General features: G+C 32.6%; 3 protein-coding genes across 8 annotated transcripts in view; 2 read left to right on the top strand and 1 right to left on the bottom strand.

Moving 5' to 3' along the window:
* Positions 1-3,997: 3,997 nt before the first annotated feature.
* On the bottom strand, positions 3,998-32,614 carry LOC148616663 (F-actin-monooxygenase MICAL3-like). 2 transcript variants are annotated; one of them, XM_088583863.1, is made up of 23 exons: positions 32,477-32,614; positions 31,227-31,374; positions 28,644-28,851; positions 28,038-28,145; positions 26,898-26,999; positions 25,988-26,550; positions 25,246-25,451; positions 22,303-22,427; positions 20,462-20,612; positions 18,839-19,370; positions 18,237-18,411; positions 17,061-17,149; positions 15,671-15,740; positions 14,954-15,170; positions 13,700-13,890; positions 11,745-11,827; positions 10,783-11,005; positions 10,051-10,094; positions 9,645-9,852; positions 9,076-9,175; positions 7,844-8,418; positions 6,880-6,972; positions 3,998-5,988 (listed from the first exon to the last, which is right to left on the bottom strand). In XM_088583863.1, exons 2-23 carry the CDS (start codon positions 31,299-31,301, stop codon positions 5,864-5,866), a joined length of 4,263 nt encoding a protein of 1,420 aa, XP_088439989.1. In that variant the 5' UTR covers positions 31,302-31,374; positions 32,477-32,614; the 3' UTR covers positions 3,998-5,863. The 2 variants fall into 2 exon arrangements, with proteins under 2 accessions (XP_088439989.1, XP_088439988.1); XM_088583862.1 differs by having other exon boundaries at positions 31,126-31,374.
* Positions 31,992-60,373, top strand: LOC148616664 (dipeptidyl peptidase 9-like). Of its 3 annotated transcripts, none has more exons than XM_088583865.1 (21): positions 31,992-32,043; positions 37,318-37,734; positions 38,220-38,378; positions 42,420-42,591; positions 43,662-43,886; positions 44,555-44,616; positions 45,037-45,081; positions 47,027-47,130; positions 47,935-48,112; positions 49,517-49,661; positions 50,842-50,912; positions 52,376-52,446; positions 53,871-53,952; positions 54,892-55,021; positions 55,704-55,881; positions 56,460-56,571; positions 56,910-57,012; positions 57,882-57,931; positions 58,785-58,927; positions 59,721-59,832; positions 60,197-60,373. In XM_088583865.1, exons 2-21 carry the CDS (start codon positions 37,408-37,410, stop codon positions 60,287-60,289), a joined length of 2,562 nt encoding a protein of 853 aa, XP_088439991.1. In that variant the 5' UTR covers positions 31,992-32,043; positions 37,318-37,407; the 3' UTR covers positions 60,290-60,373. The 3 variants fall into 3 exon arrangements, with proteins under 3 accessions (XP_088439991.1, XP_088439990.1, XP_088439992.1); XM_088583864.1 differs by lacking the exon at positions 31,992-32,043 and adding an exon at positions 36,211-36,299; XM_088583866.1 differs by lacking the exons at positions 31,992-32,043; positions 45,037-45,081 and adding an exon at positions 36,211-36,299.
* A 9,483-nt stretch (positions 60,374-69,856) lies between these two features.
* The window catches only part of LOC148616665 (uncharacterized), a 9,313-nt gene continuing 7,080 nt past the window's right edge, over positions 69,857-72,089 (top strand). The window contains exons 1-2 of one of the 3 annotated variants that reach the window (XM_088583868.1): positions 69,857-70,650; positions 71,533-71,731. In XM_088583868.1, the coding sequence (XP_088439994.1) occupies positions 70,643-70,650; positions 71,533-71,731 (207 nt within the window). In that variant the 5' untranslated portion in view covers positions 69,857-70,642. Of the gene's footprint in view, positions 70,651-70,682; positions 71,732-72,089 lie in introns of those variants that run through there. The other 2 variants (XM_088583869.1, XM_088583867.1) reach the window with 2 other exon arrangements.

The following is a 72,089-nucleotide window of genomic DNA, read 5'->3' on the forward strand; positions in this document are numbered from 1 at the left end:
AGTTCAAGTTAATTATTCAATAAAGTGTCCTTAATTTATACCTAAATATTTTTAGAATTACCTCAGCTTTCACCTATCTGTTATTATCAATATTACCAGAGTAGTCAAATGCACCTGCTAAATGTTCACTACAACACAAACTTGAGACTAAAAGAGCTTGATTTGCATACCTGGTAAAAACGTCCGTTTAAGTGCAATGACTTTACATAGGAATCGTCATACAAATGTACAACTTAAGGCGGTATACCTAGGGTATGGGACACAACTGTTGAAATCGGTTATACGTTTGTAACATAGTAATTTCACCACAGCCTATCAAGCCTTCAATTGAAACAGAATGAAATCAGTCCAAGTTACTTTGATGCTTACATGAGATAAATGAAAAATGCTGAACACAAACGTTTCAATGATTTCTAAGAGTTGTGTCCCTTACCCTAGGTCAACCTCCTAATAAGGCCTTCAGTAGACCTTCCAATGAGGACATATCACACAAAACTCTATCGTAGGCCCTGTCGTAATGATCATGTCAACAATTGAAAATTTCTTTCTTTCTCTTATGGTCTTCAAGTTATAACCTTAAAACCACAATCGTTACTTTTATTTTTTGAATTACACTAATAAAGAATTCACGTACGACTTTGATCCTGAAAGACAATTGATAGTTTCTTATTTTCTATAACGGCGTTCAAGTTATAAGCTAAACACCATTAATGACGAAAATTGGTGACTTGGTCCCTGTGTTCTTAAAATAGCAACGGTCAGGCTTTTTCCTTAAACCACATAATTGATATAATTTGTAAAGTTATTCTCTCTAAGATACCAATGAAAAAATTGGGAAAAAATCCACTAAACAGTTGCACCGGAAAATATGTTTGAAAAACATATTTTTGTCGACAGAAGACGACGACAGATGACAAAAAGTCGCAGACTGATGATAATAGCTCATATTGACTTTTAATGACCTAAAAACTAAAAAGTATAAACACCCTTTTTACTGCTAGAGAAATAAACCGAACGTAATGGAAAAACAGAAATTGCTTGATATCATCTTTTATAATTCAATATCATAACCGAAAACATTCACTGGGGTTCGATTAACATTTAGCCGAAATTAGATAACAGTGATAAACAATTATTTTCTCATTAAAAAAAAACAACATATATTTGTCTGGTCTGGTCACGTTATTTCACAAGCATCCGTAGAAAATTCGTTATGTGATGTTTTTATTATCAAATATTATTCAATAATTCATTTAAACCTCCTGCATTGTTCTGTTAATAAAGTAATTTCTGGTATGAAACCCAAATTTCCTGTTGTCATCGAGTTCGCTTTACTGCTCAGAAAGGATTAAAATACGCTTCAAATGGTACGTTTGTTTGTGTAAATCCTCTTGTTAAAATATAAACTTGATACCTAACAAGTACGGTACATTTGTAAAAGGAGTTTGATCAAAGCGCAATAACTCAATTTAAATTAGGAATTATTTAATCATTTAATAATATTGATTATTGCACTATTTTACCTATAGTTTTTTTATGTCGATGAGTTCATGCAAGAGTACCATTTTATTATTATTTTTTTTTTAATCTAGAACCATTTTTTGTTCAAACATCTTTAGATATTTTATCTTGCAAGATATTTTCTGAAATATGTTTTCTTCCGGGCTACTACAGCGGATGCCTGCCTAAGCTCTGCCGGGGACAAGACCGGGAAAATTTTCCGAGTTGTGCCAAGTTACTGCAGTGAAGACTGTACGAGTCATGTCGACCTACATGGGAGAAAACTGCATTTTTTTTTTAGATTGTCAAAACCGATCCTGCCGCAAGACTTTTTTTAAAATAGCATTTGGGAGATACATGTATTTGGGATATTCATACATGATAAAAAAAACTTGATAATCTTGTCCTTTAAGATATCATAATTTTACCACTTTTGTGCCAAATTCGCTTGTTTACCTAGTTGCAAATATATCTTAGGTAACTGTTGACTTGTTCCTTCTGTTGTGGTTGATACATGATCAAGTAACTGTTACTTTTCTTACAATTATAAACACTAGAATAAGAAGGGGGAAAACGTTCAAAAATAGAGATCAAGGAGCGGATCCAGAAATTTGTTAAAAGGGAGGGGTTCAAGGGAAGCATTTTCTTATTCAAGCAAAAATGATGCTAAAAAATAATAAATAAATTTGCCTAAACAAGGGCGAGGGTTTCAAACTCCAGAACCTTAACCTGGATACACCATACGTGAACATGTTATAACACATTTGAAAACTGTTTTACAGCTGTAGCATTGAAAAGGCAATTAAACATAATTTTCTCTCCATTTAAGAAAATGTTATGAATAAAAGGACACTAATTCTCCTATTCACAGTCAAGTAGTTCTCAATTCTATATCTGATCCTACTATTGATTAAAATGTTTTTTGTTTGGTTGCAGAAAGCAATGGTATGAATACTCTTTATATCTAGCAATAATGTGATATACGTAAACTGATCTACTAAAGAAGCGTTCGTTTGAATGTCTATATAAGTCTAAAGAATTGCACAACCATACCGATAAAGATGTTAATACAATATAATAAAACGTATAATGAGCAAAATTTTCGGTCAACTAATGACCGTCTTCAGTGCCTTAAATAAACTGAGTGTGTACGAAAGTAAATTGTCTGTAAACACAACTCATTTCCTAATCAGGTGAATACCTGTAACGTATTAAAAGTTTATTGACAGTTAACAAAGATCTTGAACATTGTGTTAATTTAAGGCACTGAAGTTGATCATTAGTTGACCGAAAATTTGGCTCAATATATATTTTATTGTAGTATATTAACATCTTTATCTGTGTCGTAGTGCAATCCTTTAGACTTCTATATATTTTTTATTTGTGCTGCATCGTCATGATCCGATACCCATTAAATTTGCAAGTTGGCAGATTCCTTTAGAATAAACGTCTCAGAATGTGCCAAATCTATTCGCTACACTGCTCTATCGGATCAAATTGATACAGGGAAGATAATGTAAACTTACAGAGGGGTCTGAAAAATTCCAAACGATGTTAGAACTGCGATGCAAATTTTGGCCGTTCCCTCCGCTGGACTCGAACTCGTACCGCTGCGATATCTATGGCAAATCCTACGATGAGGAATGACCCGGCCAGCGAAAGCTATATTTTAATATAGCCTAGCTGGCCGAGTGGTCTAGTGCGCTGGACTTCGTGCAGGCGGTGTTGCCCCTAGATGTCACAGCGGTACGAGTTCGAGTCCCGCAGAGGAAACGACCAAAAATTTGCATCGCAGATTTGATAGTTCTAACATCGTTGGGAGTTTTCCAGACCCATATATATATATATACAAAGCTTGACATGGATATTGAATAATCCTAGATAGAAAGATAAATGCAGAAACGTTGGTCATTTCAGAATCCATATCAAGATTTTTTTTTTGTATATATAAAGTTTCAGCATCTTTCTTTCTATGATAAATGTCATTCCTTCTGTCTTTGAAGATTAACGTTACTCAATAACATGTTATGTATCAAGATATGTGATAAATAATGCATTTTCTCTTAAGATTGTATTTTAAAAATCCAACAGCTGCAACCTAAGGCACGTAAATAGTTATAGTTGTTTGTTTATTTCATCCAGGAGAACAGATCGAGCGATTCCTTGATCTTAGTGAGAACCGATTAACCACGAAAGCTGTATTTTCCTTGAGAAATAATGTACGATACAGTTACTACCGGTGCATATGAACTACAGTTTCTGTTTGTGTTTTAATTAAAGACGCCTGCTATTTTCGTTTATTGTACTTTTACATGTATTTTGTTTTGGCTTTCACTGAATACTTAATATCATATATATGAAATAAGCTTCAACACGCACTGCAATGTACTTCTTAGTTTTACACTTCTCCTTGTTTATAATACATATTTGAATTTCATACTTTTTTGGTGTCCTTTGGTATTTTTTTTATCGTAAACGGAGAAGGAATAATAAACTATTTCAGCTCATTGTTTTAATAATAAAAAAAATTGTTACTTAAACATCATAACTTCAGTACCGAACAATATTTAAAAAAGAAATAAATAATTCAACTATATGAGGGAAATGTTTATGAGCTATTATTCGATAACTGCTCATGGCATGAATGAATTAAAGAAATAAATATAGTAGTGCTTCATGAATTGGAGAAATACTGGGATTTGCAATAATGACAAATTGATTCACAGAAGCAGAAAATAATTTTAAAAAAAGTCTAAGCTGATATGTGAGCAGTTACATGATTGCAAGACGCAAATATTGTAAGAGATAATATCATTTCAATTGTCATTAATACTTTAAATAAAAAGTTTATGCAGCCTAAAATATAAATGTAAAGCACGTAATTATATGTAGATTAAAAATTTTAACTTTTTTCCTAATATACGTTTTGTATACAATTATATAGTTCTTGGTAGAGAATCCTCATACATTGTAAAAAATAAAATTCCAAATCATCTTCCCAATATACAGAAGAAGATGTTTACAAATGCTGGAATTTTTTATTGACAACATATTTGTTCAGTGTGGTAGATGCGTTTTTCAACAAATGGTTGGCATTCCAATGGGAACAATTGTGCTCCTCTACTTGCTGACCTATTCCGTCACTTTTATGAGGCTGACTTTATAGCTGATCTGATCCGACAGAAAGAATATCGTTTAGCTAGATCCTTTAATCTCATTTTCCGCTATATAGATGACGTACTATCTTTAAACAATCCTAATTTTGGGGATTTGATACATCGCATCTACCCCAAAGTACGTAATACTACAGACACTGTGCAGTCAGCCTCATATCTTGACCTACACTTAGAAATCGATGATAAGGGAAAACTATTGACCAAACTTCACGACAAACGTGATGACTTTACATTAAGAATTGTCAACTTTCTTTTCATCTGTGACAACATCCCTTCGGCACCTGCGTATGAAGTGTTCATATCACAACTTATACGTTATGCCAGAGCTTGCCGAAACTACGCAGACCTATTGTGTCCCTGCTAGAATTCTAACAAATAGGCTTCTGGAACAGGGTTATGTTGCTACAAGATCGAAGTCATCACTACAGAAGTTTTATGGTCGTCACCATGAACTCGTGGATTGTCACGGTGCATCCATCTGCGCCATGAAAACTAATTTGTTCAACGTGTCATAATTTTTCCTTTCCTCATTTGTCTACTCTGGACTTGACTTTTTTTAGCAACTCGGTGGGTGTTTCTAGAAAAGCAGAGGACGCTTACACTACCGGTGCACCTGGTCCATGCTCCAAGTTTTTAGTGGTCTGACTTGCTCATTTGCTTTTGTTGCTTGATCTGTATGATTTTAGTTACTTTGTGTTCTTTGTTGTGCAAGTCTGTTTTCCATGTGTGATCTTTGTCCTTGGATTGCATTCTTTTAATTACCGCTATAACCTTGGTTCCCTTGATTACTCTTTGTACAAAATGTTATTTTACTATTTTAATGGGGACCAATCGTTGAATATCAACAATAAAAATAATGAGAAATTTGGCATTTCAGGAGCACTATTGAATACATTTCATTAGTAGATTGTCTATAAAAGTAAAATACATCTTCCATCAACGATATGTAAACCGGTATTAAAAATTAAAGTTCCATTATGTCTGTATTGACTGAGTGTATGACATGGCCAGTATATTATAAACCCTATCATATAAATACAATAAATGCATTTTGGTCATGAGTCACTCTGTTCTTATAATAAAATTAAAAACCTTATGTGTATGTATGTACTTGGCAGTAATTCAATATCAGCTTCGTTAAGGACGTCACATAGATGTGTGTACTCTATTGTTTATGATAAAAAAAATCATGCTCTTGATTCCCGAGATTGTCCACTTTGTACATTGTCCTGTTGTGGTCTGTCAGTGAAGCACATTTCACACTTTTTCTTTCTAAACAGATTAACATACGTACATAGGCCACATTTCCAAGCTACAAAACATATACAAAAATATACACCTAAAGGTGAAGCAGAGCAGGCGTCGGTTTCACAAAAATATATACCTAAAGGTGAAGCAGAACAGGCGTCGGTTTCACAAAAATATATACCTAAAGGTGAAGCAGAGCAGGCGTCGGTTTCACAAAAATATATTCCTAAAGGTGAAGCAGAGCAGGCGTCGGTTTCACAAAAATATATACCTAAAGGTGAAGCAGAGCAGGCGTCGGTTTCACAAAAATATATTCCTAAAGGTGAAGCAGAACAGGCGTCGGTTTCACAAAAAGTCGTACGTATGAAATTGATCGTAAATCATGACGTCAGAATGATATTTTAGTTTATGAAGTCATTACTTACGATCAACTTTACACTTACGACTTTTCGTGAAATTGAGACCAGGAGACCACCTTCTGATATCAATCATTCTTACTTCTTTACAATGTTTCTATCCTTTATTATGTAAATTTTCCTGACAATTTTGGGTTGGGCATAGCAATTAAAAAGTATCATTACCAATAATTGTTTTTTAAGATGTCCAAAAACCGAAATTCAATGCATTTCGAACGAGAATAATAATATATTAAATCAACCAAGTGAACATCGCATTTTATCACTTTTCAGCCTGCTCCTTAACATCAGGACAAAACACACAAAAACATTTATCACAGTTTCTGTTCTTGTTTTCATCCTGTTCCAGATTTGACTGTTGCTTTATTGGCCCTAGAACATGTAGTTGCAATTTTGCAAGGAAAAGCTTTTTATATTGACATATTTCTTTCAAAATAGTCCTGTCTACATCACTGTCCACTAACACCATCTTGCCTATAAGCTACAAAGTGTAATTGATAAAAGCCATTCTTATTTTAATTATTGAATTAAAGACTCACCAATACATGCATCACAGAAGCTGCTAGTATCATTATTATGTAATGTACAGAAAGGACATTCCCAAAAACTTTTTGTTTCATGAAATTTCAACACTGAAAAAGAAACAAAATTAAATAAACAGAATATTTGTAAATTGTGATTTATACCTTGTGTTTTACTCGATAAAAAACAATCCAATTTCGAGCTCAATAGTAGTTTTTTTCTAGTTCAATAGTAAATGAATGTTACATGCTCGGCATAGAGAGGTCGCTAACAATTTAAATTGAATTCCCTTATTAAACGACAAAATTTCATCAAATATGACAGCTTATCACTGTTTTTATTTGACCCATATACTAGTAATCTGATATTGATTAATTGATAGTAATTTTTCTTTATATGCCAGATATCCCATATTCTTACAGGAAGAATACGTTTGATCCATCGAAAAAACTCTGCTTTAAAGTAGACCGATACGTTAAATTGAATTTTAAATGTGCTTGCTCACCAAGGCAACGTTACATTTCATCCCACTTGGAAAAATTATTCTCACTCCAAACAGACCAACACTGACTGACTATATGCTGCATGCTTGGCGATTCATTGCCTCCACATTTATCACATTTATTTTGGTTGGGGGTGGGGGTTGGGTTGCGGGAGTTGGTGACTTGGTTGTGAAATAATTAAACCATCAACTGCATGAAATACCGGGAGGATATCGCCAGACGAACGAGATATCTGCATATTTTTCAAAGGTTTCTACTATGCGGAGTTTAATAAAGATATATCTATTTTTTTCAAGGCACATAACACAAATATAGGTACTATGTAAATTACTTTGATAGATTGTCAAATAGAGTAAAACTATACAGTAACTTGATAAAAAATGTAAAATAACATTCCAGTGTAAAATGATACTATTTGTATTATTGAACCAAAAAATATGTCAGCAAAATTAATATACAAACACATTATACACAGTACCTTCTTGAAAGTTTTCAGCTAGAACGTCTCCAGTAGGTACAATTTCTTCCGGTTTTGAAGGCTGTTCCGTACTATCAGGAGTAATCCCTTCACAGTCGTTTGTATCATTTAATTTTGATTCTGGAATCATTTTTATATCCGGAATCCGAATAGACTTGTCTACATCAGACTCAAAGTTTCTGTAGGACGCATCAAAAGCTATAACGGAATTTGAAGACATAGTCTCGTCAGAAGTAGGGGTAACAAGTAGATCAGTAGTCACTGGCGTTAGATTTAAAGATTCAGAAGGTATTCCTAGCGTACCATCTGGATTATCAAATGGTTGCATAGCAGTCGATTTACAATCGGCAGCAGACTCATAATTATCCTTGTGGCGAGGTAAGACTCTACGCTTGTCAGTACTATCAATATCTTCTTCAGATACCCCTGGACTATTTGTAGGCGCAATGAATTTCTGTACGTCGTTCATGGAGCGTCTCTCGAATGGTTCTTCTTCTTCACTAGATGATTCATTTGTTGGGTTACTTATACATTTAATTTTATCATTTTCTTTATCCACAAGTAACAACTGCTCGCTACAAAAATATGAATGGATATTATAAGCATTTACGTCTAAATGTTCTTTAACAACGTCAGGTAAGAAATACAAAACGTATGAAGTTGAATTAAATTTCCTTGACGGTTGATTTGAATAGACGAAATTAATATAATGAATGAATTAATGTTTATTAAATGTCAGTTCCTATAAAAATCAGGCAGTGAGTGGAACACGGTTCGAAAAAAAAACACCATTTGGTAAGGTTAATGTGACTATTCACACCATCAAAATAAAGGAAAAAAGACAAGATTTCCCTTATCACTTTGGTAAATTGAGTTATAATTTCATTGAAATGCACCGAAAATGAACATTTAAAGGACAATTAACTGTATCAACAACCTCAATTTTTCTATCATTCTAATGAACAAATTATGAGCAAATCTAGAGATGCAGAGATCAAATAATCGTCTTTTCAAATAGGGAAAGCATCCTTGAGTGAAATCATATTGTCAGATCGGTTGATTTTTGACATGTATGTTTCTGATTTTTTTCCTATTTTGCCTGATTCTTACAAAAACTTAGACTAAAAATATGTTAATTCATGCATAAACTCGAAAATGTTGTAAGCAAAACTTAATTAATCAACACATTGGTAACCTAGAAAACAATTATATTTCAACAATTAACAGTATACCTAGCTGAAATCAGTTCTGCCTCGTACTCCAGAAGTTCCTGACGGCGACAGTAAAGAGAACACAGTTTTCTTTGTAATTCCGGTTTATCTTCAACTCGTGCTTAAAGGTAAATTAAAAATTTGAATTATGCCTGTTTCTTAACATACATAATGCTCCCATAATGATGCATTTTGTTTGAAATTAAGTACATTGTATTCAGAAGGAATGACTTGAGGTCTGGAGGTTAATAATCATACCAAAAAGCATCCTCTTTCACCACATGACAACTTGGTCATCTTATCCTCAATGGAAATACGTAGGATAATTATATAAAACTGATAAATCTTGTTTTTAAAAGTAAGACTAAATATCTATATGTCTGATTTTGTGATCGGCGGTCGGAAATGTGAATCAATATTTTAATTAAAGCCTTAATTGGACACAAATATTTTGTCGTCCAACATGTCTGGATGCTTATAACCAACATTGGATAGAACAATGTCGCAATAATTCGATATCAAAAGCAGGTTCTTACTGTAATGACAAAATCCATATATTAATTTCCATCATTTATTTAACTGATACCTACTTTCTGTACTTTCTTTCAGTGCCTTTTCCACATCTACTCCCTCTTTCTCCACTTCTAATAAAGCTTGTTCTGCTTCTTCTAACTGCCTCTTTAATTCTTGTACCATGTACATTTTGTCTTGGCGCCGCTGAATAGCAAGTTTTCTAGCAGCCATTTGTACCCTTTGAGCATGTCTAATATCAGATTCATCAGAATCACATCTTCTAAGCTGCAATAAGTTTATTTCTCAATTATTTGTCAATTAAGAAGTGCTGTTTTTCTGACTTGATTGTCTAAAGAGGTCATATAGTATGCAAGAATAATTTTCTATTATTTAATTATTTAACGCTTTTCCAGAAGTAGTTACTGCCATTAACCTACAATCCTACCAACAACTAAGAATTCAAATATTGTCATGAATACTTACCTTTGGTCTTCGTAGCTGTACATTGTCTCCCTTGTTAGTATTATCTAAATTGACAAAATACCGTTAGACATTATATATCATTGTTCGCTGAAGTTAAAGTATAAAAAATGTAGTATTTTATGTCAATATTAGGAGGAGTAAATCCTATTTTACAAACATAACAAAATATTCATATTCTGAAACCATATTTAAGGTTTAATGCTTATCAATTATTTTATATAAATTTGTTAATTTAGTTATATGAAATATGAACTGTGAAAGTACAATGGTTCGTTGGGTACCAATTTTTTGTGGTTTCCGTTGGTAGGCCAAACCACGTAAATTGCTTCCCAACGAAAATGAGATTCCCCTTGATCTATTTCATTGAAAACCTGAAAACCAAAGATTTGAGAATCCACAAATTTGTGTTTCTTCCTTAATCCACAAAAATTGGTATCCACGAATTAAAATATTTTCACGGTACCTGTTTAATCCCGATGAAAGTTTCGACACCCAAAACTTCGCTCATAGTGTATCATATTAATCAAGCGCGTAGCTGCCGTTAGGCAAAAAAGCTTTTGCCACCACTTAATTTTCCCAATTTTTTTTACGGGGGGGGGGGGGGGCTTCGCACCCCTGGACCCCCTGCCGTAATTTTGCCTACACTTCAATTTGGCCTCAGCTACGCGCCTGTTAATCTACTTTTTATTTTTATTCTAAGGAAAAAAACTGATTATATTTCACATAGCTAACCGTGATTTATCTGTTTTCTGTTTGGTCGGTAGCAGGTTGCAGAGAAGTTACTATATCTTTTATCCGAAAGTTCTTGAGATTCTCTGTTCAGATCTTTAACTGCTTGTTCAAAGCGTACATTACCCTCCAATCCTTGAGATAGCTTGCGAAAATCTACAGTCGGTTTTTCTGATAAGTCTTTTTCTTTCGTAAGGTCTCCACTTTTTATTGTCTGGTTCATATCCTTTTAAAATTATTTCAGACGTATATAATGGCTTGTTTAATGGTATTATATATCTAATATTCTGATATTGGTTATGTTAAATATATAGTAGGTTTCTTTAAAATATTCCTTCACTTCGGAGATACTATTATTAAAGTTGAATATGACAGATCATAATGATAAAACATCAAAAATATTACAAATTTGTTTGTTATTTTTCTCAATCTTTAAGACAGGAGTAACAACTATAATTCTAATGTAATATGGGCATGCATACATAGAAATAAATACAGAGCATAACAGGAGGAAGATATCATACAAAATTATGTAATTTAGTAAATATCTATAATGCATTATAAATCCTACTAATATACAAGTTAAGGACATTAAACTAACACTGTATTTAAAGTATTAAACGGTTTTTCGAACACTGATTCTGTGAAAGTTTCATTAAATGTTGGAAGGGTAACGAAAGGAAGGAATTGTGGACGGTCCTCATTCACAATATACCAAGTGGGGGTATAGTAAAACAAAATATGATGTTTCACAGATAAATACTATTTTTCCGTTTAATATAACTCTAAATCTGTAGATTCCCAAATGTTTAAATATAAGAAAAATACATCGGGATTTAAAATGTCAGCTCAAGGCTACACATGATTGTTCAATGAACGACGAGGAAATCCTTACACCACAGAGCAGACTGCAGCTAGCTCAAAAAACATTATACAGGTACAGCGAAATATTTGCCCCGTTATACCTGAATTGCTTCTTCCTGTTCCTCTGCAATAACTGCATATTCCGCTATTGATGTACCGGTATCATTTTCTTCTTCGTCGTTATCTGATTGAACAAAATCTATTTATTTGATACTTCAAATAAGGTATACGGATTGTATCAGTTTTTGTTTTAATTTAAAAAAAATGTTGACATTTTCAATTTAAAATTCCATTTGTATATGTAAGGCAGACCACAAAAAATGACGATTTTTGCATTTGCATTAATGATATCCAAAATTATAAGTGCTGGCAATGCACTACATTGAAACGTTTTTGGCAATGAACATTTTAGGTTCTGGCACAAGTTTGAAATAAACAATAAATTGGTACACATCCGTATACGACAACGCATTCAGTTTAACAGAATTTTAAGGAGTTTTGTACAATATTGGCATCTCAAACACAAATCTATCCATGACAGATATACATGATATTTTCACCAATCAGCAAAATATAGAAGGCACAACCTCTGTCTTCAGTTGCAAATAAAAAATGCCAACGGATACAAAAGGAAAACAATTTAACGTCATAACTGCGTATCAATGGCACAAATAAAATTCAGACCACAAATTTTCCAGAGTTTAAAAAAAATGACTGACACTGAACTTCAAAAAATAATTCACTCTAATAAATTTAACAATTTCCCGACATTTAAGCCTTCTTTTTGCGTATTGCAACTATTGCGACTATCTAGTTCTTCTGTACATAGCAGATTCCAGAAAAAATAGGGTTTGCAACAATAAAGAAATCCTCTTTTCATTTTTTAATGTTTTTATTGTTCTCTCATTCTTTGTTTATAGGGACAAACCATAAAAGTAAGATCACATCTGACTGGAAACAAGTTAAATATTTAAAGATTTTCATTTTTATAGGACTGTAATAAAATTGCGATGCATAATGTTGGAGCACAGTCGTCATCGTCTGTGGACACTTCGCTTCCGTGCAATAACTTAAATTGAGGTTGGCCAAATGGCTATGAAATTTTTGTATGATTTTACTAACCATTATAGAAATGTTCCTATCTAATTTGGAGTTTTAGAATAAAGGGACAAAAAGTGTAGATGGGTATTTTATTAAAACCCACGTAGAATGTGTTTTCTTCGGATTTTGATTATTATTTTTCTCATAAAAAATCCCTGCCTGCCTTTCATTCTGATTTCAGATATTAATTACGGTTTTCGAGTCGTAAGTGGTCAAGGAGGCCACACCCTAAAAAGTTTACTTTTTTTAATTTTTGGTGCGATTTTGATTTTTTTTATTGAACTCCTTATGAATTTTTCATTCAGATCTCAGATATCTCTTAAGATTTTAGTGTTAAAAAGGGTCAAAGGGCCCACACACCTTTCTGGTTTAATTTTGAAAGAGTAATCAAGGGAACCAAGGTTATAGCGGTAATCAAAAGAATGTAATCCAGGGACAAAGACCAGACATGGAAAACAGACATACACAACAAAGAACATAAAGTAACTAAAATCATACATACAAAGTAACAAAAGTAAATGAGCAACTGGGACTCCACTAAAACTTGGGAGCATGGAGTAGGTGCATCGGTAGGGTAAGCGTCCTCTGCTTTTCTAGAAACACCCGCCGAGTTGCTCATAAAAAGTCAAGTCCGGGGTAGACAAACGAGAAAGGAAAACTATGACCCGTTGAATAAATGATGCTGATGGATACACCATAACGATGGTGTGAAAGTTTTTAATTGAATTTCAAATGTCGTGCAAAATAGTGTCCAAACCGTTTCTTGTGTCCATAGTGAATGTTGAAGTGTGTAAAAATACAGCATTACATCCACACTTTCCCCAACAGTTCAGGGTTCGACACTACGGTCGTACCATGCTGTGCTCCACGAAGCTTGTTATTTATCATAATGAGTAGAAAATAGTGAACAGCAACTTTTATTCGTTTTTTTGTACGAAAATATGAGTTTACCTACCTTCATCTCCAGACTTCTCTGTTAAATGTCTAATGACATTCGTCTGGATGGCTGTCGACCGCTTCAGAGTCTGCCAAAGACTTTTTGCATCTTTTATAGTAAGATTTTTACTTAAGTCCACATCCATGTGCATGCCCATATCAACTACTGTTTCAAGTTTTTCTCCAATATTCTCATTGGAATCACTGTCACTAAAATGTATTTTCACGATTCCTTAGAATATTCGCTCGTCATTTTAGGTATTTCTGACAATTAAACACTTATCTTGGGAAGTTTTAGTAAATATAAAATGTTGATGATGTGAAAATAAAACAGTAATACATATGTAAAAACAACAATATAAAAATATCATTTGAACTAATATATTTGTCTCTCACAAGCAGATACCCGTAACTCCAATACGTTCTGACACCTTCTTTTATTACCTAATTATAAAGTTTTATCTTGTTTATTAAATATACACATATTTTTTTTTCTCTATTTTCAAAATTTATTCAGGACAAGGCGATCTATTGCACTGTCGATGTACTATTGCACGGTGCAATAGTCTCCTTGAGGAGTCTGTTGCACTGACCCCATAATGACCTTTATCTAAGCCTTTTGATTTGGTTGAACGTTTTTTAAACGCTTCATTGAATTGGAATTTTCACACAAAAAACTCGTGTGTAAAAAAGTAGATGTGACTCTTGTCTGCCAATTCGTAAACGTTGGCCTCGTGCAATAGAACACTTGATCCTTCTCAGTACCTAAGGACAAATATTCTGGTCTATTGCGTCCAACCCATTTAATAACTGTATAATATGACACGTATTCGTTATGACAGTCACGATGTGATATTGTTCTCCTTATCTCAGCACAATGATGTGTTGTACATCACTATTAGCAACCCTTATTCATCAAAGTTGCATGTCATTTTCGTAAGTTTCGTTTATCCACACTTCCAAAAACAGAAATAATAGAAATGAATAAAAAAAAACATTACAATTGCAATCTTAGAGCACATGCATATAAAAACTTCATAAATGAATGAGCAACTATAGTACCCCTCAAAATTGATCATTATGCAAACTAGAGTACTGTACGTAGTTTTTTGTATAGTTTAAAGCATCAACAAGATTGTTTAAGTCGTGATATAGACTTGTGTATAGTTACAGATTTATAATTATGTCTATTCGAATATAGTGGAAAACAAAAAAAATGAATTACAAAAACCAAAACTATTGTTTCATGTATAGCTAAGTTATATATGTATACCTTGACGGTTGGTTTTCTTCATCTGAATCAAGTGTGTACACGCTAAAGGCGCCAAGTCCTTTTCTTATAGATGCTCCGAAATTATGTTCAAAAATTTTGTCCTCAGTTTCTGATTCCTTATCGTCATCCGCTGTATTATAGAACTCCGTTCTTCGTATTGATCCAGGTGTAACTCTTCGTGCAAGGAAATCGGGTCTTGGAGGAATGATTGGCTTCTCTATCAGGAAAAAAAATATTACTTCAATTCGGTATCTTTATACAGTATTCATGGAATCTTATAAAAGCTTTGAAATGACACAAAACTATTCGAAACCACAAGAAAGTAAGACAAAGGACAATGGAGGTTAAAGCAAATATGAAGTCACCGCACTTTGCCAAATGTTCTTTCGAGTTAAATCATATATCTCGCTTGCTCCCCCTATTGGTAAGTCGACATAATGAGACATATCAGTAAATTTGAGAGAAAGTGCGTGATCTAATTTTCACAAGATTGCCAAAAACTGAGGAAATGGATCATGTGGACCAGTATGTTTAGTATCGTCTATCTTTCTAAAAACACGAAGTTGCTCCGGTCATGCTGATAGAAATTGCCTGTATTACTGTAATACGAATATACCGTATCAAAACTTGAAATACAGTTTGCTTAAGGAAGTAAAACATTTTTTTTTTCAAATTAAGCATTAGACATGCTAACACTTTCAATGTTTCAACGCTAACCTCGTTCTTGATTTGTTGCTGCCTTTCCCATATTGAATTCAACCTTACGGTACTGGTGTTGGGCATTCAGCTGCATAAAAAGAACATGACGTAAAATTTATAAGTAGTAATCGTAAAATAACCTTTTAAATAATCAGTAAATCAAATTTCAAGTGAATTTCTGAATACTGTATGACAGGCTGTTATAAGTACGCACTACACGTTTCGTCTTTAAATTGTAAATCAGGTGAGAGTACTTGTTTCAGTTACCACGCTAAAATATAACATATAGTGTATATGCAGGGTAGGAAACTCATAGACCACAGGGCTGGTTACATGAAAAAGTTACCTGCCCTGATTAAAATTTACCAACCCTGAAATGCATATGTAATTTAGACACTACTGGTGACTTTAAAGAGCATTTCATTTTTAGCAGGTAGATTTTTGGTCTACAATTAATTCAGTATGCAATCTGAAAAGTTCGGCTGTAAGTAAATAAAAATAAAATTTTGATTTCATTTATTGTTACTGACCCCAAACCATAGTGGTGCACCGTTGGGAAAGATGCCACTTCCTCGCACGTCATAGAACCCTGCTGTGGTATTCGATAATGTAAGAACCTACGCACTCCGCCACAGGAGGCTTAAGTGTCCGATCTTACCCATCCCTCCCCTTTTTCTAGTGGCAATCAAAATTTGTCGACCTTATATCTTTGTGTCCAATCCCATCATCATTTCATGTTCATTTTATCATCCATTTCATGTTCATCGTCTGAATATAGCTGAAATATTGCTGCTTAGACGTTAAACCCCAACAATCAATCAATCAATCCATTCTGAATGAGATAATACCGAGAACTCGTTACAAAAATTGAAAAGGGTAATCTCAATCACCTGCAAAAATAGCCCGACCACTGTTGGAATTTAATATTTGGCCGCCCGATCGTAAAACAGGCAGTCTCGGGCGGTCGGGCGGGATATAGTTTGCAACTCTGGTATATGTTATCGTTATTACATATGAATAAATGTATGAAACCTACAAAAATACAAGCAAAAAGGTAATCAAGGGAACCAAGGTTCTAGCGGAAATCAAAAGAACGTAATCCAACACAAAGATCAAACATGAAAAACAGACATATACAACAAAGAGCATAAAGTAACTAAAATAATACATACGAAGTAACAAAAGAGAAGTTTCAAATCAAATCATTATGCCAAAGCATTCGTTCTATAATTAGTGAACATTCTAAGGGGAAATAGTATTAAATCATGAGTATGTTCACATTATAGAGCTTTCAATTCCCTTCTTTTGCCTAGATAAAAAAACTTCTAAAAATACATTCATTTCAAACTTCAAAAAATACATTCATTTCATTCATTGCGCTAGTCATTATATAGATACTCATACATACCTTTTGCATTCCGAATCCAGTAGGTCTCTTTTTAATAGATTGCGTAAATCTAGACCTTGGCCCAGCATGCTTTGGACAGTAGAATATTTCTAAAGAGATAAAGACATTATTAAATAACTTCGAGTCTTGTTAAACTTACAAAATGTCTGATGTTATCGCTGATTATTTTTACAATTATTATTTCCATGTACGATATTAGAATTATTATGATAATACTTAAGGATAACAAAATTATATAACAATTCTACCCGATTTATAACCGATTTGTTCAATGTGTCATATAGTTCTCCGTTCCTCTTTTGTTTACTCCGGACTTGGCTCTTTATGAACAACTCGGTGGGTGTTTCTGAAGGAGCAGAGAACGCTTACTCTAACGGCGCACCTGGTCCATGCTCCCAGGTTTAGCGGAGCCCGAGTTGTTCATTTACTTTTGTTATTTTTAATGAACTATTTTGGTTGTTTTATGTTCTTTGTTGTATGTGTCTGTTTTCCATATCTGGTCTTGGTCCCTGGATTTACATTCTTTTGATTTCCGCTACAATCTTGATTCTTTTGATTACCTTTTCTATGTTAAAAATAATAATCAAGAGAACCAAGATTCTAACGGAAATTAAAAGAATGTGTTCTAAGGATAGAAAGGGAAAACAGACATACAACAAAGAAGATGAAATAACTACAATAACACGTACAAAGTAACAAAAGTAAATAAGCAACCTGAACTCCACTAAAAACTGGGAGTACGGACCAGGTGCTTATATCACTAAGTTACAATCAATAAAGGATAATGAAAACATTGTATTTGCTGATTGTTTAAATTTTATTTCGCAGTTCTACATTCACCGAATCATATGAACTGTCGTTATAAAAGTGTTATAGCATTGTGCAGCCAAGATACATATCTCCCCTGCTTTTATATACTTTTCTAATACTCAATAAAATACAATACATAAAACATTATGTTAAGGGATAAAACATTACCCAAATATAAACTTGAACTACTGCAAAAAACCCTTATAATTATGATTTAGTTGGTTTTGTGTACTGATTGTTTTTTCGTGTGTGCGTTTTAGTTCTTTTATTTTGTGTGATTTGTTTTTCGTCTTGTGTCATTTGTGGCATAGTTTTGTCCATAGATATTCCCTCCTTTGATATCCGTCCTCTCTCTCGAATACTTACTTTCCCCTCTGGAAGACTTTTGCAATCTATAATCATTAAGATTAAGATGACAGTAACACTGTGTACATCTAAGACATGAACGATGACAAAAAACATCCTCCACGTTAATCTTCTCCAAAGCAAAAACAATCTCTTTACAGATGTAACAGTGGTCACTGCGGTTCTCTTTTTCTTGCTGTTCATATACAAAATACAAAACAAAATCAGAGATCCGCTAGATTCCTTATCATTATTTTATCACAGTTACGGTTACATTTAAAAAAACATCTTTTCATGAAGTCATTAATCAAGTATTGAAATATGGTTAGCTTTTTAAACATAGAAGTTGTTAGTCCGCACATGATAAAATAAAGAGGTAAGGTTACACATCGACAGCACCAGAAAAAAAAGAAAAAAACATTAAAATGCAGGACCCCAAGACGAACACCTGAGAAGTCATATCCAAAGGCACGACGATGACACCAAATTGTCACGACTCGCGCAAAATGGTAAGCCAATAATCAATGTTTTAACAATCTGATATTGAGAAAGTAAGACGTGGCATACAAAGGCGTTGTCGTATATGTCGTGAAGCATTATGTATAGTATTTGTATGCATTCACCTTTACTGGTAAAGAAACTCTGGATACTCTTGGTTTTGTCACGGGGACATTTCTCTTTTCTAAATCCTTTCCTGTGTTAGTAGTGTTCCTAGTGTCCTTTTTTGCAGATATAACAACTTCCATTGCATTTTCTCTGGTTTTACTAGTATCATCATTTTCGTCTGTCATTCGAGATCTAGTGGAATCGATAGCATCAATGTCTACACAAGGTTTTTGTTCATCCAATGCCCTTGTCACATCTGCCAAAGGGGTACGGCCACCAGCATCTATCTCTACGTCGTTGCCAACATGTCCATTTTCATCTGTTTGACAAGGTTCTTTGGGTTGGTCATTAATGCTTGGAATTGGAAGGTTTTTATAGAATACGTAAAATTGTGTCAGATACATGGCCATTGTATCTTCCCGTTTCGTTGAACAATTCACCATCTCTGAGACGGTCATAATCGGATATATTCCAAGTTGGGATTGTGCTACGCCTACAACTATGTTGGTTGTTCTTATTGGGTCTGTTGGATTCAAATCAACAATATTTCTATAAATAATAACATTGGACAAGTATATAGATTCATATGTATACAAAAAACAACTATCAAAAAAGTAATATAACATTCAAATATTGAAACACGATTCCAGTATCCGGCAAAAGGAAGCATATCATACAATGTATTAACATACATTTATACCTAATGACTTAGAAAAAGGGTTATTGTAGACCGTTTATTTCTTCATACACAAAGTGTACAAAATTATTTAAATACAAGTCCACATAATGTTCTGACACTGCCAATGGTAAGGTTAAGTGATTTGTGGTGTTGAAGAACCCACCAAACAAGCAATGCTTTTTTTAGTCTATGTATGCTATATTTCAACATAATTTATTATGTATAATTGTTTTTGAACGAGAAAAAAAGGTGAATTCAGTAGGTTTTTAACGTGCACAAATCGCCTCTCCAGTCTGACTTTTATAAAGACTGATACTTAAAGGAATCAAACAAAACAAAATAATATTTGTTTGTTTGTTGGGGTTTAACGTCCGAGCAGCAATATTTCAGCTATATTCAGACAAAACGAAATAATAAATCTTGCTTTGAAAATAACAATACTTTTAAAAACTGTTCTTAAAACAGAGATGATATCTACATACACAATGTACCAAACCGATACCAATATTTCTATTGGTGCAAAAGATTTCATTCTATGAATTTATTACTATTCCAAATTACTACGATATTGATATCTGAAACATTAAAAAAAAATCGGGACATTTACATAATGCTGTCTTTTCCCAACATGTGTTATATTTCTTTTGTTGTCGGTCCTACCATAGCTTATTAAAGGTGTGCTTAGACATATTGAAAATATTTTGGTGATCCATGAAAGTGTTAACTATTCTGCAATTAGGTTATTTTCTGGTGCATTTGTTGCGTTTTACCAAATCCGTTTCTTATTCTATTTTAATTGTTCGGTTGTAGAACTTTTCAGATATACTAAAGTTCTAACTTACTTAACCGAACATTTATTATGACTTATCTTGACTTTTCTTCAACCTATTGGTACGAAAATCGAAATTACAATGTCAGGGTAGTGAAGCCTACTTCAAACTGAGACACGTTATAAACTTACATAATATCAGGTTGAAATGTATGAATCAACATCCCCAACTCACAACCACTTCTCCATGACGTGCTTAAATTTACTATTTCAAACTCTTTATAGTTACTCAAAACCTTCTGACACCAAAGTAAGACATCATCCAAGTCGATTGCATCTTCACCTATGATTAAAGTGTATGTTAACTTCATTTATTAGATATATTGTCTTCCATTGCACCTTAATATATCTATGATCAGTTTTATAATAATCCTTTTTTATCCTGGGTGTCCATTATTAAACTTAATTGGGTATTTTTATATTGAAAATCAAACATTATGAGCCAAGGGGTAATCAAGGGAACCAAGGTTATAGCGGTAATCAAAAGAATGCAATCCAGGGACAAAGACCAGACATGGAAAACAGACATACACAACAAAGAACATAAAGTAACTAAAATCATACATACAAAGTAACAAAAGCAAATGAGCAACTCGGACTCCACTAAAAACTGGGAGCATGGACCAGGGGAACCGGTAGGGTAAGCGTCCTCTGCTTTTCTAGAAACACCCGCCGAGTTGCTCATAAAAAGTCAAGTCCGGGGTAGACAAACGAGGAAAGGAAAACCATAACCCGTTGAATAAATCAGTTTTCATGGTGCAGATGGATACACCATAAAGATCCACGAGTTCATGATGACGACCATAAAACTTCTGTAGTGATGTCTTCAATCTTGTAGCAACATAACCCTGTTCCAGAAGCCTATTTGTTAGAGTTCTAGCGCGATACAAAAAGACTGCGCAGTTTCTGGCAAGCTATGGCATAACGTATGAGTTGCGATATGAACACTCCATACACAGGTGCCGAAGGGATGTTGCCACAGATGAAAGGGAAGTTGACAATTTTGAATGAAAAGTCATCATGTTTGTCGTAAAAGATTGTCAATAGTTCTCCTTTACCACCGATTTCTAAGTGTAGGTCAAGATTTGAGGCTGACTTCACAGTGTCTGTAGTATCCTTCTTCTAAAGTTCTTTGGGGTAGATGCGATGTATCAAATCCCCGAAATTAGGACTGTTTAAAGATAATGCGTCATCTATATAGCGGAAACTGTGATTAAAGGATATAGCCAAACTATGTTCTTTCTTTCGGATCAGATCAGCTATAAAGTCAGCCTCATAAGAGTGAAGGCCAAAAATCGCCATTATTCGTCGATGATTGTTTTTAATAGTTCATATTATATTACATTAATGAGGTAGGTGAAACCTGAAACGCTCCCAAAGAAAGATAATTCACCACCTTTTTAGCGGCGTGGGCCGAAATGCTCGCCCATTCGGAAAGAATTATGGGTCTGACTAATTCTATTGAAATTTTGACAATTTTTATCTTGGGGAAATGGTTTGATTCCATTGTATTTAGTTATCAAAGCAAGAGAATGTTTTCCGTAACTGGTTTTGCTTCAAATAGCATTTGAAAGTATACGAAACAAAATGCGTTGATGCTATTTTTAAGCTCCTGAATGAAGTTGTAAAGCGGATATCAATACAAACCAAACTATAAAAAACGGTCAGGTAATTGTCCTATGCTTTTCTAGGAACATCCACCGTAATGCCAAAGTCATGTCCGGTAAATTACAAAAAAGAACGAGTTTTGCAAGTTGATAAATGTAGACATTCATACAATATGCTATCGTCAAGTTCATGATGGCGGTCATTGATAACTTAAGTTTAATAGGTGATACATTTAATTCCGGGGAAATGTGACCCTTTGTAAAGAAAGTCCAGCATGATACAAAACGACTTACTATGATCAAAGTACATTTCGACATATGGGAGTGCCTTCATTTGATGAAATAAAATATGATTTTAAAGCTCACTTTGTTTGAGTTTCTTCCTAGGTGACGCTTCCATGGCATCCACAAAAAGTTCATCATCGTCTAATATGTCAAAGAACTTCACAGCGTCTTTGGGAAGTATAGCCTTCATATTAATTGATTTATACCTAAATAAGGTAAGAAAATTAAAGACTGCGTTTTGTTTTTCTAAAGCGACATGCATGCACATTTGTATCAAGTTTGATAGATGAACTGAACTGAGCTAAAAATTGCATGTTCTGAACATATGACAAATAAATCCAGATCCGATCAAGAAATTTGTAAAAGGAGGTTCTAGGCTTTCATTTTGTGCATTTCTATCAAAATAATGGTCAAAACTAAATATTCTAACAAAGGGGTTTCCAACCATGCAAACAACTCCCTGGATCCCCAATACAGACCTGCAGACCACAAACCAAGCGGGCATACTGCAGAAATTTTATTTCTATGTATTGCCCACGCACTCGCAATTAACGTGTAAGTAATAGCAATTGAATTGGCAGAATCAGTCAATCAAAGGTTACACTGGTCTGACTTCCTAGTTAAGTGCTCCATTTTTCTTCCTAATTGCATACGTTTTTGTGACTACATGTGCAAGCATATTTCAAGTCATATCTTATGGTATATCTTAACTGGTGATGATGTTACTTTATAACCAAGGCAAACCCGAGTTATAAATGTGCTGTATAAACAAACAGAATTTTTAGTTGAATTTTATGTGTTTGGGAATGCTAGTATGATACAAATAATAAAAATGAATATTGGTCTATAAGGAAGTTATTTTAGAGTCGGTATACCTGGTGTAAAAGAATTTGCATAAATATGTAATACTATGCTTTTTCCGTTTTAAGCTGTGTGACCCTGTAAATAATGGATGTTTGCTGTCTATTGTTGCTTCAAACGTCATACAGTGAATTGAATTCCATTAACAATTTTGTTTTACAAGTAATTTTTTTTCTTCTTTTTTTTTCTATTGTTTGGCTTCCATTAATATGATCCCGATAAAAAAAAAATTAGGTCAACAGATGTTATAAAGTCAATGTATACATGTATATAAAACATCTCAAGAAAATACACATTTCTTAACATTATTATCATGGGGAAATAAATATTTGTCATTTTATTGGTATTTTACACGAAAATATGTTCGGCTTTTATATACTGAATCCAACGCTCTGAAAATGACAAATCTCTATGCATTTGAATGGTAGACTAGGACCCATATTCGTGAAACCAAGGAGTCACATGACGAGACTTACAAACCCTATATTCTGTGTACTATAAATGAACATTCAAAAGCAACTTTCTTTTTAACGTCAACACTTTCATATGCAAATAAAATTACGAGCTGACGATTCTCTTTGAAATCATCTGAAATCGCTGTCAAATAAGTTTGTGGAATAAATATACAATACATGTATACTGTCGGAAAATATCAAATTTATTCGACGAGCTTTAAAAAAGAGTAATCAAGGGAACCAAGGTTATAGCGATAACCAAAAGAATGCAATCCAGGGAAAAAGACCAGACACGGAAAACAGACATACACAACGAAGAACACAAGGTAAATAAAATCATACATACAAAGCAACAAAAGCAAATGCGCAACTCGGATTTCACTAAAAACTGTGAGCATGGACCAGGTGCACCGGTAGGGTAAGCGTCCTCTGCCTTTCTAGAAACACCCGCCGAGTTGCTCATAAAAAGTCTTGTCCGGGGTAGTCGAAAGAAGAAAAGGAAAACTATGACACGTTGAACAAATTAGTTTTCATAGCGCAGATGGATACACCGTAACGATCCACGAGTTCATGATGACGACCATAAAACTTCTGTAGTGATGACTTCATTAACCCTGTTCTAGAAGCCTATTTGTTAAAGCTCTAGCGCGAAAAAAAAAAGTCTGCGTAGTTTCGGCAAGCTCTGGCATAACGGATGAGCTGTGATATGAACACTCCATACGCAGGTGCTGAAGGGATGTTGCCACAGATGAAAGGAAAGTTGACAATTCTGAATTAAAAGTCATCACGTTTGTCCTAAAGTTTGGTCAAGATATAATGCTGACTTCACAGTGTCTGTAGTATCCTTTATCTCAAGTTCTTTGGGGTAGATGCGATGTATCAAAGAATACGTCGTCAGATCGCGAGGGTTCCCCGAGCTAATCTGAGTGTTTCTAAACGTGTATAAATAAATATATTGATATTTTCGGCAATGTTCATGTATTGTGTAATGGCACCTTTTAACTTGTAACCTGTTTCCTGTTTTTGTTGCTGACAACTGAAAAGGTACCAGGAAACAATATTATGTAGTGGAGGAATAAAGCTTTGCGTTATTCGACACCCTTTATTTGTATAGTAAGAAGGTTTGTTGCAGGATAAAAATACTAAGATTGGACCTTATATAAATTGTCCTTAATTCAGTCAACGTAAAGATATGAATAATACCTGAAAATGGATCAAAATTTATTAAATCTATGAACTCCTAAAATCAATTTTTATTTGTTTTTTTCTTAAATTATATATCTCCTTATTCTGACAAGATTTTTTAATAGGGCAACACAAATTTATAAACAGGTGTGGCAACAGGTTCCTAAATTTTGAGAAAATAAAACATATCACACCGACGTCATTAAATATACTTATGAGGACCAACGCCCAGTAATAAAATCTCAAATTAAGGTTTTCCTTCATTAACCCCTTACCTCAATTTTAGATCAATCAAACTACTTGTAATTGAAGATTTTTTGAAAACTAAATGACTTGAGTAAAATCTCAATTAGAGGTCGCTTTGAATTAAAGGACAGTTCACAGAAACTGATATACCACTTGTACAATACATACAAAAAGCATCCAGGGAAACTTCAATTTATAGCATGCTCGGGACGTTTTTGACTACTATATGCAACGTATTCAGTATTAAAATGGATAGGTGTCAGGGTATAGCACGAACCTGGTCTTTGGGTCGATGGTAAATTTACTGTACTCTTTTCTAATGTTGTCTGATGTTGTCGTTGATAGTATTTTGTAAACGCTTTCACGCTCTGCAATAACATCTAAAGCCTTCCTTTTGTTTATCTTTAAATTCTTTATCATCCAAGCTGCATCGAATGCACCAAGAAATCCCCGAGCACACCCTGTTCCCTGAGGCCAAAAGGGCTGAAATGGACATATTTTATTGTTTATCAACCGTATTTTCCTCTAATGAAATTTGGTTGTTATAAATCTTACAAACTGTTTTGAAATATAGCAGGTTTTTCATTTGATTTTAATGGTGAGTACTTTCACATTGAAAAATTTGACCTTGATTCATGATCACGAGATTGACGTTGTCGATATTCTATAACCTCATATGAACCGCGGTTTTTAAGTGAACTAGAGTAAATTTTCCAAAAAATTGTCATACAAGTATAATTTGATTAAAACTAAAAATGAACCTTTCTTATATTTAATTTTCGATCCAAGTCAAAATTATGAATCAATCCTTGAAAAAGTTCTTATTACATATATACGATTTTGATTATTTGAATCACGGACTGAGGACAAAATTAGTTTATACAAAACCTATCCATTTTTTCTAGGAAGAGAAATCAACTATCAGATTCCATTTGCTTAAAACAAAACATACCAAAGCCTACGAATTTGAATGGCATCATGTATTAACTTACACTACTTGGTTCATACATTTTACTCACTTCAATTAGACTGTCTCCGACGAGACAAAGAAGAAGCTGTTTACCATTTCTTTCTATGACTCTAGAGGAGTTGACAGACTCTAATTTGGATGAAAAATCGAACATGGTAACATCATCGCGGCCCTGGGAGTTTTTTGCGAACTGAATATTTGCCATTCCATTGTTTGTGCAATGATTAGCAGCATCCCTAGTATAATCAAGTAAAGCTTGGAGATTGACGTTTGTTCTGTCCAACAAAGTAGTAGGATCTTCAAGATTGCCATTTATCAAAACTCCTCTCTTAAGTAAACTTTCTTTTTTAGCAGTCATAACAAAGTAATGGGTTTCGTCTCGAAAATATACAATGTTTTCTAGGTGAATACCATATTTTACTTTAAGATCTGTAAAGAGTTTCTGGTGAAAATGAGAAGCAATTCCTCCTAGTTCCTTTATTTTCATCTCTGATTTTGTATTGGAATTCACAAAATTTGCTGTTATAGCAATCGATAGCTTTCCTTTAAATTCTTTCCTTTCAAATCCTTGTCTCGTAGTGACTAATTTTTCATCGTTGTACATTTCGTATTCTAGAACACAAATATATATATTTATATTGTTAGCTGGTTTTTTTTCAGTAACCAAGAATACTGTGAAAGTCCTGTTATTCGTTGGGTACCAATTTTCGTGATTTCGTGGGTAGTCTCAACCACGAAATTTGGTTCTCATCGAAAAGAAGATTCCCATTGATGTGTATACTGAAAAACTCAAAACCACGAGTTCAAGAACCCACGAACTTGACGAAATATGAAAAAGCACAAAATGTGTTTCCTTAAGTTGTCTTAAATAACCAAGAAAAATTGCTGATAATGAGAAGACTGACAATAATACTTTTTTTAGAAACATCACTTTTTCTAGTAGTATCTATCATACTTACCAATAAGAACATCACGTGACCCAGTTGCTGCTACAAGAACATCGAAGTTGTACATATTCACGATATGATTTGGTGGATCACATGAACATCCCCAATTACTACCTGTAAAACATAAAACATTGGAATTATTATACAAACGAAAAACGACTGAATTACAGTCATTTAAGTAAAAGGGTTAAGATATTAAAAATAATACTCATCATTGTATAAATCCCAATAATTTGACGGGTGCAAAGCATGGGTTAAAATTCGTGCGTTTCAGGACCGACACTCTCTGAATAACTGTACTGTTCATCAATTATTTCCAAAATTAGGAAATTCGTTATTTCAATTCTTTTATTTATTTATTGTGTCAGAATGCAACATAAATTATAAACGTCTTGGACGGAGATTCTGAACATGTTGGTAAAAAACAAATGTTATACTTAATTCATTGAAATATCAGTTTTATTTCACATTCGGAATATATATAAATTGGCAATATATCTATGGAAAGTTTTGTCGGGGTATTATTAAAAAAAAAGGAAAATTTAATTTAATTTTTTTTCAAACAAATATACATTTGGCCAATAGGCTGCTTTTAATTATTTTTGTACTGCATATATATTTGATAGGGTAATTCTCTTTTTGTTTTTGACACATTCCACCATTTTCACTGACTCTTCTACTTATTACAAAAAAAATATCAACAGTTATCACTCGCTTTATTTCGAAAGCTTTAATTCCATAAGAACAAGCATTTCGAGAATATTCCATGTCAATGCAAAGTCCTCTACCGGAAGAAATATCTGTTGAAGAGAACAGTATGCTAACTTCATGAATAATTTGTTAAATAGAAAAGTACAGGAAACTGAATCAGCATTACTTTGTTAAGTTCTAAGGCTAGAACTCATCAAAAACTCAATAGACCAGAACAAAATTCGACCTTGATATGGTAAAAAAATGCACCTAATATCAAATGTATATCTGCAAGCACGACGAACAAAGTGCGGAAAATAGATTACTTCAATGATGGACGGAAGGAAGAAGGGTATATTAAAGTCCACTTCGTCGAATGTCGTCAGAAGGAAACTGATAACAAGTTCCAACGTTGTCTGTTTTTGAGTGAAGCTTAAATTGGTGTTTTTATACCTACATTACCTAATGGTGTTTTTGGCAATCTTAATCCTTTGTAGGTCACACCTAATTGCACATCGACGCCAACGGTCAGTGCTACCTTTAATAAACAGAGCTGCAGTCGACGGATACCTGTAAACATATTGTAAGAAAAGTATTGTACAAAGCATTGTATTCAGACATTTACTGCTAGTCTTTATGTGGTCTTTCTTGGTTTCTCAGCTTTACTATTTAAAAGTAACGTTGAGACGTTTAGGTTTCCCGCACGCACGATACCCAAGCGCACGCGAATCGCTCACCAAATGCACGATAAACGAACACTACTTGCGTGCGTTTAAACGCACGATAGACGAACGCTCATATCGTGCGTTATTAGAGAGGATGCTATATTGCAATCGCATCGTTCGTCTGTTAGTCTGTCCGTTACGCTTTTCTTGAACAGGTTTTTTCAGCTTCTTATAATGGATATACTTAGATACATGTTATACTGATTTAGCATAATGACTTGTATCGTGTTCACTTTTCCAGTGTATTAAATATCCTTAATAATTCATCCCATCTAAAAGTATTTTATTTTTGTTCTTGACAAAGAGAAAATCGTGCGCGAAAATAAGTTGGTTTTGTACTCACTTATATGGTCTAGCTCTCCACAGCAGAATTGCGCAAAGAAAAACTTAATACCAATATTTTTCAGGTCTGTCACGGTGAATGGCCATAGATGCAGGACATTGTTACGTGTAAATGATGTTCTTTTGTCCACAACAACAACTTTACAGCCAAGAAAGGCTGCTTCTATGGCAATCCGTAGACCACAGGGACCAGCACCGACAACTAAGACCTACAATGCATACAAAATAAATTAATCTAAAAATGCTAGAAAAACATCCCTTACTTCTAAATATCAAATGTGTTTTTTCTTGAGAAACGACATCAATTAAATTGTACGTTTTTTTTTTCATTAAACAAATACACATTATACATACTATCAAATCTGGTGCATGCTCCAACTTTGATGGTGGAATTACTATTTTTTTTTAAACTGTCTTTCTTTCTTTTTTAATTTCTGAGTGCTATACATGTATTGATAAATGTGCTAAAATATTTGCATAGCGGTGATATCGTTTGTCTAGAAATAACCTCAAAATAATTTAAAAACTGTTTCCTTCGGTAAAAAATTCCCAAATGGTCCACGAAAAATCTGATAAATATTCCCAAATATGATAAACTATTTCCAATCAATAGTCTAACAACAAATTTTTCATCATGATTTTTCCTTGTTATCTGTTGTTGAATGAATAGTTTAAGTATGAATTTTAGATATTGTACAATTTACTTTAATGTTATAAAATTTCCAATTAAAACAAATTACATATATACAAACAAGAAACCACACGAATTAACGAAAAAAAAAAGCCAACCAAAAAATAAAACAAAACAAAACAAAAACCTGTATAGTGATCATTAATAACATAAAAAATGTAACATTCCTTAAACTGACTTCAGACGTGCTTCGCTGTCGATCAATGTCTGTCGCTTTGACATGACTTATACTGACGAAGATCTGTTTAACAATGAAATACTGTGTAACATATTCTACATTAAATACAATGTATATACTTATACAAATGCGCTAATTATATAACACATAAGTGATTAAGTGATCATGATTTAATTAATAAATAAAACAAGGGGATGCAGAACTTTTAACAATGGGGTTCAGAGGGTAGTACCAGGCTATAATTTGTTCATTTTTACCAATTTTTTGCTCAAAATAAATATGTAATTCCAACAAAACTGGGGTGCAACCCCACGACAAATCTCATGGATACGTCAAAGTGTACAACCAGAAGCTATGTATGTCAAACAATGAGAGATGCTAACGGTCAATGAAGAAGCAACTGACACACAGTTGTATACATGTTACTGCACGTGCATTTCGGAATTGTCAAAATAATATAAATCATGCAATAATGTTCACGGCCTAAATTTACCTACGAAAATGTTTCACATGGTCAACGAAAACATGCTTTAGTTTGTAACCTAAAATTGGCTGAGTGGTCTGATCTCGGTGTTTCCACTGATGCCGCGACAGAAGGAATTGAGGGATGAATGTTCAAATTTGGCACCACAAAAAAAAAGGATTCTTATTAAAGTTCTTATGTTACTACACTTCTCGTCACGTGACTTCAAATGACTTCGCCGCGCTCTGATACATTTAATTATATTATTCGATCAGTCTCAGGTCTTCAATGCAGGGAACATTTTAATCAGATTGGCAAAATTACAGTTTCGTTACTTCGTATCTGTATCTAAGTTGCTTAAGTGGACCATTGGACTTCTATATTGTAAAAGTTGGGAAAAATACTAAAATATCAAAACAGGAGCCCTTAGGACATATCAGGGACATCAGAATTAAATGACATTTGGCCTAAATGTAAAATCACAAAGATCTACGTACATAATGTCGACACAAGAAAAAAGTTATTAAGTCTGTGGTATGTTGCAAATAACAGACAATATCATCTTTATTCACAAAAACTATTAAATATATTGAAGTACAAAACATAAATAGAAAACAAAGCACATACATCACTATACAAAGCACATACAATGTACATCACTACACAAAGTACATTTGTAGTTAAGCAGAGATACAGAAAATAAACTTGAAATCTGAGTGAAGGCCTAGAGAAAAAAAACTGCATGAAAGCTTAGAGACAATTGGAAAAAAGCTTACAGAAAACTTTATTGTTTATAACTCTTAAATACATCTCCATCTAAGGATCAGGCAAAATGTGTATAAGGTGTGGCACATTAAGTAAGCATAGACAAGAGATTTCATTGCATTATCCAAGTATTTATACCTCATTACCTCAAGAAATTACTGTCAGAGTTCGTTAAGTTTGCCTTTTTAAGATACTGATAGTTCAAATTTGTTGAAATGCACTATATATTTGAGGCAAAAAGACCAAATTGAGAAAAATGATACATGTGTGCCACTAATTGCCTGATTCTTAATCAGAATGGTACTTAATAAGTGAACTCTTTGTAATTCAATTTGCCTAAACAGTTATATGTTTGCACTGCCTGTTATAATGTTTCCAATACTTACCTTGGTCTTGTGGTCTTTGTTAGTATTCTTGAATTCTTGAGCAGTAAATCTTTTCTTCAGACCTTCAAGAAATTGTTTGACCTTCCAGACATTTAACTTACAGAGTCCATAACAAAGTTGTTCGAAGAACTGTTTGTGAGGTGTGCTGTCTGTAAGCCCAAACTGCGCTTTGACATCGTTGAAGGCTTTCATTGTATTTTTACAAGTGTGCGCATCTTTGAAGTTATTGAATGCCTCCATCTCGGAATTCTAAAAAAAAAAGAATATATCATAGTAATGAACACGCAAAATTGTCAATATGTAATATGAACTGCATGTGCCAGTTATCGACTAGCAGACAGTTTAATGAAATAATACTCGTATTCTTAAAGTTATATTGCAAGTAGATAAAATCAATGTCTCTTTAGTTTAAAGTTTTATAAATTCTGCATTTAGTTGGTCGTTTGAAGATTTCCATGAATAGCTTTTTGTAGCTTCACAGTACTGTTACCAAATCAATTCACACTTTTAACCTCCGGTGTCCGGTATTCACCTTTTAAAGAAATAAACGTGAAGAAGAAATTAACGCTTGAAATTAAAGAATCTGTAAGTGATAGAAAAAAAAACACCAAAGATGTAAACCTCGCCGAGATAACTGATGTTTAAACTGAACCAATTAATGTGGTTATATGCTATGTTTACAAATGGATTTGCATTTATAATTCTGTTTCGATAGGTATAAGTATTTAATTTCCGGCGTACTTAGATGACTGGTACATCATTCCGCTCGCCATATGTGTTCAATGATTCATCAGGTACATTGTACACGAAGTACCGAACTAACCTTTTTTTATTATTTGAAGCAGATATTTGTTTATGTGTTCATGTACACATACCGACGTCTTAAAGGCTTTATTTTCCTACATGGCATGATATATTGTACGTACATCAAGTTGGTTTTTACAGAAAATGTATCTTTCAAACTATATATAGCACAGTGGAAAAGTTTATTTAAATTAAACAATGAGGGTAAATAACATTTTCATGAATTTTGATTTGTTTATTAACAAGTTTGACCTTAACAAATACTATTTTACCTTTTATATACACTGTTTATCAAACATATAAATTTCTCACAAACTACCGAGTTAATGCTAATACATAATACAATTAGTTTGATATGATCTGCCTTCTATGCAAGCGTACGGAAATCGACACGAAGTATTATAGGTTTAACTACATGAAGATGTAGGACGTTGCATTATTATATAACTGCCTAGAACAGTGTTTGTTTCTACGATTGCGTTTATTTTTCAATCGTGGCAAGACTAGACAAAATGATCGCAAATGAGAGCATATTTTTTCGACTTACCTTTACTTCGAACTTCGGTCAGATGCAATATTAACTAAGCTATGTCATCGTGGTGTTTTCCCGTATCTAAATATAGACATTCTACGTAAATATACAGGTAATAAAAATGATATCACATCCAAAGGTAGTAAATTTCATGATCGATTTCACCTGTTACAGATAAACAGCTGACAATGACATCTTAGTTTACTGGGTGACCTTTGAATATATATTTTTAATCTATTTGTTTGGTCTTATTCCTTATCAGGAATTAAATCCGGGGCTACGAATGTTCCAACACGTTACAATTTTCAAACTTAATTATTTTTCTCGGTAAACTTTAATTCCAAGATATTGGAAAAATAACATACACTTAGTATATCAGATTTATACCACTGTTGCACCATGGTCATAAATTTAGTTTTTTTTATGTAATGTATATTACATTGTACTGTTATTGTTAATGCCATAACCATTTACTGTAAATTTGTTAGTGCAAATTAATTGTCTTTTGTCTATTGCGATACCCTCTACTGTTTTAGTATGATGTGCATCAACAATAAAAGAAAGAGTACACAAGCTGTTCTGGTGTATTATTTTTACGGAGGAAACTAACAAAATAAATAAAATCCCCCCCCCGGCGCAACCGATGAAATATTAAAGGTTACAGACCACCAATTCAACCAATGAGCATTTGGAACGTATGCAAAAATAGTCCTACGCAGAAATTACCCCTGGTCCTCATGGTGCTGTGAAAAAAGTTCTCATCTTATTTAAAAAATTTAAACAGTTTCTGAAAGGAAAAACATTTCTGTACATTTTATAGGTGCATTTTGCTTCTTGTGATGTGAAGCCTAATCTCCATAATGATTTTTAAATATACCCCTATCTTGTGAAGACACTGGGATTTCCCGTGCTATTTATAGACCCTTCACTTCCGGTGACCAGTACTGCACTGCAAGTCTGCTAACCCCACATGCCATTCTGAGGATTGTGAGCTGACATATGTAGAATCATGCTGATATATAGTCCTCTGCAGGTTAAAGTTAAGGTAAAGTCAAGAGAAGCCATTGAATATTGTGAAATTAGCATAGAAGCCTATGGGAAGTGGAATTAGTGGTTTTTAGCCTAAACAGCTTATCTGTTTGTGTCTTTAAAAAAATGTGATATGTTTAGAATGAAAATGTATTAGACACTGGGTATACTTACTTTGGGCCAATTTCAAATTTTCTCCCTGTTGGTGCAATATTTAAGGCAGGCTAGCCCGGTATGCACCCTAAGCTTACTACAGTAACTGTTCAATTTGCGATTCAGTTGGTACATATACTATTGAAGTGACAGAACAAATTCATTCCTCCACACGATAATAGTATTATTCTCATACTGATGTCTCCTTTCTTCGCTTGGGGTTAAGGGACCGATCATCACATGTATTTATCTCCAGGAGTGGGAGATTTTTTATTTATTTATATACTTACATTGGACAAACAGAACTGACCCGCCCCTTTCAAAATACGGGAAAATATTCACCCCTCTTCTGCAACTACAACAAACATGTGACACCCCATTTCTGCCAAAATATAGCTGTATATAAAAAGATATTGAAATATAACTTCAAATTGAATAGGAAACATAGTACAAAAACACATAAATTATTTTTAGACACAAATTCTACAAAGACAAAATTTCTGATTAAGTCCAACCTTACCTTGGAAATCATATCAGACCTCGTAAAGGATTTAGTTTTCTAGATGGCGGGAATTGGAATTCATATAAAAATCAAGAGTATAATCATGCCAGATAATCCAGGAACAAAATTCAGAGTAAGAGTACAGACAACTTCCCTGGAAGCACTGAACCTAATTTCATTAAACTTGGTATGCTGTACATGTAACCAGGTCGTATATAGTCTTGAATTTTATCTTCGTACCAAATTCTGTTGGAGGTAAGCCTTTTTGGACATAGAAAATCTCTCAACGTCTTGTTGTACAGGAGGGAGACATTTGTTTTGTTTTTTTTTTTGTTGTTTTTTTTTTTTGCAATACAATTGTTTGAAATACTTGTTGTTTCTAGACATTTGTTATCAGTTATAACTTTTTGCTTTTATGTTGATGGCCGAATTTGGTGTTATAAAATGCCCTGCTTATGAGCTGAAACTGATGCCATGTAAAGTAACACATAGATATTGCTCATCTAAAATGTATATAGTTTGATTAAAATTACAGTGTTTATAGAATTCCATATAAGATTATCTTTTAAAATTACCTAATGGGGTTTTATTAATTTAAATCGAGTAATTACTCAAACCACATTTAGTTCTGTGTTATGTTTAAGCTTTTAGATTTTAGATGAGCCACAACTTTGGTATTATTTTAGCGCCCAAACCATCTAATGTTTATAAAAATGCATATGAAATAGAACTATTGGGAATGTGTCGAAGAGATAAAAACCAAACAAGTTTCATTAGATCGTATGAAAACACATCATATTGTGTATTTGTATTATAGTGATCGATGTATTGAAATATTAAAGACAAAGGACAAAGGTAAAATATTGTTTGACTTAACTATAACTTGTATCATATAATCATTTATGAATATATTTTTAATTACGGCCCCCGCAATCAATAAAAACACACTATCCATACTTCAAAGACTTATTTTTTCTATGAACCTCCCCCCCTACTTTTTTACCGTTTCAGTCTTGGAGATAAATAAAAATGATTGGTCGCCGTTTCACTTTTACAAGAATAAGATGTGTTAATAGACGCACCATTTTTTACATGGTTAAAATGTTACACTATTTTAGATGTCAAGTAAAAACCTTTCCAAGAGACATTTTAAAACATTGATTTTTCTTTGTATTCTTCTCTTAAAACATGAACATGACAATCAAATTTTGTTTAGGTTGTAATAACTGCATTTGACTGAAAATAGAACACTGATATTATACATATCACATATAAAAAGACAACGCCGAAGTCCCTCTGAAAAAAAATGCTGTTTACCTCATCTGAAAAGGATAATAAAAGCTAACCAAGGATCAGAATTTTTAATAACTAAGTGTAATGAACATAATGGAAGAAAGACTAAGATCTTTTTTAAATCTTGCTCCGAACAGATTCCATTACAAAATATCGCGTTTCGCCTAGTAGTAAAATGTTTTTGCACAGTATTCCGCTCATGCAGAACACGACATTCATGAACCTGAAGTATTGGATTTTTTTTTCACGGAAAGACATTTTGTTTCATTCCGGGAATGAAATACAAGTAGTTAGGGGGTGTCCAATTCCACAAGGATGTCGGGCTACCGTGCATAGTTGATGTTTCATCGGCGTGTAAATGTGTTGACCGGTTACCCATTTTGGACTTGAATAGCGCGCTTTATTGAAATTAATATGCTACGGTCAAAGTTATTTATAATTACAATTCTTTTGTTTTTTTTTTTTTTCAATTTTTATTTCTATTTTATCTTAGATATACATAAAATAATTTATAGGCATGGCACAGTGATCAACAAAAGTAGTCCACTTGTGGGCGCGGCCTAATATTAACAGCTCGAAAACCCATAATAGATCACGCATAAAGTCGAGTCCTAATGAGATTAGCGACTTTCAATGACATGCATCGTAAATGTCATTATTATATGTTGAAACATGAACAACCCAAAAAGAAATATAATTTGGCAATCATGAGAATGTTATTTGAATTTGCCGACGGATTCGATGTCCGTTTGATACCGCAACTGTTTCCGATATTACATCTACTTCCGGTAAAACGAAAACAATTCCAAACTTAGTTGCAAAGTTGCATGAATGTTATCTGTGTAAAATTAACTTGTTTGGGTAATTCAAATAATAGTGTTAAATTGAATCTGAAACGCATAATGGCATTGCAAAATTTATGCACTCCGATCTCACACTATTTCGAAGAAGAAAAAAATCGTTATAATTTAAATTTTCATTTCTGACCTTCTGTTACTAAATTTTGAATTTATGTGTTCTAATGGTGAAGATCTACGCTTCTACTCTGAATACCCAAATTCAGGATTTTCTCTGGGTTTAATAATTTTGTGCCAACATTTTAGCATAACATATTTTTTTTAGCCAACTTAGAATTATGAGACTCAATTACAAAACTCATCATGTATGAATATTATAAAAATGTACACTGTCAGTCTCAGGTCCTTTTGCCTTAGTATTTTGTTTACCCTGATGCCAGCCAGTGAAATATATCATTCTTAATCTGTTTCAAATCATTAAAATATGTTATACCCAAGTGAAATTACTTTGTTGACAATAACTATAAGGTATGAAAAAATCACAAACAACATATAAACATACTCAAATGATACACAGTTTTTTTGGTAATCAGTAATTACTTATTTCAGGAAAATTAGGTGGTTAATCTTTGGTCTTATCTAAAATTGATATTTAGTCAACAGACTTAAACAAAAACTATTTCATCACAATGTCATACAAATTTACAGTATATGAATGAAAGTCAAACTTAACAATTTCAACATATATATTAAATGAAAGAGTTTGCATACAGTATTCAGTTGATGTTGATATTTTCACTATTTTATTACCATGAGTATACTTTCAGGTTTTCACACTTTTTGCAACATCAATAAAAGTTCTATAGATATACAGTGTACATGTATTTTTCTTTCTTGTTTTGTTGCTGTTGTTCAGGAACCTAATAATAAGTGGATTAGATATTCTTACTTAGACCATTTCATTGGAAATGATATACATATATAGTGCAAACAGACTTTGGGCAAAAAGGTAATAGGCCAACAGGCACTAGGGCAAACAGACCTAGATTCAAAAGAACCAACATTTTACTTTGTTATTGTAGGTACATGTACAGGACATTTTATATACATTATAGTCTAAAAAAGATGACATTTGAGTCTTGGATAAGTTGCATTTAACTCAACGAGTTGCTATGGCAACTGATCGAATCATGGAAACTTTAGATATGGCTGGAACCACACCTTCAAAGAGAAGAGAACCTACACCACCTAGGTCATGGGACAAGCTACGTCATGATATTAAACAAAAAAGAAAACTATTGGTAACACTTGCAAGTCGGGTCCCAAGTAACTTTACCTTTAGGACTGTAGAAACCCCATATGGGCCTCACACTAGACTGTATTTCCTTGGGATGCCACAGAATAGTAGGGAAAACACACTACTCTATGTAGATGTACCAAAAACCTCTTCAGATATTGTACCAGGGCTCCAATGGAAAACTCTCTTAGATTCTTTCCAGGTTGGTTTAATTAGAGTTCTCTATGTGGTCTATGTGCATTTACATAGTTAATAACTACAATTAAGCAAATGCAGACAGTAATTCAATACCCTTTCACAAATTTTCCTATTTATGAATATTAACTGGCATCTAGGTTAGATTTTTTTTAAACAGACCCCTATAATATGCCAAGATTAGTACCTGCTATATGGTAGCTTTAATGAGTGCTTTTAGCTGTGATCATATGGCTAATTTAATGTTCAAGCCTTTTGACTGGAAATTTGATCCGTCAAATACAAAAACTTTGTTTCATGAAATCTGTGGAAAACTCAGAAATTATGAATTGGTGAGAAACTTCAAATAGAAATTTAATCACCTTCACATGCTTTTTTATTCACTGACTTGGAATAGGAGAAACAAAAAACTATGTTTCTGTTACATTTTAGAAAGTCTACGAAAATACCAGATGTTAGTTATTTTTTTTGTAAAATTTTATGTCATTTTAGGCCTCACTACAGAATGGTCAGCTATCAAGAGAAGAGCAGTTACTGAGAGAGAGGAAGCGATTAGGGACTTATGGTATCACATCATATGACTTATCCAATGGAAAGTTTGTCTTCCCAGCATGCAACAGTCTATTCTATTGTACTGATGCTAATATTTTGGTAGGTATTTACTGTTCAAATGTATTTGTAAGAAATGAAATGCTGCTCACTTAAGAATCAAGCAGGGGTGATCAGTATAAAGGTCACATATTTTTAGCTCTTCTGGTCGAAAGACCATGTGAGCTATTGCCATTACTATGTGTCCATTGTCGTAGTCCATCGTCATCATCTGTTAACTTTTTCAAACATTTTCTACTCTGAAACTACTAGACAGAATGTAACCAAACTTTGCATGAATGTTCCTTAGGGTATTTGTAACAATCATTGTGTGGGAATTTATCTGGAAAAAAATTTGGCAGCCATTACTAAAAGTGGACCATAAAGGTCAAATTGTAGAATTTTAAAAATAATTCAATAGCAGTTGGGTTTAGCTGAAATCTGGCATGGGGGTAAAATTATGCAGCATGATGGGATGGGCCGATGCCAAAATTTTCAGAAAGATCCATTGACAGTGAATCAGTTATTGGTCATGAAATGGATTTTTTACTGAATTTTACATTTCCAACTTCTCCTCTGAAACAAAACTTAGCATGAATGTTCTGTAGAACATTTTTAACAATCTATGCATGGGGTTAAAATATCATAGCAAAATTTTGGCCTCCCCTATGACATTTTAACCTTTGCGACATTTCGACGTCCTACTGCAAGTTGAATTAAAAAAGGGGTTAAAATATCATAACCAGGGGGATTAAGATATGACAGTAGGGGGGATTTTATCACAGCAGGAGGGTTAAAACATTGCAGTAGTGGGTTAAAATATCATAACAGGAGGGTTAAGATATCACAGTAGGATGGTTGAAATATTGCAGCCGGGTGGGGGAGGGGTTAAAATATCATAATGGGTTAATTTATCGCAGTTGGGGGTTTAATTATCAAATCAGGGGAGTTAAAATATGGTAGCCAGTGGGTTATTACATTGCAATAAGGAGTTAATATATTGCAGCAGAGGGTTAAAGTATCATAACAGGGGTGTTAATTTGTCATAGCATGGGGGTCAATTTATTGCAGCAGGGGGATTAAAATATCATAAGCAGAGAGGTTAAAATATCACAGCAGGAGAATTAAAACTTTGTAGCAGGGGGTTAAAATATCACAACAAGGAGTTTGAAATATTTCAGCAGGGGGTTATTTATCACAACAAGGGGTAAAATATTGCACAAGGGGTCAATTTATTGCAGCAAGGGTGTTAAAATTTCACAAATTGCAGAATTTTACATTTCCAACTTTGAAAAGCTTCTCCTCTTAAACAACTGGATGGACTGAAACAAAACTTAGCTTAAATGTTTCGTAGAAATTCTTTAACAATCTATGTGTTTGGATCTTCGATTTTTCTAAAAACATGACCACCATTACTAAAAATAGACCATAGGGGAAATTGCAGATTCATGCAAATAACTCCAAAACGGTGGGGTTTAGCTAAAATCTGGCAGGTAGATCTTGAGACAGATGAATGAGTTATTGGTCCTGAAATTGTTTTTTTTTACATATTTTACATTTCCAACTTAGAAAATCTTCTCCTCTGAGACTACTAATAGGATGGACTATAACCAAACATTGTATTAATGTGTGTCAGGATATCCTTAATAATCTATGTGAGGAGATTTTTGATCTGTCAAAAAAGCATAGCCACTTTTACTAAAAATTAAGGATTTATGGAAATAACTTGAAAACCAATGGGTTTAGCCAAGTTTTCACAGGGTAAAATTAATCAGCATTGTGAGAAGAGCCTATGCCAAAATTTTCATGAAGATCTGCTGATTGATGTTCGGGATATTGCCAATATTGTCGAAAAAATGACTATGAGAGATTTATTTTGCAATGTGAAAACCTGGTGGATAACTAAGTAAGGTCAAGAGTCCAGCTTTAGAAAGCTAAAGAGACTATCTTTGACCATGTGAGTGATTTAGAGTCATTAGAGCCTGTAGTTATTTTTGATGTTTATTACAATTCTTTAAGCTACTGAAGTTCATTAAATGTTCCCGTCTTTCTTGTATACAGAATTAAAAATAATAAAGTGCACTGAAAATTTTAAGGGCGATAACTCTTATTTTTGCTGGAACATTTTAATAACATTAACTTTGATATCTTTTAGTAGACGATGTCATGTGAAAAAAAAATGCCTCTGATGTCTTGTGGTAGCTTACATGTATTTGTCTTAAAGGAGACCTGACACAAAAATATTTTTTTTTAATTTTTTGTTTAACTCCTTTGTTATACCTTACATATATATGTGTATGAGAAAAAAACACTCCTTAAAGTTTCTTAATTTATTGAAGATGAATTGATTTAAAACCACAGGTGACCTGTACTGTACAAATTTTAATTAGCCTTCTGGTCAGGTGACCATGTTATGTCATTGGTTCTCAGTTTTTAGATCAAGTGGTCGTAGTGCTTAGGGCTATCATTATCTTTGCATGATTTCTACAGCTGAGGTTGGAATTATAGAAAGTTCTGGTTTGCCAGCAAATCTTTACATTCAGTCGTACCAATTTCAACCACTTTCAGAAGAAAATGATTTGGTCAGAAATAAATTATTTTAAAAAGTAGAAAATTTCATTTCTGCTGGTTGAAGATTACTCCATACTAAGTATTTCATTATAAATGTCTATCATGTAAAATGGATACTGTATATATATTCACTTTCAAGTCTTTTCTGTAAAACTATTCAGATCTCAATCCACAATTAAAAAAAATGCATGATGTTCACAGTTTTTTTCCTAAGTATGGGACACAAGTGTACATGTATGTTTGTGCAAGTTTGATACAAACCAATTTTTTCCATTTCATTACTCTATAAAGTCTTTCACTTACAGTTCCTCACATTCTTCATCTTTTCTGCAAAAAATTCCATTTACTGTCCAATCCAAAAAAACTTGTCAGTACCAGAAAAATTTTCGTAAAAACATACCTACCATAGATAATGTGTATTGTGGAATAGTTTCAAGTTTGCAATATTTCATTTAAAATTCCATAAGATAAAAGAAATGCATTTATTTAAATTATATTCTATGTCCTGCAACTGTCTGTCAGTCTTGTGTCATAGATCGCCATACCAGGGAAAGATAAAAGGAACCACCCAGGCTATCTTGGGGTCATGATTAGGTCTACTAGGCCAGCTTATTAACATTTGCTAGTGACAAAGAAAGAATGATACACAGAGTGTCAGTATTTTAGTGGTACCTCCTGTTCAAAAGTCTGAGAAAAGTGTGTGCAAAATAGTTAGCTATTGCTGATTTATGAATGCCTTATGAATGTGAATAGCTGATAGAAAAAAGGAAGAAATTAAGTCCTCTTCTTTTCGTAAACACAATATCATACCTATATAGAGGTCGTTTGATCACCCTGAAGTATTTTTTTTTTCTGACACATATATCTAGTTTCAATGTATTAAAATGGAGATTGAGAACTAATGACATAGCACTTCCATATATGGTAATGGGTTACTTCAGGTTTTCATTTATGCAAATTAATAATGTCATCATAAAAGCGTTAATAAATCCTTGTAACTTACAGTGTAATTAAGCACAAACCTGGTGAAAAAACGTTTGTTACACTTGTAAATAATCTTAATAGGGATTTATTAATATAGATATTCATAAAAAGATAATTGTTGTGTCACGTCTCCTTTAAGTGCAAGAAGTTGTGGGTTTGATCCCTTGCCAGGTTAAGGTTAAATCAGAGACTTTAGAATTGGTAGTCATTACTTTTCTATTTAGCACACAGCATTTAGGATATAGAATGATGAATGCTTGGAGTCGAAATGTACCAAAGTGGGATAACATGCCTTCCTCCAGGCTGTTACTTCTATGTATTAGCTTAAAGATATGACTAATCCTATCAGGTTTACAAGATAATGCATTCTTTGTTATTGCAGATAAAATGTCCTATTTCTGTAAGATATTTTACTAAGAATATTAAAGGTTGGTCCATCCAAAGTTTGATGGCAATTAGATAATGGTTCATTCTCGAAATTGTAATACCTATTTAACTAATGATAGAATGTAATTTGTACATTTTGGTTAATTTTTGTTTTGTTCATAGTCAGAAGAAACAGTATTACCATCATTTATCAACACCAGTACAACAGGAGCTAGACTGGATCCTAAAATATGTCCTAAAAACTCTGATCTTGTGGCATTTGTCCATTGTAATGATATCTGGGTGACAAATGTAGTCACACAACAAGAATGTAGACTAACATTTGCTCATAAAGGTAAGAATGAATTCTAAAATGGACCTTAAAACTGCACATACATTGTAAAAGGCACTTTTCAAGAATAATTCTGCTTAGGTTTTATAGCAGTTTGGTTTGAAATGTAAAGTTTATTCTGTAATTTGAAAAGGGTTCATACTTAACTTATTTTCATCTTTGAAGGAGAGAAGGCTTTTTGATCTAGAAGTAACATTTATAATGAAAGCTTCAGTTAACCTTGTACCTGATTACCTAAAGAGCTTAGGTCCACACCATGCTACAGTCTTGGGATGTCATTAAACTCTGACCATTTACATTTTGAATTCTAGAAGACTTACATGTACATGTAAATAACACAAAAAGTGAAAGAAAGCACATTATTTACACTTTGATTACTACTTATTTTCCATGAAACCTTGGGAAAATGGAACAGCATCTTTTCCTCAGATCTTTTGAAGTATATTGTCACTATACATGCAAATAGAATTAAGTACCAGTCCATAGAAAATTCAGACACTGCCTATAGTAGAGGTGAATTATGGTGTAGGAAAACCCACCAAACAAACACGTTTTTTTTTTAGATCTTATGATTTTAACATTAGTCTTTTCTGTATTCAGATCTGTATTTTTGGGAAAACCATACATTCATCTCACACTATAATCAACTAAATCTAAGCAAATCAGGAAAGATAACTCCTGCGAAGTGACAATTTCATGTACAATCTTAATAAATTTTATCTTTAAAGTGCTATAATCAAATGACAAACTAAGATTGGTTATGTGGTAATTAACTATTTCTGAATACAAAATAAAACTGAATTCAGTGGCTTTTTGACATCCATGAATCACCTACTGTCTGATTTTTATAAAGACTTCTACTTAAAAAAACACTGAAATTATCTGTGCTTTGTGATTTGTAATTGGCAAAAATGATGATGCTAGCTAAATCACTTGTGATTAAGATATACATGTTGTTCTTATGTTCTTTTCCTTTGATGCCAATTTTAAATCTCACACTTAATTTTAACCTGAAGACGAATTGCTTAGAATGCTCATGAATAATCATGAATATTGTTTCATCCATTTCTCAGGTCTGAGCAGTTTGTCAGCTGATCCAATGACAGCTGGTGTTCCATCATTTGTGGTTCAGGAAGAATTTGACAGGTATACAGGCTATTGGTGGGAACCAGTTACAGAGCATTCCAATCATTACAGAATATTATACGAGGAGGTAGACGAATCTGAAGTGGAAATACTCAGCATCTTTTCACCGTCTGATGTGAAAGGTGTTGATGAATACAGATATCCCAGGGCAGGTAAACATGAAACAGATAATACGTAAATACCAATTATAAAAATATTGCAAATTTCAGTAAGCTGTACACATGCTTCAAGGAGTAATCTCTCATCAGCTGCAATGGGACCAAACACAAAAGGGAACTTCATCCAAAAATAAACTATGTACATGTACATGTATAAAAAGAAATCAAAATTTTTCAGCTCCAAAAGTTCAACAATGTGCATCAACTTATGTCAGTTCCAAGTGAATTCATGGACACAGTGTTTACTAAAATTCACTGGTTCAGCCATAAGTTGTATCTTCAAATGAGCCTGAATCGACTCCTTAGTACCCATTGGCATTAAAACATTATGTTTAAGTAAAATGTGATGCCATCATTCTTTTGTTTGTAGATAAGAAAAAAGTGTTTTCATTGTTTCCTGAATGACTTGTATATCTATTGGTTCTGGCCCTGGCAGAATATTTAAAATATTTAAAAATCACTTATGTCAACTTTTAAAGTATTTGCGATGTTGCAGTATACCCAGAGAATTAATTAAGAGTTACCATTGCAGTTGATCATTTTCTCAAATTTCAGTTTTTTTAAGTTTTGCGTTACTTGGTCATAGTATGTTTTTATAGGTTTGATTAATTCTCTTCAACATTGGTCAGCAGCAGAGGTTTAAACTTTTTTTATCCTTTCAGGCACAACAAATGCAAGAAGTTCTCTTAAACTGGTGGAATTTGTAATAGGAGAAGATGACCAGGTTAGATTACATATGTTTGCCTAAAATCTACTTGTACAAAATGTATGTGTCTGTGTACCAAACCATTTATACATTCTCTATGCATTGCCTACATAATACATGTACACAAAAATCTGTCTAATCTGAGACAAGAAATATGTGCTCTGTAAGACAAGACCAAGACAATGTAATTATTATTTTCAGGAGGGAAGAATGATACCAGATTACAGGTGTGGAAGTCTGTCCCTAAAAAACTTTTCTTCTTTTAGTGAAACCAAAATGATTTTAAATCTATATTAAAAAAAAATTTCTTCCCAAAGTCTGCTTCCTTGCCAATTATTGCTTGCCTTGTGCTTTGGTCAAGTTGCTACTGGAACAGACTACAACATGGTTTTTCTATATTGCTGAAGGCTTTGATCCAAATTATATGTTGTTTTTCAGGATGTCCGTTTACATAATTTTGACCAGAGTATTCCCATGACCTTGGTATTTGTGCATTGTCCAGTGTTAACTTTTTATTCCTAAGATTGTTATACCCCAATCAATACTGGGGTTATTCTGCATTCACCTTGTCTGATTTTAACAGTTTCTGTGCTCTATATTTATGAAATAGGTGATGATTTTTACACTAGTTAAAGAAATTTACAAGATTCAATATCAACAAGTATACATGTTTAATTCTGTAATTTAAAGCTTAATGTTTCGCTGTCCTTATGCTCTGTATTCAGTGTAAAAAAAAAATTTTTAAAAATGAATGATGTTCATCAAAGTTTCTTAGGTTTATACCTCATGTACTTGCTAAAATGATTCATATGTATGCTGGTACATAGCTTTGACCAGAATCAAACTTTGAATAAAACTATTGCCATCACTTGGCGTCTGTTGTCGTCGTCTGTCGTCGCCAACAATTTTTCAAAACTCTTCTCCTCTGAAACTACTTGACTAATTTGAACCAAACTTGGTATGAAATGTTCCTTGGGGTAACCTGCATAGATTTGGTGTGGGGATTTTTAATCCGTCAAAAAACATTGCCGCCGTTACTAAAAATAGAACATAGGGGTCAGACAGTAGTTTTTTGCATATATCTCCGAAACCATTAGGTTTAGCCAAATTCTGACTTTGGGGTAAAAAGTGTTCAGCATGATGATATCTATCTGTGGTCAAAATTTGGTGATAATCTGTTGACCCATGTTGGAGTTATTGCCCTTTTTGGATGTTTTTTGCTGTTTTTAATGTTATTATTGTTAGAAATCTTCTCCTAAGAAACTACTTTACAGAATTCAATGAAAGTTGGTATTTTTGTTATAAAGGGCATCTTTAACAAAATGACCATTTGGATATTTGATCTGTTGTAAAGCATGGCTGCTGTTACTAAAAATTGAATATTGGGGTCAGACAGCAGATTTTTGCATATATCTCCAAAACGGTTAGGTTTAACCAAAATCTGACGGGGTAAAATTATTCAGCATGAAGAAATCTATCTGTGGTCAAATTTTGGTGAAAATTTGTTGGCTCATGTTGGAGTTATTGCCCTTTTTGGACATTTTTTTCTGTTTATGATGTTATTATTTGAAAAAATCTTCTCCTCAGAAACTGCTCTACAGAATTCAATGAAATGAAAATGAATTCATTTTTGTTTTATAGGGTATCCTTAACGAAATGACAGATTTTTGATCGCTGAAAAAACATGGCTGCCATTTCTAAAAATAGAACAATGGGGTCAGATAGCAGATTTTTGCATACATCTCCAAATCTGTTAGTTTTAGCCAATAGCTTTCAATTGCTGAATTGATCCGTATATAAGGCTTACAAATGTGTCCAATGAATCAAATGGAGTTAAAATTGTCTGACAACTTCTTGTTAAAAATATTGCCCTTAAAAGGCAAAAATTTAACCAGGTGAGCAATTCAGGCACCTGGGAGCCTCTTGTTTGTTTAGCGTTGATAATGAGATTTTGCAATGAGTGGGGGATATCCTAAGTATGATATTGTAAGCAAAAAAATTTGTTCTTTCATTTTGCATGTACTTAATTTGATTTGTTTGTTAAATCTTTCAATAGTTTAATATGTACGTAGAAATTTCACCTCGCTTTTCAAAATATCTACATGAACCCAGTATATCAAAATTCATTTTTATCAAGACATTTACAAAATTTAATTTACGGATCCATGTACTAATTTAGTATTTAGGGGTACATGTATTCATTATGTAAATTGACTTTGTCGCTGGAAATTCCTTATAAGGATTTCCAAAATGTACAATTTTTTAAAGGCCACTTTGTAAGCTTTTGAATTTAACCAAACTTCAACTACTTGTATTACTAAAAGAACACATCATTCTACATGTAACTCAATCCTATGTCTTCTCTACATAATATGGAATATATGATGGTAAGTGTTATGTTTTTCAACACCAAGGTTATGTTTTTTAGATTCAAGATAACATAATAGAGAAACAGTTGTACGAGCCACTGTCAACATTTTTCCCTTGGATGGAGTATGTAGTCAGAGCAGGATGGACACCTGATTGTAAATAGTATGTACATTCATTTGTAGAAATGTAAATTTGTTGTATCTTAGATTTGAATTTTTCCCTTGGATGGAGTATGCAGTCAGAGCAGGATGGACAACTGATTGTAAATAGTACATATATTCATTTGTAGAGAAGTAAATTTGTCGTATCTTAGATTTGAATTTTTACCTTGGATGGAGTATGTAGTCAGAGCAGGATGGACAACTGATTGTAAATAGTATGTACATTCATTTGTAGAAAAGTAAATTTGTCTTATCTTAGAAGAATCTGAAACTTCACTTGATTTGCCGCAATAGCTTTCATGTTCTTCTTATTGTTGAGTGAGAAAAAATTAAAACTGCAAACTGGACATTTCAATAATCTATCAATTGTTTTCATTGTTTAAACCTTATATTTTCAAATCAGGTCATCAGCATCATATTATCACACTAAATGAATGTTATTAGCAATTCTGATGTATGTAGTATTGGCTGTGATATCACCTACAAAAAGTGAATGTGTTGACAGGAAGTAACACCAATATCATATTTAGTCCAGTCAAGGTTGATGCATTACCTTTTTAGTCATCAATTAGTCATTTTTGTATCAAGTGGTCATGCAGATTGATCCATGCATCAATTATGGTCAACAAGGAGCTTCCATAACAATGTGTTGTTTTTTATAAACTATCTTGTGTTGTATTGTTAATTGCACTTATACTAAAAAGTTTACTGAACAAACTCGAAAAGCACTACATTTTGTAAATCATAACTCCTGTTTTTTCCTTCTGATTTTGTTGTGATGATATATTTTTTTTTTTCATTTCAGTATATATGCACAGCTAATGAATCGCTCACAGATGCGTCTTTCATTAATTCTCATTCCTATGGAATGTTTTGTTCCTGTTGCCATGGATACAGATGTTGAAATGTCAGACTATGATTATAGTGGAAGTTATCCTCCAATACATGTTATATATGAAGATTTCTCTGGTGTTTGGATAAATGTAAGTTTTTAAGTAGCTGTCTTTGTAAGCATCATGCAAAATCTGAAAAATGTGATACACCCTAAAAAAGGCTACATATTTTTATTTTTGTAATTAAGTTGTTTTATGGGTCTATACTATGAAATGCATAATTATTCGTTCAAATCTGCCTGCTCTTAAAAGATAATCAACATTAAAAATCCAATATATTCTGTTGTATTTGAGTGTCACTTACAGAGTTATCTCCCTTACTTTCGAATTCTACAGTGCATTCTGTACAATTTTTATCTCCTATGAGCACAGGTTATATGAAAAACCAAGTGTTAATTTCTGTTAACTAAAGCATTTTAAACAAAATATCAAAAATAAAACTATGTAGGCTTTCCAACCATGTATCACATTTGGCATGATTCTTAGCTGGAATGCTACTTATTTACTCATCTACATCCCTCACTTCAACAAAAATGAGGTATGAACCACCTTATGATGTGCATGAAGCAAGACTATATCCTCTGGATGCTTCTGAAGGTCGATAGTCAAACTTAAGGTTTTTTGTATGTATTATAATTGCAAAAAAGAAAGGGATAACCACTTTTTTAAGTCACTCACAGTTTTAGCAAATGTTTGTCATTTTTGAAATACTGAAGCAAATTTCTACAGAACTACAGTTTACATTTCTTTATCAGTACAAGTAAGTAAATCAATCTCTTGATGATGATGAATAATTATCTTTTAAAAATCAAAATATCATTGAAACAGTGCTCTAGAATTTTAGAAATTTTTGCTTACTTGAGAATTAAGCCCTGAATGTGGTAGCCAGTAGTTAAAACGAGACAGTTATTACTTGTTATCTTTCTGTCCTATTACATATAAATACCAATCCATATTCAGACACTGCCAATGATGTAGATCTTACAAAGTGCAGAAAAACCCTGTAGTCCACAAACACCCTATTTTGTTGTAACTTTGTCCTTATTGAATAAAACTCTATAGTTTAAAGGAAACCCATATGTTCATCTTTCTCTAAAATCAACCGGATCAAGAACAAATCCACTTGTGCCAATTTCATAAACACAATAAAAACTAGAAATAATTGTGAGCACAGCTTACTTCTTGATACCTTTCGTTCCCCTCCAATAAACCCAAAAAAGTTATTCAGATGGAAAGGCAAAATAGGTGCTAAATGGTATCATGAGATAAAGAATGTGTAAAAGTTTCATCAAATTCCAATAAGCAGATTGAAACGAGATGTGGTTAAGAACTGGGAATGCAATCATGGGTGACAACATGATCAATATACTTCCTGCTTTTCAAGGGGGGAGGGGTAAAAAAAGTTAATCTTTCGGTCTTTTGACATGCATGGATCACCACCTTTGTGATGTCTGTAAAGACCAATTTAATTTATTCATCAGTTTTCTTTTTCAGGTTCATGATAACTTATACTTTCTTCCTTCTCAACATGGTTCTGACATAGTATTTATCTGGTCCAGTGAAAGTACAGGGTATAGACATCTGTATAAAGTTACGTCAAAGCTGAAAACCTGTGATAAAATATTTGATAATGAAGAAGGTATACTTGCCAAGTCACTCTGCATACAGAGTGTATAATTTGTATTTATCGTGAATAGAAAGTTTTTTTTTTATGTTGAAAAAATTGAAACAGTACCAGCTTTAGGAGATGAGATTGTAGGAAATGATGCAGGGTAAAAAAAATATCATAAAATAGCCCTGTGTGTTGTGTAATATAGTAGCCTTGTGTGTAGTATTTGCATAAATGCCTTTTCTCTAAATTGTAAGATTTTTTATTTTAAATAATTGGATCCATTTCCCACAACAATCTCCTCTGTATGCTAAATATACTAAATGCATTAGTAAAAGTAAAGTTATCACCTAAAATATGGGCATTTTTTTCTTTACATTTTCATGTCAAACAATTTTGTAGCTGAATGATTGTAGAGTTTACAGATGTGATAATGAAACTTAAAACTTATATGTGTACCTTAAGAAAGTGAAAAGTACACAACCAATGTGAAAATTTGAAAAAGAAATGAAATTTTATCATTTAATGAACGAGATTATTTTGACCTCTATTTTCTCTCTGTCGACTCTGATGGCAATATTAAGAAAGAAAACATGATGCATTCAGTTAATTGTAGCACAGTATTTATGTTTGTGAACCTTTTACATGTATTTTTTGGTCATTAAGACTATATTTCTACCTTAAATTATTTGCGAAAATGTAATCAAAACATTTTATCTATATACTAAGATAACAAGATTTTTTGGGTCCAAAGTAAGACTTTAAAATAATATTTCAAGGCCAAATCAATGATGTTCTTGTCCAGACATTAAAAAATGATTCATTTAAGATGCTATTATGTGGTTTATAATAAAACTTGTTACAAATTTATTGTCCATGTTTAAAATGTGAACATAGTCAATATTAGTCTTTATTTTTATATATTGCTGCTTGGATGTTAAACCCCAACAATCAGTCAATTAATCATTATTTTTATATATTATATATTTAACAAATTTATTTATGGTTGCTATTTTTGGAAGATTTTGTCACATTAAAAAAATTCTGTAATATGTTCATGTATTTTTGCTATTGGTGAACTATAAAAATCCTGACTTTAAGTGTAAAGAATGCATTTCACACTTATCTGTTTTCTGCCAAAATGATGAAAATAAGTACATTACAGTCATTTACTCAATTTTACATTCATCATTGTAAGATAATATTTTAGATGTGTTAGAAGCCAACATTGTAGAGAAGGTGCCATTGACATGTGGTGAATGGGAAGTTATCAGCAAACAGGTTGGTGACTGTAAACATATTAATTTTTGCTTCAGCTAATTTTCGCAGACACTGAAAAGTCAACATGTTCACAGGTATTAATTTTCGCAGTTTTTAAAGTTTTAGAAATAAAGTTTTTCAATAGTATCGGCAGTGTTTGATTTCTCTTTTAATCAGTTATTTCACCGTTAATATTTCAAAAAAAAATAATAAAAGCCTTTATTACGACATTAACAAATGGACAAGTCCACATACATAGTTTTCTATGGCCACTTAAATTTGAGAATGTATTCTTACGTAAATCTTAAAAGAACTCACTTAATTACTATGACCCTTACACAAAACAAAGTTTCTATTCAAAATTGTGGAAACCATGATTATAACTTGGTAATGTGAATGTATTTTCACGGGTACTAATTTTCACATTCTTTAGGCAACCGCAAAAATAGCTAAAATTAGTGTACCACGAAAATTAATACGCTCACAGTAGTACCTGAAACCAAGTAACAACTGAATAAATTTTCTTTTATGATGTGTATTGAAGGTGAATTACTAGGTTTTTTATTGCTATTTGGAAATCACAATGCCAGTAATTAAAATTCACATCATTGTTGATTGTTAATTAGATATATTGGGTGTTTCCTCAATGTCGATAAGTTGTAATTGTGTATTGGAAAAAGCTTATAGAATCTCAAGCTATGATTCTTGAATTTAATACTTATTTTAATATCTGGACCTTGATTTGTATAAGTTGTAATAAATTTGTTTATAAGGAAATGAATATCAACTTTTCAGTCATTATGTATTTTATCTGAATGTTTTATACTCACCTATTGAAAAAAAATAACAATTTATAGCCAAGCTTCAGCTTAATGAATGAATAAATTAATTTAAGATAAATACTGTAATCTGATTGGTTAAAATAATTTTCTTATATCTCAATGGATAAAAAAAATATTGACATGCCCTTATTCAGCTAAATTCAGAGCTACTTTTCTCATGTTTAAAGATAAAAATATGTTTTAAAATTAATTTATAAGAATTGGCTATGACAAAAATTTTTACGCAATAAACAATATGCACATGGAAAATTTATGTTATTTTTCAATAGACAATATTTTTATCCTAGCCAATTCTTAAATGAAATTCTTAACACAATTGCAAGGATTATGCTACAGCAACACAAACACATTTACATGTGCATAATGCCAGTTTTTGTTAAACTTAAGTAAATGACCCCTTATTTTTGACTGTTTTTTTTCCTCTCTTTGTAATTCACATGGTACTGCTTGCCTGTTTTGTTCCTTGAAAATCAGTGTACCTTTGCCTCTATTTCTTTTGGTTATTTATTGCAAAGTAGCTACATAGTCTCTGTCTCTTGTTTTCATGATAATGTTTGTTTCTCCAAATTGTCCTATTTTTGACACTGATATTTTTTTGCTGATGTTTTATAAAATTAATAACAATTTAATTTTTTTGTATAGATATGGGTTGATACAGAAAGAAACTTAGTGTATTTCATGGGACTAAAGGATTCAGTATTAGAAACACATTTGTAAGTGGCATTTAGTGAAAAATTTTAATCACAGTTAATAAAAGGCCTAATTCAGTGAAGACTTGGTAACCTATTGATGAATGGATTATTGATGGGTTTTAATTTTTGTAGTTTTCATGGTTTGTGGTCAAACACAAATTCATTCTCACTACCAAGTATAAAATTTTCATTTGAGAGTATAGAGGAGCTGATTTTCACAAGATATTTCATGGGACTAAAGGATTCAGTATTAGAAACACATTTGTAAGTGGCATTTAGTGAAAATTTTTAATCACAGTTAATAAAAGGCCTAATTCAGTGAAGACTTGGTAACCTATTGATGAATGGATTTTTGATGGGTTTTAATTTTTGTAGTTTTCATGGTTTGTGGTCAAACACAAATTCATTCTCACTACCAAGTATAAAATTTTCATTTGAGAGTATAGAGGAGCTGATTTTCACAAGATATTCCAGTTATCAAATATCAAATTGTATTAATATGGTAAAATATGATATACTGGTATACTGTGGTATCTACGCATAAAGGTATTTATTTTTATGTGAAACTTGTAACAAAATCTAAGCATGCACTTTAGTGTTTTCATGTACATGTATCTATTGTTCGTTTTTTAGCTCACCTGGCCAAAGGCCATGTGAGCTATTTCCATCGCTTGGTGTTTGTCGTCATCGTCATTAACAATTTTTCAAACTCTTCTCCTCTGAAACTACATGACCATTTGGAACCAAACTTGGTAAGAATGTTTCTTGGGGTATTCTGCATAGAACTGATGTGGGGATTTTCGATCCATTGAAAAACATGGTCGCCATTACTAAAAATAGAAAATAGGGATCAGACAGTAGTTTTTCACACTTATCTCCTAAACAGTTAGGTTTAGCCAAATTCTGACTAGGTAAAAGTTTTCATCATGATGAGATCTATCTGTGGTTTAATTTTCATTTTAATTTATTAAGCCATGTTGGAGTTATTGCCCTTTTTCAACATTTTTTGCTATTTTATAAGTTATTTCTTTCTCCTCTGAAACTACTTGACCAATTAGAACGAAACTTGGTATGAATGTTCCTTGGGGTATCCTGCATAGAACTGATCTGGGGATTTTTTATCTGTGGAAAACATGGCCACCGTTATAACTTAGGGGTCAGACAGTAGTTTTTCGCATATATATCCAAAACAGTTAGGTTAAGCCCAATTTTGTTTGGGTAAAAGTGTTCAGCATGATGAGATCTATCTGTGGTAAAATTTTCATTTTAATCTGTTCAGCCATGTTGGAGTTATTACCCTTTTTCAACGTTTTTTTTTTGTTTTTTTTCCTGGGAGCCTCTTGTTATTGCAATCAAACTGAGATAATTGTATTCAATTCATGACTTACTACTTGAGCTACTTGTATTTTAAACGAAAGTTGTATCACAAATTGTCCATTTTGTAGGTATTGTGTTTCCTTTGATAACCCAAAGGAAGTTGTGCGGTTAACTGAGGAAGGATTCTCACATACTATCACAATCAACTCAGTAAGTATCTACTTCAGTACAGCAAACAGTTTCACAAAAAAATTAAAGTGCAACCTGTTGTTACTCACAATCTGTTTTAAATTGATGTCTTTTGTAAAATTGACCTTTGACCTTATATTGTAATTAAGATGTATCATTGACATTGGTTTATGTTGCTGTTTTATTTAACATGTTTTCTCAATAATACAACTGTCTTATGATAGACATGGTTTTATTAAATAAATGGAAGTGTTTTATCAATTGTTCCCTGTGTAAAAAACTTCTCTAGTTCGTACTCGGAAATAAATTCTGTAATTTCACACTTGGACTTTTTCTCTCCGAAATGTCACATCAGGAATGTTTATCTGCCAATCACAAAATTAAAAAATTATGTTGAAAACAGCAATGAATTATGAAGAAAATTTATGTAATAAATAGAATATTTAATTGGTTATCATGAATAATTAAAATGTAATTACTCATGCCAAGAAGGCTTGAAGATAAAAATAACTTAGTTCTGCACACTGATAAAATTTAGGCATCCTCTTTTGTGATCATATTTTTGTTTTTTCACTCTTTCTATTTAATTATTATACAATACTGTTTATCAGTCTTTTTGACTATTTATTTATATGGATGATATTGTTTAAACTAGCTCATGACAGCAGTGTCTTTTAATCACAATTTTTTGTAGAATACATGACTAAAAATATACATCAAAATATGATTGAGGAGGGAGGGGAAGATTTTATTATACCTCCACTGTGATGGAACTTATTCATGTAGACTAACTGCTATCATCCATTTGTCTGTCTTCAACAAAATGACAAAATTGGTGTAGCATTATTTCGCAGATTTCATAAATCAGAAATATTTGATATTCGTTATATATATATATATATAAATTGATTTAATTTATCAGCAACTTTTTATCTTCAATATTTTATGTTAATCTTTCAGGATTGTACCTATTTTGTGACTGTATACAGTTCAGTCCAGCAGACCTCAATGAGTAAAGTGTTTAAACTTTGTTATGGAAGAAGGGGCATTGTGTATACAGAAACACTGGGTATACTCATGTCCTCTACAGGTAATTTACAGAAGGTCTTGTTTTACCACTGCTTAGAGAGTGGCAATATATTGGAATCACCTTGTCCATGAGTTCGTCATTCTGTTTGGCATTCTATCCATCCAAATTATTCTAAATTATCTGAACCTTCAATGGACGGATTGATTTCAAGTTTGTTATATGGTTTTATATAGAGAGGGCATAGCTTGCAAGTGACTTAGGTTGTTGTTTTAAATCTTCTTGTACGAGCGGGTGTATACCTAGCAGAACAAATGCAAATTCAAGTTTTTCAGTCTTATACTAGTAATTAAATCAGATTTTGTATTATATTACATTGTTTTTATAATACTTAATAAATCAATGTATCTATTTTTACACTTACTTTAGTTCACGATTTATGTTTAACTCCAACCAACATAAATCACTTATTTTTTGACTATTTAACCTTCATTTATGAAGATTTTGATGTTATATGTTAATGCAAGCATTTTATCTTTTTTCTTGTTTTGTTATTGTAAGTCACCAATTTCCTAACAAAGCTTTACACTGTTATTATATTGCCATTTTCAGAAATTCATTAATCGAGGGTCATAAACAATGCTCGGTATACCTACTTATTTCTTCCAATAAACTAGTTTTTGAGTTGTTTACCAGTATACATGTAGTTCCTGTATAAGGGAACCTAATGCGTTTTTTTTTCCAGCATGCCCAGAATATCAGCCACCAAAGTTGTTCAGTTTCGACAGTTCATGTGGATATAAACTACATGGCCTTTATTATGAACCCTATGGTTGTGAACCTGGAGAAAAGAGGCCTACAGTAGTTATGGTATATGGTGGGCCACAAGTTCAGCAAGTCACCAATGCATTTAAAGGAGTTAGGTGAGTTTACTCTCACACAGGACTAACAAACTGAAGAATATATCATAAACTTCAAAGATTCAAACTGCTTAGGCCTCATTAAGTTTTTTTTTTTTGTTCTAAGCCTCTCCCTTTTCCTTATTTCCCTTTTTATTGCCATGTTAATAAACATAAAATGACAAAGTGCCTCCATGGTCATTTCTTTTATGGCTATGAACAATGTAAAAAGTATCATTATCACTTATTTGCACAGTAGAATGGTAAAAAGTAATGCCATTCTTTTTTTTAATGACACAAGAACCAAGAAGTTAACTTTGAAGGGCCTTAACTGAAAAGTAATAACAGTATGGAGAGCTAATCAGTAGGTTCAGTCTTAAAAATTAATCATATAATTTTCTGTGTAATACAAATTCTTGTGTAACAAATACATGATTATAATGCACAATTAATTACTGTCCATGAAAATCTGCAGAGAAGCCTAGGTGTTTATTAAATTGAAAGAGGAAACATTTCCAAACAACAGACACCTTTGCAGGTGGAATATCCTAAATTTATTAATGAAAAAGACATTAAATGACATGTAAAAATTTTTATTGCAGGTTTTTAAGGCACCATACCTTGGCCACACATGGGTACACAGTAGTTGTGATTGATGGTCGAGGGTCATGCCACAGAGGATTGACGTTTGAAAGCTACATTAAGGATAAATTGGTAATATGTAAACCTGATGGTTGTTTAGTCAATCATATAGAAGTCATTTCTTTAGAGATGAAATAGCCTACAGCTTAGTAACAAACAACACTGCTGCAATGAAATCTAAGAGAGGCTACTGTTTCACATTAGATTTATAAGTTTCTTATTTACATGGCTCTGTGAAATAAAGTTTTTCTCAGGTATATATTTAATAGTTTTGGAAGAAAATGTATTGCATAGTGTAAACAAATGTATTTCCTGCTCACTTGTTTACTTAGGTATGGCAAAATTATCGCAATGAAATGTTTTTTCCAGTATTCAGCAATAAGTAAGAATAGAAATTGTTAACTTTGTAGGGTACAGTAGAATTAGAGGACCAGATAGAAGGCCTACGGTACCTAGCTTCCATTGTAGATTTTATAGACCTTGACAGAGTTGCCATACATGGCTGGTCATATGGTAAGTGTTATTGTTTTGTACATTCTCTATACTTGGTAAATTATTTAACTTTCTTTTTCCTTACTTATCAATTTTCATCTATTCAAATAACTAAGGTAACGTTTTCAAATTCTGTTTGCAGCAACAGCTTGGTGGATTGTACATTGTGTGTCTTCTAAGCCTACAATTCTTTAACACATTTTGACAGCAATTACAACATGTACAATTGCTTATTATTTTATCAAAAATATGATTTATAATTGGTATTGATAAATACCCTAATAATATTGCTCATGTGTGAACAAGTTCATGGCCTGATTTCATAAAGATTTTCTTCAACTAAAATTTCTTAAAATAAAAATGCTTTAAATTTAATATTTGATGAAATTTTATAGGATTTGAGGAAAATCTCAAATTGGGATTTTTTTTATGAAAGCCAAACCAGCTCACTTGTTTTCATTCATTGCATTTTCTGTACTGTTGATTACATATTGGTTATTTCCCATTTTCTGTTGATTTAAGTACTGTCTTTAATTTTTGACCAGGTTATGCAAAATAATTTTACCCACCATGTACCACTAAGTGGTTTATTAACAAGTGTAAACTGTCCCAAAGTAGGTTATGCCAGCATAACTTGTTCAAAAAAATTAAAAAGTCCTTTTAAAGTAATTTTTAAAAGTCAAATTTAAGATTTGTCACTTCATCAAAGCAGTATATATATTAAGTTTGAAATTATATTTCAGTTTTTAACTGCAGACTGAAATGATGTTAATGATGTCAAAGTACCAAGTTAGTTTATGGAAAATAACCTATCTCGTCCAGATGAGAAATAAACAACCAAATTAATTTATTATACTATAAGCCTACCCTGCGTTTATAATCTGTTTCAGGTGGCTACCTGTCATTGCTAGGATTAGCTAAACATTCAGATGTTTTCAAGGTAGGTATATACCAGTACAGTAAAACTTTCAAAACTGAATCCTGAAGGATCCAATCTGTCTAAACCAGATTTTTGAAGTTCCTTTATTTCAGTTTAAATGTATTTTGGATCTGTGAAAACCCAAATATGTGTCTAAACTGCACTGATTCTTAAGTCAAAAATAGGTTCAGTCCAGACAAGTTTCACTGTATACATTTATTCACTTTATACATGTACATGTATATACATAATAGTTAACACTTTCTGTAATTAATTCATGTCTTGTAAGGACACCTTATTGTATTCCTTATCAATATTTCTTTAGAGTTTTTATTATTTCTATGCATAATTAGGTTTATGTATTAAATTACATAAATATATTGTTGAATGATAGGTTGTTTAATTGACAATTTTTTTTTTCCATTGTTCTTACTGCCTGATATTTTCTACTCTGATACTAAGAAATATCAGCAATTTCTAATGACAACATCACAACAAATCAACCATGACATCTCAGATAAACGGAACTACTGTGAAGGTATTGTGTGTGTGCCAATTTTCATGGTTCAAGGAAAAATTGTCAGATTGTGGATTCTTGAATTTGTGGATTTGAAACTTGATCTAATAAAAAATGAAAATTTTCCTTTTTGTTGGAAACCAAATTTCATGGTTTACCAGACCCATGAAAACCATGAAAATTGATACCCCACGAACAATAATACTTTCACTGGACAGAAAGTCACATCGCATCCTATAGGCCCACTGTGATATTTTCTGTTCTGACTTCATTACAGTCGTTATTCTGTATATAGTAGTGCCCCTCTGATGAGCTGAAATATAAAATTGTTAAATATGCTGTATTGTTTTACAATAGGTTGCTATAGCGGGTGCCCCAGTAGTGAGCTGGAATCTCTATGATACTGGATATACAGAGAGATATATGAATACACCAGAAAACAATGAAGATAGTTACAGAGACAGTTCTATATTGACTTATGTTGATAGATTCCCTGATCTGTAAGTCTTATAATGATTGGAAGTTATCTTCTTTGATTATTTTTTATCAAGTTAAATTTACTTATTCAAGACGAAAAAAAAAAGATGCAGCAACAAAAAATATCTGGCAAAAAAAATGTGATTACAGGCAATTTTATGCCAATTTTCCAAAAAATTGCCGTAACTTAACAGTATCTTCTAATAGGGTGCAGATCTTGTCTGGGCCCTTATGGAGGTCACTGAAATGCTGTGCTTTTCTTACCATTCTAAACTGAAAGTTGATTTTTGTTAATGACAAATTGATGTACATAACTATCATTGATAATATCTCATCACTAAGTATTTTGTCATTTTGTCAATACAAAGGGGAATTTAAATTATAGAATTTACGACTTAACTTCATGTATTTTGCAGTTCAGTTTCATCAATATTTGTACTGGTTGTTTTATCTTGCTTCAGTAGAGAAAAAAAATGGAATTTTTGCTAAAAATGCATGTCCTGATGTAAACAAGGTGTTATCTGATTCATTGACTAAAATTACAGGATTATGTATCAAAATGGTTGAAAGATAGTAAACAAAAGGGAAATTAATTATGATTGTAAAAACTCTATTTAGTTTTTGTAGAGAATTACTTTATTACTTTTTACAGATTTTTTGTTATAATTCAACTTAAATGATTTCTTTCCTTTAGCCCTAGAACAAGTGCTTGACAAGATATTAAGGAAAGTCATTAGCTTTAAAAAAAACACAATGTTTAATTATTGCAGTAAGAATTTGATAAGTCATTCTAATCTATATGTATTTTATTATCAGAGAGAGCAGACTGTTGATTATACATGGTCTGATTGACGAGAATGTCCACTTCCACCACACCAGTACTTTAATCAGTGCTTTGGTCAAGGCTTGTAAACCATACCAACTTCAAGTAAGTATATCAAGGAGCAATCTCAAGATGATTAAAATACAAGTGACACAATGAGTCTATTGGTTTCTATTCTGACACAATTTTGTCCTTCATGAATATGGGGATGTAGGAGTACCTGTCTGTTATCTGTTACTTCTCATAAACCACTGAATTGGACTGAATAAAACTTTCACAGTAATGGCCGTGTAAAATTGTTTGGATTGACAATTTACTTGATAATCTCATAGTGCACATTCAGATACAAAATTGTGAAAGTTTTATTGAACAGCAAACATCTTTTCCCACAAAAAATAAATACCAAAATAAACATTTCTAAACATATGAACTCCTTGACTGACATGCTTTCTGTTTTTCACTATTTTAGGTTTACCCTAATGAGAGACATGGAATCAGAAACCATGAAGCCAGTGAACACTACAAAACAATGGTTCTTAGCTTCCTCCAAAATAATTTGTAGTTACCATGGTAACACATTATATGATTTTTTGTTGTGTAAGAGTTACAGATGTTTGAGTTTGCTAGGAATACATGTTTTTTTGTGTTAGAGAATTGTGAATTTAGAATAGGCCACTCCAAATTATTTACTTTTTGTATGATATGAACCTGTTAGTCCTTAAAAAAAAGGTTGATAATTTCAAAGAAAGTGTAACTTCACCTTTTCCTTATACATTTCCATTCCTTTTAAATGATCTACTTTTAAAATTAAAAGAGAACGAGCATAGCTAAATATTTGTTTATCAGATCTATAAATCCTGCTGCTGCTTTATAAAACTAGTAACATTGGATGCAGATACTCAGTTGTGCTTCATGTTGTTTGAAGAAGAAATTAATTTTGAGTGGCCTAACTTAGAAATCTCCATGATGCCAACATATCAAACCAAAAAGATGAGTTTAGTGTCAGGTTTATCCCTTGACCTTTGCGATCATCCCCATTGAGATATTGCAAATCCTAATACCAAACACAGGCAAAATATTTTTACTTGAATTTGATGTGACTGTCACCTGAATTGAGGAAATGTTACATCAGACTGACTTGACATGAAATTTGTACAAATTGTGCTTTTACATGAATTTCACATAATGCTCTCACATCAAATCATGTTGCAGTAAATTGCACATGAAAAATCATATGCATTGTCTGTTAAGTAGCAGTCTTTTTAAGAATGATGCAAATTCTGTAAAATGTTATACACTAAAAAAAAGGCTACATATTTTTATTTTTGTTATTAAGTTGCTGTATATGTCTATATGATGAAATTTTTAATTATTCATTCCAATCTCCCTGCTCTTAGGAGATAATATACATGGAAAATTCAATAGTTTCTATTGTATTTTAGTGTCATTTACAGAGTTATCTCCCTTAATTCTGAATTCTACAGTACATTCAATGTAATTTTTTTATCTCCTATGAACAAGGGTTATGTGAAAAACCACATGTTACTTTCTGTTTACTATGACATTTTAAACAAAATATCGAAAATATAAATATGTAAGCTTTCCAACCATGAATCACATATTGCGTGATTCTTATGTGGAGTGCTAATTTACTTCAGGTGAACTTCATATGAAGCTGGATTTTCATGAATTTCACATGAACAGTATTTGCCTGTATATGTTTGGTTAGTTTTATTTAAGAAAATCTTTATTTTCGTTTTTGTAGTTTTTCATAAACTGGAAAAGAGTGTAGTATGGGCACAAAAGCTATAATAATTATAATAAGTTCATTGGAATTTTTATTTATAGTCTATTTTCCCATAAACTCTAAAAACCATTGAACAATGAGAGCTACACAAAATATGATGGTAAAATTTTATTTTTTTAAAAATACACTTGCATGTTATGTGTGTTTCATATTTTAAATGTTAAATGCTACTATTGTATGATATAATCGATTGAAAGTATCTGTGGTGAATAGTTAAAAAAGTGGACATTTCAAGGTAATCTTCATCAATAAAATCACAGTAAAATCTCTCTAAACCAGACATCTTATCAAGGTTTTCTTATTAATTAAAGTTTTAATGAAAATCATGTGGACTGTGATTTTCGCATGTGAAAAACCCACTGAATTCACTTTTATTTCTCATTCAGAAAAAGTTACAGACTACATAACCAATCATAGCTTGTCATTCAGTTGTCGTTCTTTCGAGATAAAAATTATATGCACTAAGACTATCAATTTTCACTTTTCAAGAGTTGTCTTTCTTGATTTGCTTTGATTTGGTTGATTTTAGTGGGACATGAATGTATGGTTTTCTCAAAATGCAGATCTTAGTACAGAAAAGTCTTTGATTACTTCAACTTGTAGCAAATTTAGAATGAAAAAGCAATATTTGTTTGGTAGGTTTTTCTACGCCTTAAAGGCAGTGTCTGAATTTTAAATGCAAAATGAAGCTGTGTGAGCTAAAATGTCCCTTAATTAAAAAAACATTTCTACATGTATTTGAATTGGTTGTGATTTGGACAATTTCTGTGTAATTGGCAAGCAGGTGTCTTTTGTTCTGTATAACCACAGGAAAAATTTTGTTGCAAAGGTGCCATGGGAATAGGATCAGTAAATAGACCTTATACCTTTTTTTTGGTATTCATATGAGTTTTTTAGGGAAATGAAAATTATTGAAACTTTTACAGTAAAAAGTGTAAATGTGTGTCTTTTTCTTTTTTTGTTTTAATTTTTCTGAATGATGATGTTGTTGATTTGGTTTATTTAATGACTCCCATATTTATTTTTTATATATTGAAATTACACTAGAAATTGAACTGCCCTTATTTTTTTCTCAGAAAAAAATATAAATTAGTTACTCTTTATAAAAAAAGGTTCATACAAACAGATATTGAATGCAAGCACTTCCACTTTAAGCTAGTGTGTTTATGATGAAAAAACCTTCTTCCCCTCCAAAAAAAACAGCATGTTGGCCTAATATGTTGAGATTTTTAACAGAATTACATCAGAGTACATGGCATTTTGAAAATTGGTCAAATAAGAAATGTATTCCTTTGGCCTCATTAAGAGCAAGTGATGCATTATAACTCTTGCACTAAGACACCAACCAATTTATAACTTAGGGATGGGAATTAGTATTTCTATTCTTCTTAGAATATTTTTTCTGGTCCAAAAAAAAAAAAAAAGAAAAAACATTCAGTATTAGCAGATTTTCTTTTTCTAAAAATACCAACTCATTTCTTGGGCAATTTTCCAGACTTATTTTTTTCATAGACGTAAGTAACATTTAAAAAAACAATGACCCTATATGATGAAATGGTTGTTTCTTAAAATAGTGAGAATGGCAAATTTAGTGACAAGTGAGATAGTTTACTTTGTGGCGTGGTTGATAGAATGTATTTGAGTGTAACATGTACATACAATATACATAGTGTGTTGTGGTATGATAAAGAAGTGCTGTGATATTTATAATCCCTTCCCTATCTAATTCCACATGTTTTGAAAAAGAAAAAGGAAAATATGCTTGTAACACCTGATAAATTTTATTACTTTTTTGTATCAATATTTGTCCCCTGAACTGAGAAGAGGTTGTGGACAAGGGTTGGTGGCCCAGTTGTTCAAAACTTTATCCACTGGATAATATGAATCAAGTGGATAACTTGTATAGATTGCTCTAGACTAATCCAGTGGTTAACTTTTGTTCTGTGGATAAATCTTTTTATTAACTGGGCCCCGGTAGCACGGGTCTATAATTATACTTCATTTTTAGCTCACCTGGCCCTTAGAGCCAAGTGAGCTATTGCCATCACTTGGCGTGTCATCATCACAGTTAAAAATTTTTCAAACATTTTCTCATCTGCCACTAGTAGACCAATTAGAACCAAACTTAGTATGAATTCCATAGAGTATTCTGCATAGTACTGATCTAGGGATTTTTAATTTGTTGAAAAATATGGCTGCTGTTAATAAAAAATAAATCAGACAAAAGTTTTTTGCATTTATTTCTAAAACCATCAGGTTTATCGAAAATTGATTTGATTGTTCCTTCAGTATGAGCGTTGGGAATTTTTATCCAAGATAAAACAAGGCCCCTTTTACAAAAAAATAGAATTTTTCTTTTTAAGTCAGGTGAGTGATTCATGGTCTTCAGAGCTTCGGATTATAATAATAATTGTCTGTATTCAGGTACTATCCGTGTTAGAAACTTGAAAGTGTGCAGGCTTGCATAAAAATTTTAAAAACCTGCTTTTGTTGGGAAATAAAAAAATCATTTTGTTTAGGTGATTGATTTTCAATTAAGGCCAAATACAAAGGATGTTAAGCCAAATATTTTTCGTCTTAAAGAGGTAGACCTTGGGTAAGGGACACAACTCTTACAAATCATTGGAATGTTTGTATTCTAATTTTACATCAATCTCATGTAAGCATCAAAGTTGTTTGAACTGATTTAATTCTGTTTCAAATTAAAGCTTGATAGGCTTTGGTGAAATTGATATGATACAAACATATTACTGATTTTTAGAGTCTCTTACCCCTGGTCTACCTCCTTAAACTGCTGGAGAAATCGGTCAAACTTTCTTGAATTTTGATATCTTTGATTACATGCAGTTTGAAAGATGCTTAGTACTTTCAATATGTAAATCATTCTGTCAAATAGATTTGTCATTCATAGTCTTTAGTGAAAATAGGTAATTTCAACTTGATATTATGCCCTAATTTTCATGTACTTAGAATTACTCAGCCTTCTTCATTTCAAATAGATGTTATTTTCTAGTGTGGCAGAGAAAACCGTTTAGTTTTGATGGCTTTTCTGGGTGCAGGTGATAATCATATTGAGTTGACCTCTTTCATTATATTTCACAACTTGCCTATTGTCATTTCTGAAAAACAAGTCTTATTGGATAAGGTTGGATTAGTAGGGACATAACAGCTACTGGTAAATATTCAATTATACACATTTTTGAAGTGATTTGGAGTATTTGCTTTTTTGCCAATTCTCTACCTGCTTCCAAACATATTTTCTGAAGAAAAGTTGATTAAATAATTTTGTCCACAAATCTAAGGAAATATGCTTGTTTAGCACATTTTTTTTTATAATCGTGGCATTCACAAGTATTTGCCTCTCTGCCAACACTCACTGACATTAAAATATTGGATTGACTAGTGTACTATTCCCCTTAGGGATCAATATTCATTTAAATCTGATTGAAAGTCAATTTAAAATAAAAACATCTGCGTTGAAGTTTAATTATCTAAAATTTGATTATATTGAATCACAGAAGGAAATCTTTAAGAATTTCATGGTCCTTTGTACCCATATGCCATATACAAGGTGGTCTAATTTTACTGAATCCATGTCCTTCTAAAATACTGTTTTTTTTTGTGTGGTTATTTTGATAATCATTTATACAATTTTTCATGAAGATGTTTAACTTCTGAATATGTACTTTGTACAATTCAGCCATGAAATTTTAGTTGTCCTCTGTTTGCTTACAAACTCAATCATTCAGTAATAGTTATATACATAAATATATTAACATGTACTATCATATTACCTCAGATATCATTGCTGGTAAATTTTTTGTTAACAAATATAAGTTAAGTCATTGTTTTTGTCATGGACATGATTGACTATAATAAAGCAAAAATTATTATTGGTTTTGTTTTGTTTTTTTTTGTCTCTTGTATTTCATTATCCCTACAAAGGTATGAGGTATTGGAAGCACAACTTTTCAAAGGATTTGCATGAAATGAGATAATCATAGGAAAGTAACTGTTGTGTGCTAACAAAGGGGATTAAATCAAACATTTATTTACACCCCAGGAGAGGGGGTTTCAGGGATAGATCAAGGATTTGTTTATGGGGGAGGCTTGCATGACATGTTTTAGGCTTTTATGATGATTTCAAGCATTGTTTTTTTTTCTTTCGATTCTGGGGCTTGTATATTTGGGCATCAGCAGCCTCAGTCTAAATTTAAAAAAAAAAAAACTGTTATAAGCAATATTTTTGCTGGACCTTACTTATTAGTCTTTTTATCTAGACCACTGATATTGAGTATGTGGGTAATCCACGGTAATACATTGTGTTGTGTACCATTTTTGATGGCCTTTGATTTTGATCTTTTCAGTTGATCTTGACTGATATGCAAAAAAAAACAAACAAATTTTCTATAGACATTTTTTGTCCCCACCATAACCTTTTTGTCTTTTGACCTTGGGCATTGATATTTGGTATGTAGATACATGTATATCACAATAATAATACAGTGTGGCATATACCATTTATGATTACTTCTGGCTGTTTATGTGAAGTTCAATTAATTGAAATTTGGGTGCATTTTTAATAGGCTTTAAACTAAAAAATACACATACTGGATGGATTTCCATGTAACTTTGTATGTTGAGGCTTCATCAATAGAACAAGTTAACAAAATTGCAGAGGAAACTTATGATCAGTTGTAGAAGGTTGTAGTGTCGGATTGCTTTGATGTATAGTCATCCAGAAAAAAAAACACTCACTGTAATTAGTATTCAAGTGGTTGAATGGCAATATAACAAGTTTGGCAATAAAGTGACCAAAATCCGGAAGTGAACATTAATATGTTGCATGTTATTTATTTCCTCTCCAACTTAACAATCTTGATATTATGGCACACCTCAATGCCCACAAGTTGTCGGTACTCACAACCCTTACTTGATTAAATGTTCATAGTGCAACAACTTTATATGCACTAGTGGTAATTGTTTACAAATCTTGGAAAGCGATGCATTCGCCACATAGGCACCTGTATCATGCATAGCCTTGTCCCCTAACGCAGGAGGATATTTCTGTCGCTCGACGGTGACCAGATAACAGGAAGTGTATATAAAATCAAAAGTCCCTGCCCCGAAGTACTATCCACACTAAAAAATAATGGTTACTGTTATTTACATTTAACTATCAACGAACGGAGCCTAATGTAAATGTCCTGCATCAGAATATGTTATGTCTCAAGTTCATTTCCTTCATTATGGAAGAGGAGACATCAGTTTCAGTGTGCTACAACAGTTCTTCCTCAATGACATGATTTATGCTTTTTACATAAATTATCCTTACAGAATGCAACAAAGCCATAAATAACTTTTTTCTTTTTCAATTTCTTCTAATTATGTGCTCCTACTTGTAGAATGAGTTCGTACACTACAAGTAAAATTAATAGCGAGTTTCGGTTTTGAAAATATGTTGAATGCTTTAGTACTCTGCTAGTTTCATAAGACACAGGCCATTTTCTTTTCAATGGTGGGCTAGGATTTTATATTGAGTTAGAGTTTTTTTTTCGACAAGCGCAAACAATCATATTTGAAAATCTACTTTGTAGAGTAATTGGGGGAGTACTGAATTGTATTTTTTTTCTGTCCATGATTGAGGAAAAAACTGCCCAAATTTTCAATAATTTCCACAGCCCTCTCTCAGTATAAAATGGTTGGTGCCTAAGCAGTCTGGTGAGTCGAACTTGGAGGGTCAATGTACAATACCAATTGCCGCTCATCAGCGGCCCAATCTAAACATACATTGGTACATGAAGATTGATATTTCTCTTCATCTCGTGGGAGAGTAATCAAGGAAACCAAGGTTATAGCGGTAATCAAAAGAATGTAATCCAGGGACGAAGACCAGACATGGAAAACAGACATACATAACAAAGAACATAAAGTAACTAAAATAATACATACATACATACATACATACATACAAAGTAACAAAAGTAAATGAGCAATCCGGACTCCACTAAAAACTGGGAGCATGGACCAGGTGCACCGGTAGGGTAAGCGTCCTCTGCTTTTCTAGAAACACCCGCCGAGTTGCTCATAAAAAGTCAAGACCGGGGTAGACAAACGACGAAAGGAAAACTATGACCCGTTGAATAAATCAGTTCTCATGGTGCTGATGGATACGCCATAACGATCCACGAGTTCATGATGACGACCATAAAACTTCTGTAGTGATGACTTCAATCTTGTAGCAACATAACCCTGTTCCAGAAGCCTATTTGTTAGAGTTCTAGCGCGATACAAAAAGTCTGCGTAGTTTCGGCAAGCTTTGGCATAACGTATGAGTTGTGATATGAACACTCCATACGCAGGAGCCGAAGGGATGTTGCCACAGATGAAAGGAAAGTTGACAATTCTGAATGAAAAGTCATCACGTTTGTCGTAAAGTTTGGTCTATAGTTTTCCTTTACCATCGATTTCTAAGTGTAGGTCAAGATATGAGGCTGACTTCACAGTGTCTGTAGTATCCTTCATCTCAAGTTCTTTTGGGTAAATGCGATGTATCAAATCCCCGAAATTAGGATTGTTTAAAGATAATACGTCATCTATATAGCGGAAACTGAGATTGAAGGATCTAGCCAAACGATATTCTTTCTTTCTGATCAGATCAGCTATAAAGTCAGCCTCATAAGAGTGAAGGAATAGGTCAGCAAGTAAAGGAGCACAATGTGTTCCCATTGGAATGCCGACCTTTTGTTGAAAAAAACGTCCACCACACTGGACAAATATGTTGTCGATTAAAAATACCAGCATTTTGTAAACATCATCCTCTGTATATTTGGAAGATAATTTGGAATTATTTCTTTTAAAGTATGAGGAATCTCTACCAAGAACTATATATTTGTATCCAGGTGTACCATCTTTTTTGAAAAAAAAACAACGATGTATAATGTTTTTAAGTCGGGATTTTAACTGAGTATGGGGAATAGAAGTATACAGTGTTGAAAAATCATAGGTTTTAATGCTATTATATTCAGATAATAGTCTTGAACTGATTGTCTCCAAAAGATCTTTCGAATTTTTCAGGATCCACATTGAATTAATACCATTATGAGGTTGTCATAAAACTGTTCATGCGGATATATAGCGCCCCTTTTTCGTCATTTGAGAATTTCGCTGTATAACTAGCCATGTTTCTGCTCAACTTAAGTCTTCCTTATGCTTTTTTTTTCAGGTTAGGTCCATTCCTGTCCAGGTTTTGGTCTCGTAGTCATGTAAATCTGTTATTTTCATCAATTTCTAACAAAATCATTTTGCTTCCGCTTTTTAGTACACTTCATACACACACGTTTCCGATTATTTTGTTGTGTTAAATGTGTTTATCCTCAAATTTTCCCATTTTCATTTTTGTTGTTGTTCATTTTAAATTTTATTACACACGAAAACTTTATTTATTTTTGAACGAGGATGAATAATATAGATGCCTATTATAGTAAACAAGTTTAACCATCAACAATTCGTCATAGCCATGTTTACAAAAATTTAAATGGCCATATTTCATAACATTTATACGATTTAATGACCAACACCCGCATCAGTCAAGAAATAAAATCAACAACCATGAACGTCTTTGAAACATTTGCTTTTAAAGTATTTAGTCTACCTGATGGAACCTATTCAAATCACGAACCATGTATAAAACAACTATGTCGAAACTACTACGCGACACATTCGCTATCTTTCGGTCTGAACATAGTTTTCCGATACAATATTAAGGAACATTTTCAAAAAGCTGTCGGTTTCAGTTTGTTTGAAAACGGGGGTCTAGGCTATCACTTGTTCACGGGCGTCTAGGCTATCACTTGTTCACGGGCGTCTAGGCTATTGCTTGCTCACTTATGGTCCAAAAAGGCATTAAATTAACTACAATTATTTGTTCAACTAAGAGAGGGATTGGGGTGTTGCTTCAACACCAGAAATAAACAGAATCCGACACACACTGGAAGGTCCCTGTCGGTATATCATGATGTGTTTACATATAAGAGGGATATCGGGACAAAGATATTGTTTTACACTTTTACTTCGCTTGCCTTTCTTAGTCTGTATAAGAATAGACGGCTCTTGTCTTTTTGTATTGAGATCAAAGTTTTGGTGCTTGGACCAGGCAGTTATGCCGTATCTACGTTAACATCTGTTTTCATAAAATAGTAAACTTCTATTATATGAAACAAGCAAGTCAAGAATATTTACTGGAGTACATACACAAATTAAGCAGAGAAACACGAAACACATACAATGTGCTTGTACAATACATTTTGTGTTAATTGCATGTTGGTAAATGAAACCTGTTTCAGCAATAGTTTTGATATGGAAAACTTTGGTTTAAATCATGGAAATTTTCAAATTTACAAATACATATTGTTAAATTTACAAATTACTGTTTTTTTTTGTCTCATCTATTGCGTATGCGTGCGTGCGCACACGCGCTTAATTAATACGTAGATTGGATATGTAGGCTATATTTTAAGACGTACTGCTTTATAAAAGGATTCCGTAATCTTCATAAAAGTGAGACAGACTGAGTTATTTTATTTCTTGATTGGAAATTATGACGTTTTTCTCACATACTGGATTTTCTGTCGATTTCGAATTTCAGCAAGAGGTTAAATTCTTGTAAATCTTGATTATACATTGTACGTATAAATATAAATAATGTCCTGCCCTAAGTGTACTACATTTTGCTTAATTTGAAGATTACAAACTTTCTGCTCGTGTAAGCGTACTAAAAATGTTATCGTAGAAATCAAAATTTGAAATCTAAACAAACAAATTGCGTCCATTTTTGTTGAATAAACGGAGTACGTGGATTTTAAACCGGATGAGATAGTAAAAATAGATTCAGCTTAATTAAGTTAGTCATGCATATTACGCTTAATAGCAATTTGAGTTTAAACTTAATTGATTCGATAATAACAGAAAAAAAATACCCGTCGGTTTTTACAAATATACGTTGGTTCTATGAGGTCACCAAGTCATCCATGATATAAGTTAATTGACTGGATCGTATATAAGTGAGGAAGATGAAGGTAAGAGTAATTAAGCTGCAGTCAACTCAAGATGATTAGGTAAGTCCAATTGTATTATACAGCTTCAGTCTGATACTAATGTTTGTGACAAATGGCTTCTTACATTTTGAGATAGTCAAATGGCAATATTTTCAGTACATTTTGAGATAGTCAAATGACAGTATTTTCAGTATATTTTGAGATAGTCAAATGACAATATTTTCAGTACGAGCTTTAGCAGCGAGTGCATACAATGCTGTCATGTAAATATCGAGTTTTATCTAAAAAAAAACACGATAATTGCGAGTTATAATGTCAAATTCTTCAAAAGACTTTCTTTAATTTCTTAAAAAATGAAGTTCGAACCTATGAGCATAACATTAATTGTTTTGATGGCGTTAAAAAAATCAAACCACTCATTCTCTGAGGACAATAAAGTCTCTAACCCAGTCACTCCATATAAATACATTATTTCTATCGGAATAAACTAAATTAAAGAAAAGGGCATGTCCCCAGTATTTTTACAACAAGTTGGGCCAACTTAGAAGGCTGCTAAAACTATCGAATTTTTCATTGACACATGTATGTAAAAACATAATTTTTTATCGCCAATGTAAATGTATAAAAATTATACTAGATAAATGTTTAACTATTAACCAATAAAATGGAAGGAAAATCTATGACGTGCTTATTGTATGAGTTTTCAAAATATACAAGCCCATGTTGCACATACGAACATTTTTGAAGCCCACATTTCGACCTTCGAAATGTCAAAAATCTCGAATTGGAACTGAAATTTTCAAGTTAAAAAAGTCGACTTTTCCGACTATTTGTTCAAAATTGGTGAATTTTCGATACGTTTGTAAACGCGAAGTTATTCTTTTTTATTTACACGATTCTTGGCTTTAATGTACTTTGTGACATGGTTATGATTTTTTTCAGGTATATTTTAAGTGCAATTTTTGTACCCACATTAGTTGGAGCAGAATATGATGTTTCAATACTTAAAAGTTCTGTTTGGCCGATCTCGGATAGCACATGGGGATTTGGTGGGAAATGTGTATTCGAAGTGAAACAAACGTACTCAAAAGGAAGCATTCAAGTGGACCTAGTGTTTGATAAATCTATTTCTGACTTAGAGGTATCTTTTTTTTTATTTCTGTACACTGTCCTAGTACTGTTGTGGTGGTACGATTTTGCGTCATATCAAAATTTAGTTTCCTTGGGCATATTGGGGCGAATGATAAGTTTTGAGCTGATAATTTGCAATTTTTTTCAAGGGAAGCATGCTTCATGTTTATGCAGATTGTTGATAACAGCTGTTTTAAGAGATGCATATAGCATTTGTGAAGAACCTAAACAATCTACAGATACATGTAGTACTTACAGTAGAAGCTGTATACATTTTTCACTTCGTTTGTCTTTTCTTCTTGATTCATCAACATGAAAGCTTGATCAGTTCCAAAATAAAATTATCTTAAGTTTAATTTTGCGATTGT

The sequence above is a fragment of the Perna viridis genome, chromosome 5 (assembly GCF_037379345.1).
Source record: "Perna viridis isolate PV_CMFRI_1.1 ecotype Kerala chromosome 5, ASM3737934v1, whole genome shotgun sequence".
Classification (NCBI taxonomy): domain Eukaryota; kingdom Metazoa; phylum Mollusca; class Bivalvia; order Mytilida; family Mytilidae; genus Perna; species Perna viridis.

Excerpts from the sequence above, each read along its gene's own strand:
- LOC148616664 (XM_088583865.1), top strand. The coding sequence starts at position 37,408 with ATGGCAACTGATCGAATCATGGAAACTTTAGATATGGCTGGAACCACA. Across the intron at positions 48,113-49,516 it reads TCTCTGGTGTTTGGATAAAT|GTTCATGATAACTTATACTT; the intron begins GTAAGTTTTTAA and ends TTTCTTTTTCAG. Across the intron at positions 53,953-54,891 it reads ATACTATCACAATCAACTCA|GATTGTACCTATTTTGTGAC; the intron begins GTAAGTATCTAC and ends TTAATCTTTCAG.
- LOC148616663 (XM_088583862.1), bottom strand. The coding sequence starts at position 31,365 with ATGGAGGCATTCAATAACTTCAAAGATGCGCACACTTGTAAAAATACA. Across the intron at positions 6,973-7,843 it reads AGCTGAAAACTTTCAAGAAG|TGTTGAAATTTCATGAAACA; the intron begins GTACTGTGTATA and ends TTTCTTTTTCAG. Across the intron at positions 5,989-6,879 it reads CTTCTGTGATGCATGTATTG|CTTGGAAATGTGGCCTATGT; the intron begins GTGAGTCTTTAA and ends TATGTTTTGTAG.